Source organism: Helicoverpa zea, chromosome 23, assembly GCF_022581195.2.
Source record: "Helicoverpa zea isolate HzStark_Cry1AcR chromosome 23, ilHelZeax1.1, whole genome shotgun sequence".
Lineage (NCBI taxonomy): Eukaryota > Metazoa > Arthropoda > Insecta > Lepidoptera > Noctuidae > Helicoverpa > Helicoverpa zea.
This window is the reverse complement of record NC_061474.1, coordinates 9,555,380-9,627,468: the sequence shown is the minus strand read 5'-3', so window position 1 is coordinate 9,627,468 and position 72,089 is coordinate 9,555,380. Positions and strand designations below refer to the sequence as shown.

Sequence of the window (72,089 nt, the reverse complement as noted above, 5' to 3'; positions counted from 1 at the left end):
TTGATTTAATTGTAAACCTCCTCACACACATATATCTACACTTATAATTAATATTTTTATATCACTGTTAACCCAGGGTAAATAATAACTAGTTTTGTTGTTTCATAAAATATGAAGGTGTGAATTTCCAAAAGAATACTAACCTTCTTCAAACGTCCTAGCCGCTTCCCTCAGTTCTCCAGGCTCAAACTTAACATTCAGTTTTTCCTCTCCCGTCGCATCTCTGAAAACAAATACAATACAATACATTATCTAAATACAGGAAAAACTTCTTACGTAAATATAGAAAACTATTTTCCATTTCAAACATAAGTTATTTCGTAACTGAATCGAAACAGTACAATTTTACACGCATTTTCACTTCATTTGCATGACTATTCATTTCCATTTTTTCTGTCATTTACTTATCCAATACAAATGTGTGTTTTTTGGTGCATTTTTACAGAAAAACTTAATAAGGAATCTTATTAAAACTCGTCTTTATAAGTCGCCCTATGCTATGGTTTGTTTCCAGTTTAATCGGGAGCAGATGAAGACCAGTGCTTTGCATTGCTTATTCAATGACCCTTCAGTAAGACTGGCTGTCAGACTATCTAGATTACCCATGTTAATAATAACCCATAACCTTCCACAGTAAATATGTAATCAAGCAATATTTTTTAAATCCTTACCTACACTATTTCCTTAGTTTGGGCACTTCAAATAAACCAACTATTTTGCTTTACAATACCTATTAGTTTACAGTCTACATAAGCGTCAATTTCCATAATAAAGTATCAATTCCATTAAGCTTTTAATACTTAAACTTTTACTGTGATAAAGAGGCCCCGTCTGATACATAATACGCCTGATACAATCATCTCTAATCCAGATAAATGCGCAATCATTGAAAGTGAAAATGTTTCATACATTGAAACAATATAGTGAAAGTCATCATCGTCCGAGCCTTTTCCCAATCATGTTAGGGTCGGCTTCCAGTCTAACCGGATTCAGCTGAGTACCAGTGCTTTACAAGAAGCGACTGCCTATCTGACCTCCTCAACCCAGTAACCCGGGCAACCCGATACCCCTTGGTTAGACTGGTGTCAGACTTTCTGGCTTCTGACTACCCGTAACGACTGCCAAGGATGTTCACTGACAGCCGGGACCTACAGTTTAACGTGCCATCCGAAACACAGTCAATGGTGTCTAAGATATACTTAGAAAGTACATACAAACTTAGAAAAGTTGCATTGGTACTTGCCTGACCTGGGATCGAACCCGTGCCCTCATACTTGAGGTTGGTCCTTTACCCACTAAGCCACCACGACTTCTTAATATAGTGAAAGTGTTTGTATGTAAATGTCAAGCAAACTGTATTGTATGTATGAATAAAGGGCGGAGACATTATTGAAGAGTTAACTAAAGTAAAAGCAGTTTTTTTATTTTATTGAGTGATGCAATCCGAGCCATGAATTGGGGGATATGCTCACAAAAATACCAAAAAATAAAACATATTGTGAAATCCAATTCATTTATGTAGGGTAAGAATTTTGGCATATTTTAATTGCTAACTACATAGAATACATTAATATCTCTATTTACTTTTAAAAGTTCAAGTTTCCAAAACCACGGTGACAATTGATAACAACTAATGACAGCTGATAGCGACGAGTAAGCTCTCTATCTATTTGTAATTTCAGTGATAACAAATTAATGCGAAGTGACCGATAGTTCTGATGGATACAAGTAGGTCCTCCGTGTAAGCAAAGCCTGAGAAGGAAACCTACCTAACAGTATATTTGATAAATGTCATGTCATTTCAAAAACCATACTACTTTTCTTTCAGTCACCAGTATTACATTCCAGGATTTTGATAAGTCTTTACAATTCTGGATCCATGAAGCTACACATATGTATTTAAGATCTTCTTACAAAGGCCAAAAACTTGAACTTTCAACACCTCAAAAACAAACAAAGAAAATGTGTTTTTAAAACATTTGGAAATCAACTACGCATGACAAAGTGTGACACACGTAAACGTCACCTTAAGGTAAATTAGCTACAAACCTATTGTTTTATCATTTCTTTTTGGAAAGTGTGTTTTTGAAGGGACATTGCCCTTAATAAACTTCACGCCTTTGTAGTTAAAATTTTGGTGAATTAGGGTTCAAACTGGAGCCTAGGTATTCTGGTCCTGACAAGAGACTTGATAGGCAATATTTAAGTTGGCTAATATCAAAATAATTATGAAGCCAGGATAGTGCTGCTTCTAAATATCTATGGCACAAAAAATTATAGTCACAGTCATATAAATTAATAGTTACAGGAAGAAGCCTAATTTTATTCTACAACCTTTACAATAATATAAAACAAAATGTAGTCAAACTTTATCACATAAATCGATATTAACATTTACTGTCGCAACATTAAGTAATGTCCCACCATTTTCTGTTAAATATTTCCCACTTATTATCCCTCATCATCCCCCAAAACACCCTTTTCTATCAAAAATAATCCAAAAAACACTTACTTCTCAATAGCGACTCCAGAGAACAGCTCAATTCTCCCATCTTCTTCACTCCCAGCTCCTGGGGCGGCACTGCAGGCCACCACAGCCACAATCAGAAATACACAAAACACACGCATTTTCCAAAAAAAAAACTTCCAAAAAATTTAGGACTAAAGGCTGCTCTAAGGCTTTTTTAAGGCTAAAGTATGGTAGCAGCTCTAAGGTATTTTTAGTCCTTAGTGTAAGAAGGTTTGGGATAAAGTGAGATGCGACTGGGACCGCTCGCTTTTATATTCAATGTTATGGTAAGCAAGGACGGGTGTTACGGAATACTGTGTAGTGCGGAAGAAGGGGCTTGATACTTGTTGGAAATTGGGGGATAGGTTTTTTTGGTAGAGAGAATTTATGAGTTATTAATGATGGAACAGTGGTTGAAATATATCAACATAAAGTAATGTAGAGTGCTTTTTATTACGGTTAAATAGTATGTAACTGAGTATTTTTAATTGATAAGAATCTTAAATGATTTGAATCACAGGAACGTCATGTGTATGTTATAATAAAAATATTTAAAGATTATACTTATGATATATATGATTATTAATCTTAATAAATAATACATTGAGTTTGTTTTCTGAAATACCTACTATAAATACTAAATATAATAATTTTCACTGTTCATTTTTCTTCCTCCTGCCCTGTTTCCAATTTTATTTAGGATTATTTTCACTGTCCATGGAATTAAAAAATTGTACAAAAGTCTTCTGAATATTTTAAAGGTAGGATATTGACAATGTAAGGAGGTGCCATTTCTTGCTGTACTGATCTCCTGAATCCATAAAACTTCAAGTATCAAAACTTCTCACAAGCGAGTGCTAACACTCATTCATACATTACTCTGCGCACACGCCGTTCTTCTGACAAGCGTTAAACAAAACGATACTAGGAACTACTGTTAAGCAAATGTAGGACAAAAATATTATTGCACAACAAAATCTATGCAAAGTGGCAAGGATCTTAATAGTGCAGTCATTGAAGCGAAAAATACGGTCTAACCTCCGAATTTTTTTACTGTGAACCGATTTGCATGAAATTTTGGTATTAGGTTCATCTTACCCTTAACTTCAAAAGTGAATATGATTTGAACTCCGCCACCCCCCCTGGGGGGGGTTGACACCCCTTCTTTGGGGTGAATATTTTTTTTGCAAAATAATCTCGGATATCGATAGAAGACCTAATTTTAAGCTAAAGTTGTCTTTAAAGTTTAAAAAAAATCCAATACTTTTCAAGTTATTGGCAATTGAAAATTCCCAATTTTTCACGTTTTTCATCGGTTTTTTGCAAATATCTCCAAAAATATAGGTTTTATCGAAAATTTATAAAGAACAAAATTGTAGCAGGTAAAACAACGAACAATTTGTTTTTTTATAAAAGGTCCTAAGTGCAATATTAAGCTAGATATTAAAGATCAAAGCCGTTTTTTATTTTGTCTGAAATTTAATCGACGTAGTTTATGCCATCTATTATTTTAGTAAGTTGATCAATTTACCAGTTTTATTATTTTCCGGTGACATATATACACATTACAATAGTTGTGACTCTTTATTATACTGCCTACTTTCACATTGCTCCAAATATTGACACTCCGAAGTTTTCAGTTACTAAGTAGAAAAAAATATGACAAGTTTTTGGACCGTAACTCCTTCAATTTTCATGCTATCACAATTTATAAAAAAACCACTGTAAAAGTAATTAAGAGAGCTACAACATCCATCATTGCAATATATAGTAAAGAACTTTTTTCTAAAACGGTGAAGGGTTAAAGTGCTTAAGAGAGGCTGTGATTGCGCTGCCACGCGCTCTTTAAACAATCATATCTCCGTCAATTTTTGTTCGACAGAAAAAACAAACAAACCAAATTGTTTGTCAGAAAAATACCTAATTTTTTTATCAGTACACTTTTATACGTATCTGTCGTAATTTTTGAGATATTATGAAAAACAAGTGGGTTTTTCTTTAATTTGAAATTTTGTTCTTTTCGTTAATCGTGACTTTTTTGAAAAATATCTGTCCTGAAGCAGCCAAACTGATACTATCTATCAAACTCTTCATAATAAAGTTAATCCTAGGCGGAATACGATTAATTTTAATTTTGGTGGAAATGGCACTTATGAAACCCATTGATTTAAAAGAAAAAATATAAGATGCTCCCCTTATTTGCAATACAGCTCACTAATTTTACGTGCAAAAGACTTTTAATAGTACTCATCTTAAAGCTTATTTCAAGCACTACAAAACCCATTTGTATTCGAATGCATAAAATGCATCTACTCGCCGCTACATGGCATTGACCACAACGATTAAATTTCAGACAAAATAAAAAACGGCTTTGATCCTTAATATCTAGCTTAATATTGCACTTAGGACCTTTTATAAAAAAACAAATTGTTCGTTGTTTTACCTGCTACAATTTTGTTCTTTATAAATTTTCGATAAAACCTATATTTTTGGAGATATTTGCAAAAAACCGATGAAAAACGTGAAAAAATTGCGAATTTTCAATTGCCAATAACTTGAAAAGTATTGGATTTTTTTTAAAACTTTAAAGACAACTTTAGCTTAAAATTAGGTCTTCTATCGATATCCGAGTTTATTTTGCAAAAAAAATATTCACCCCAAAGAAGGGGTGTCAACCACCCCCAGGGGGGGTGGCGGAGTTCAAATCATATTCACTTTTGAAGTTAAGGGTAAGATGAACCTAATTCCAAAATTTCATGCAAATCGGTTCACAGTAAAAAAAATCGTAGCAATAATGCTTCAATGACTGCACTATAAAGGAATATTTCAATCAAGATTTCATATGGGTATATATTTTGAAAAAGCAGGTTAGAATTATTTATTAAGTGTTTGTAAAGGATATCCCAGTCCTGGATCATGTTTTCGATAGTGGAATAATATTGCGAACGAACTAACTTAAAAATCAACACTGGTATTTTAAAAAAAGCTCGGATAGTGTTTTCCATGTGCTAGCTAAGCGTTGTCGAATGCTTTATAATATTTATTAACATTTCTATGTGTATGAGCACCATGTAATGTTTATGTATGTATGAGCAAAAATAGCTTCAATTAGATAGAGATACATGACGAATTAGGTATTTCCAGGAAAAAGAAAATACCTAACACCCCAGGTAGGTATCTACTTTTGCCAACCACCATATAAACAACAATAAGACTTTTAAATCCTGAAGTATAGCCAAATAAATATATATTTATACAAATCCCAGTACACAAATCCTGCCTCGGTCAGTATTTCAAGAGAAATTATTGAACATCTTTTGGCAATACCCGCGTTATTGTTGCATTCTTTTTCGATTTGCTGTCAAAATGCACTTTCTAAAGGACACTTTACATCCGCATCCTATGGTGTGTGACGTCATACAGTTTTATGTTCTTTGCCACGGATGTCTTAGCATTAGTTTGCAGAAGGAGTTTTGAAAAAGATGACTCAGTTTAGATAATGCTAATGTGATGGCTAGAGCGAGAGAAAAATACTGAGCTGAATTTGAATTTTATGTATCCATTGTTCTAAGTGCTCGTATTATTTTATCTCTTTATATCGCGGTTTTGGGCGTGTCCTGTCTGTAATAAAGATTTTCAACCTCATCATCTGTCAAGCCTTTTCCCAAACTACGTTAGGATCGGTTTCCAATCTTAACCAGGTGCTGCTGCGTAGGTACTATGGTTTTATATGCAGAGAGCCTTTCTGACCTCCTTTAAAATTACAGCTGGGATCCACAAAATTACACCGTGCCTCCCAAAACTTCTAAAATAGGCCATGATCATTAGTAACGTACCTCAAAGATAAATATGAATGATTAGCATAATTCCATTTTACACTATAAATTGCAGAATTTTGAATAAATACAGCCTTAGAAATATGTTTAAAAAAAAATGATACAAAACATCTTACATTTTTTCCCAATATAAAAAATAATAACACTAACTTCCAAAGTGTACTTAACAGTCAAAATCTGTTCTTTCCGTCCAAATATCTGAGGATTAGAAATGCTATCTCCCAAACGTGATGATCTTCAAACGGGTCAAGGTTGCTAGTCGAGACTTTCTCCCAATATGTCTATTGAATTGTCCCTTAAGGTTAGGTGCACACGTAGCCTGTAAGGGGACGTAACATTTTCAGTTCATTTCATCGACGATTCAAAATAAAATAAATTAAATTGGATTGAAAGATGAATAATTAAATATGTAATGGATATTATTTTTTATGGGTAAAAGAACCCACAATGAACTAAATTAAACTTTTTATCTTGCCCCAGGCGGACACAAAAACATGTAACTGCTTAGTCTACTAATGAGTATTTTAGTAATATTAACAAATAATAAATAAGCGTTTAGATAAAAAAAATAAAGAATTTAAGCATATCATTTCGTATAAAATTTAACATCATTTTAAACTACAATAATATGAAGTTCGTATGTCAGAGTATTCTTTCTCTCAAAATAATTTGTTGCATAGGGATTCATTCGCTCTTATGCTTTAAACGAACTTTAGTATAATGTCTTATTTATTTATTTTTATATTTTCAAAAAATTGTTTTTATTATCTGGACACGTAATGTGGGATCGTATGTGTGCGCTGAGCTTATTTCGTCAGCAGCATGGCTGCGCTCAAGGTCGCGACAATGAACTTGTATCGTCGCTTACTTTCTATTTAAACTGCACCTAGTATATGGTGAAGTTACAGATAAAACATATATCTCAAATATGTACAAGTAAGTATATAAAAAGATGAGGTATAAATCTGTTAATACTACTCATAATAGACTGTTTGTACTGTGACTATATTACTTTTTAAAAAGAGTGTCTATGGAGTTTCTTGCCGGCTCTTCTCCATGAGACCAACTTTTTGGAACCGTGCAACTAATGTGACGTTTCATAGGTGCCTGCAAAGGCCTATGTGAAATAAAAAGATTTTGATTTTGATTTTGATTTTGATAGATGTGTTTGCATATCGCTTAAAGAATTTGTCTTGACTAATTTATGGCGTTAGGGTGCGTCCACATCTGGCGAATGCGCCGCGAATGCGCAGCACGCGAGCCGATCGCGAGCTGTCCGCGAGCTGCGCGCGTGCAGTCACTGCAACAGTTCGGTGCGCCTCTTTAGCGCAACTCACGCAAGGCTCGTATAGAGCGCGCGATCTGCGCGCAATCAGTTCTCGCCCTTACAGTTCCGTATATTGGCTCAGTACTATCGAAGATGGCAGACGTCGCTCGCGCGCCGCCTGCGCGCCGCTCGCGTGCGGCGCTTAGGTCGCGCGCGAGCCGCGCGCGGGCGGCGCAGAAGCGGCGCACGAACAAAAATGCACGCGCGCAGCTCGCGGACAGCTCGCGATCGGCTCGCGTGCTGCGCATTCGCGGCGCATTCGCCAGATGTGGACGCACCCTTATAAGAACATGTTCTAAATAACTTCAACAGCAAATTGCTTTTATTTAAAGATTAAAAAAAACCCTGAGTCTAAAAATATCATCAAGTTTATATATTTTAAGATAACTAAATGGAGTGGCAAACATAATTTGAACGATTATTGAATTCCGCGAATTTCGCGGAAATAACACAGAAGTTTTTGTATTGCAGGAAATATTTATACTGAATTCACTATAGAGCTCTTTAAAGACGTAGGTCGATATTTAGGTAGTCCATTTTATCATTTAATCTTGACTGTGCAGGTATAAGAGCACCCTAGCTTACAATAAAAACCACTTTATCTGCATATTTCGCATATACTGTCCACATTGAGAAGCACTGGGTGAGTTGCGCAACGCTGAGAGTGCGTTGACACACTTCACGTTGTATAACTAGTATTTATACCCGCCGGTCAGTGTTATAACTTTATGATATACTGGTTATTATGTATTATAGAGATTTTAAGGATTTGGGGTTTTTTGAAGTAGTTTTATTTGGAAAGATTTTTATGTGACTATCGAGAAGAGATGTATGCACCAAAATCAAATCAAAATCATAAGTCATTTATTCAAAGCAGGCCGGATATCAGCACTTTTTGAAGGTCAAGTTTACAAAAATACAAACCCCTAAACGGTCAACCCTCACTAATTCCTATGTGTTTTTGCTGGGAAGAAATGATGAAACATACTAATTAGGAACTAATCAAATTAATGAAGCCAAAAAGCTCTTGCTTTTGTATAAGTATTTGTGTTTAAATAATATGTTTCCAGAAAAATACATAGGTATATCACATATTATATTATCAGACCTTTTATGCTTCTGCTGGGCAGCAGGACTCCAGAGATATACAGAGAAGGATAAAAAAAATGAAAACGAAATTCTAAGCCTGTATTTTTTTATTATTTCCATCAATTATATTGATAAAAGAATAATTACAAAGAAGCAAATGTTCCAATCTGTTTGTAAGAAGGAAGAAATTTAAAATAATCAAAAGAATTTCCACTTAACTGAAGTTCCACACTTTACAATATATTTGACTAAAATCCATGATTACAATAAACTACTTGGTACAAAAGAACTGTTTATTCAGAATCAAAATTACGTCACATAACTACTGGATGGTGCAACGGTCTTCGTAGAACTGGGCACTGAAAGGGTTATCCAGAGCCAGGGTACTTTCTGCTATTTTATCTCGAACTTTGTCAGACACGATGTAAATACCACCAACAACTTTTCTTACACCTTTCGCTATGAACATCTTGGGGTTGTGTCTGTGGAAAAACGCCTTCATTTTCCTGTGTCTTAGGGCCATTTTTCGTCTGATAGGGTGTGGTCTACTGAACACTGATCTCTTCTTTTTCGGGAACATTCGTCTTTTTCGCTTCCCCATCTTTAGTTCTTTGTTTAATCACATTGTAGTCTGTTCTATTGGATTTTTTAATGGATTTGTTACGAAATATTGTTTGGTTTTTGTATTCACATTCTGCCGTTTTGAAGTTTTTTTGGATGTCAGGTAAGCTGCTGTCAGGTAAGGTGATTTTTGACTGCTTTTGTTTATATGCCAGTTTTTTACTTTTTTATGGAGCACTGGTGTAAATACTCTTCGTTACTGACTTCTTTGAGTGTGGATTAAAGCGTTTATAATACGAATAACTTAAGGGCATGTATCTAAGTTTACTATGTAAATGGAAATGAAAGAAGTGTCATTGATCTAATTTATATTTGTACAAATAATTCTTTGGTTAAAATATTTTAGTATAGGTTAACTTAACGTTAATTAATAAATGCATTTTATGACGAATTAGTATTAAAACAAGAATCACAAGAATAAAGTTACTTGGATATTAATTGTTGTACAAATTAATATAATTTTAAACTACAAAAAACTAGAAAAAGTACGTGCCAATTAGAGAAAGCAATTTAATTTTATGAGTAGTTAAGGCTATTAGTGACTTTAATGCTTCGTACGCGTGAGAGGTCAAATTCTTGACTTGAGAAGAGAAAAGTAATATTTTTCAAATATTTTCTCAGTGTACCATAACAGGCACAGGAATATAATCCCCTCTTTTATAATGTTCATCATAGTAAACATGGTCATCAGTCTTCGAAGGCACCTGGATGATCTCCACCTGAGTCTTGGTGTCATCTTTCCTGTTCTGGTAGCTGTGGTTGTGGTCGAACATACCCTTGAGGCTCAGGACTGATGCCATGACCGTTGAGAAGAAGCCCATCATTAATCCTGTAAGGAAACCTTGGGTTATTTTAGCTGTATTCTCTTTTAGTTATTTATGTAAAAGTTTTCTTGTAAATGATGGTGAGAAAGATTAGACTTATATGAAACAGGCTGAGCTAACTACACAGTTTATCATCATTTTAATCTTCTCTGTAACAACCTCTTTTTATCTAATACATCTTTATGATTGTATTTTTGTTTGATACATACTATAGTATGTTGTATATCTACCATTTGAAGTTACACTTCGTTTCTGAAGGAAAATGATCGGTACAGTTGCCTTGATTAAGTTACTGAATTTTAGTTTGTGCACTCGAATCTTGATGAGATATAAATATGATTAAAACTTCTAAAATCCAAAGTATAGAATCTACCTTAATTTATTGTTTATTACTCTTCTCACTTGACCTTGAATACTTTGATAAGAAATTAGTAAGTATGCTTACCTTTAGCAGACAAGAACGCCAAAGCCTTCAACGCAATTGGTATCAGCAAACTCTTGGCAGCCAGCAACCCAAGTATTAACGGCATCATATACTTCTTATGCATTTTGGGAAACTTATTACCTCCCCTATTCTTCTTATTAGACTTCTTTATGACTTTGAAGATGCACTTTTTGAGTTTCCCTTTGCCAGTTCTCTTCTTCTTATTGAAATGCTTCTTTTTACTCTTCTTAGCCGATTTTGCGGTTTTGGATTCCGCTTTTGGTGTTGATTTTTTGTCTCGTGGTTCGACTTCTGTGTTTCCTTAAAAAAATAGAAAACTTCTTTGGAAAATTTATCATATTATTAACTCTTCTATTTTGTACACCATTCACTGCATTTGCTATTACAATATTGAAAAGATAGACAGTATATTTTTTGACGGTATGACATAAACAATCAAGGTCAAATAATGTAGGATATTGAGACAATTAGTGAACTTAACCTCTATAAAACTACTCATCCTAAAACAATCAACAATTCCTTACCTGATAATGATCTAGGTGCAAAGTTGCTGCTAGCAATGATCCACTCCAAGGGTTCTGTACTATTAAAACCCCCATCCACATAATTATCATGACCATTCGGAGCAAATCCAAACAGCGTCTCAGTCTTCACAATCCCATAGTTATTAGAATTATCCAGAATCAACCCACGGGAGTAAGGCAGCATTTTCAACACTAGTCTCTAATCTTTGGACTTAAAGTTCAATTTTGCTTGATAGTAACATAATTTTTTGATACTTTTTATCTGTTTGACAACTGTTATAGAAGTGAGGTTAGTGTAGTTGGTCACAAACTTATATAGCGTTTAATGGGAACATAATGGTCTATCATGCGTGGAGTTTTAATGACTCTCTATGTGTATTTCTAAGTAATTATACGCTAATTCAAGTGTAAGGGAAAGCTTTGGGTCTAGTTTTCTTATTGCTACTGGTTTTGTTTTGTATCCTGGTTTAAGAAAATAAGAAAAACTTACAAATATGTTACTGTCTGCTTTCAGATCACTGTGCAGCAAAGGACGATCAAAGGGCTAAGGTATGTATTTCAAACAAATCTAACAGAAACCCAATAACATTGTATAACCTGGAAATTAAACTGAAGACCTCAAACTCAGAAGCTGTATAAAGTATATAGGTGTATATGTCGTAGTCATATCGTAGATTTGACCACTTCATGAAAACCTCGAGCATTTCATGAAATGGTCGCGTTTCATGAAATGTTCATGTTAATTTGACCAGATCGTTAAATCATCACCATTTCTCGATTTTGTCATCCACGTCTGGCCGTATGGTATGCGCTTCTTCTACTTCCCAGAGCAAATAGGAAGTGGTGAAGGGCGGGCCTTTTGGGGGCTGTCTTTTGTTTATGACATTCGAAAAGTGCTCATTTATCAGCCTAATTTGAATAAACGTTATTGAATTTGAGTTTTTAATCAGCGTTTTGACTTAATTACGCTCGGGATCTTGACTGCACCCCCAGGGAACGTTCCGCATCAGAATAAAAATATTTATCTCCAGGTACCAAACCTATCCCTATGTCAAGTTTTATCTCAATTGACAATACTTAATATACACATATATAGACATCTTCAATTGCAGTGTTTTTTTGAGTTTCTATATTTTTAGTAAGTTAAGTTCCGACTAACGTCAGACAACGTTCTTACGTGTTACCACAGATGGCGCTAATCGGGGATACAGTTTTGTTAAAGAATGTTTAGGCCTGAATAGTGAATATTTTATGTTCTTTTTAACCGACTTCAGGAAAGGAGGTTTGACCTGTAATTATGTATCAAGAAAACATCGTTTTTAGATCAAATGTTACATCCTCACAGTCGGTACTTAGAGTATAATTTTTTTTTTAAAGATCTGTCAATTACTCGGATTCACTATTATTTTTAAAACCACAAAACAGAAGAGTTTCGAAAATGATGCGAAGTTAAATGGAGCATAGCTTAAGCTGCGGTTCTCTAGTAATTTCTCCTGTCAATTATTTATTTATTGCTACCATTTTTTCTAATACTGAACATTTCTTTAAATGTGAGATCATCTTGGCAATATTTTATTACAGTCGCCCATCATTTTACACTTCTTTTGGAAAGCTGCTATTTTATGGAAATCAATTTATGCTACTTTTATCTGTAAGTATTGTCCTTTTTCGCACTTCATCCATTCTTATCATCATCCACATAACATTTTCCCAAATCTATTGGGATTATTACAAATATTACTTTTATTTACATAATATTTCCATCAGCCTTCAAGTTGTTAGCAAGTTTATTCAGCCCTATATTGTCTTCAGTGGCTTACATGACGTCGATCAAGTATGTTCTTGTATTATCTTAAAACCATTTCATCTTAATCCAATAAATAAAAATCAAAAAACATCAAAGCACTTGCGTATAATTATATTGTCATTGTTAGCGATACATTCGTCTACGTTATAATTGGTAACTACATTATCTATTCGTACTAACAATAAATAAATAAATAACTTAATACTACCACTTAACTATATTTACACTTGCGCGAGCCTTAACAGAAATTGTATTAAAAAATTAAATACAGAAATTCAATAGTCCAAGTTTTGTACGAAAAACAGGAAAATTATAGGGAACAGAAAAATCTGCCAATTAACTATCGGTGGATTTTCTTTGTTTTCGACAACAGACTAGCAGGGATGGATTCCAGATGAATGCTTACTTAGACTGAATGGCAACTGCGAGTCGTCGACTTTATTTTCATTACAACCGACTTCAAAAACTGATCCTCACTCCACTTCACTAATATCTTTCACACCATCGAGGTCGATAATTTGAGATTCAACTCCAAAAAAATTACAACCCTGTTAGTAGAATTTTGTTGTGAAATCTCAATCGGTTTCTGATTCGTTTTCGTTGTTTCCAGATTCGAAGCCGGTGTCATTGGTCTTTTGTCTAATATCCTCCCTTCTGTAATCCCATGACTGCTGCAAATAATGCAAAGAAGAATCCTGCTAGACCTGTGGCTCCTATCAGAAGGACTAGTCCTGCAATCATCACTGGTACTAAAGCAAAATATTTCATCTTGTACGCCAATAGTAGTGGTAGCATGTATTTTTTCAGCTTTTTAGGCTTGAGCTTCTTCTTTCTCTTGTTTTTATGTCTTTCTTCTTCTTGCCCTTTGATGCTGCCGACGTCTTCTTCTTCAAAATCTCCATCATCATCATCCTCGAATTCGTCCTCTTCATCTTCATCCTCACCCATTATGTCTGGAAAGAGAGAAAAGATTTGTTTTATTTTTTTATGAATTATGACTTTCGTGGAAAAGGATTTCCTGGATGTTGTAATGGACTTCCTTATCTCTTTAGTGGAAGCTTACGTCAGTATATTCTCTTATTTTTTTTATATTTGGTTAAATAATTAGCGCCAAACTCTCAGTGGTGCCTCTTTTTTTAGGAGCTGTAAATTCCATCAGTAAGGTTATTCTAATCATTAAAACTAGAGTTGACGATACTATCATCACTCCCAGTAGTCTGTTAGGCAAGCCAATAATTATCACCTGACAGAAACACAATCATTTTCCTCAGTTCAGGCTAACAACCTATTACAACTGCGTTAGCGTGAAACGTCAGATGAGTCAGATTACGTATAGCATGCGTGTCTTAATGATTAACAGCGTAATTGTGAGCAGTTTCAGCGTATTATACTTAAATTATTATCTTTATCACAGTAAACGCACATTCTTGTTAGGAAAGTTTGACGGTTTCGTGTAATCTGTCTTTGTCCTTGACAAGGAGTGTTTGATTGTTCATGTTGTTCAATGTTGTCTATGACTTTAATAGCTTCTTTTAGAGTATATTTCTTCGATTGTCTAGGTCGTATTGGATAATGTTTATCTAAATTACCATAAACAGCTTTGAAATTTTCTTCTTCTGAATTAAGTCCATTTATAGTTAAACTTGTACTGTTGGTCTTATTCATATATTCAGGTTTTTCTCTGATTGATTTGTCTCTGTGATGATTCTGTCTCATATCGTTGACAGATTTCAATTACACCATTTATATGCTAATAGGTTTCAATAACATCTAAATTCAAATTCAAATTTATTTATTTTGCGAATATGGGTACATGCATGTAGATCTACCATGAAATCAATCAAGTGACTCATGAAGCGAAACTTATTTATTGTGTGGCAGATAATATATGGATCTATAACGCTTGATGAAATAAAGATAATGTGATTCGATGCTGATCTTTATTTATTGATGGATTAGGTAATAAAGCGTGATAAACTGGTATTGAGGTGTAATAAAAATCTGATTATTAAAAATGAATGGAAGATATCGTGATATACACATAATGAAGAAATTAATACAGATTATTGGTCGGTATATGCTGACTTTTTTATTTAATTCCAATTTGATTATCAAATCCGTTTAAAATGTATTCCTCAAAATGAAATTAAAACTTTTCTATCAGAAATAAATTCATGTCATCAACTTCAAAATTGATCCCCTCATTGAATTGATCCCTTTCTATCAGTCCAGTGCACTTAATGCCCTGCTCAGTCAATAATAGAGAAACGGTCACAATAATACCACTATCATTACCAACCGTTACAAATTCACCGTCGACTGAATACAATATATGGATGTTTGAAACAGAAAATCCACTTTAAGCAAGCAAAGCAAACACTTATTGATAGGATGATATCAAAAGTGATGGACGGATAGATGACTCATCATCCTCTGAGCCTTTTTCCAGATGACTGAAATATTTTATATGTAAACAAGTGTTAAAGTAATAACTTCAACGTTGATCTCGATCATCATATCAGATTATTGCCCACAGTTAAACGCAAGTCTCCTTTAAACCGTAATGATACTAAAACTACCGAAATAATTTCAGAAAGAATTAGCAGCTGCAACAAATAGGATAAACAAAGCGCCTTGGTACAGACAACAACTACAAAGAGTTCCTTTGTATAGACTACGGCATGATGTCTCAAAAGCCTAAATTAAATTTAGTGGGTTAGGGGGTTTATTGATTTTAAAGAATGCAAATAAGAATGAAGACTTGACTTTATCAACATTGTATGCATCATCCACCATATACATTGGAACTTCTGTCTTTATCCACAATGTGCTACGACTAACTAGCAATAACTCTCGCCGAACTGAATTTCATCAATATTGTAACTGGCAATCATTTCCGCTTGTTGACTACGATACACGTAAAAGTATATCAGAACCGTATACCGTAAAGCACAAAACGTTACGTTACGGGGTCTCGTTACGGCCTACCAACGTATTTCTTGGCAAAGACCTCCCCAATTTTGAAAAAGAGAAAATGTGATAATCACTAATTCTGAGAATTTTGGGATCGTACGAAACTTCTAAGAAAGTGAAAATAAATGAAAATGTTTCGAAAATTATTTATGATCAATATAGATTGAAAAACAATTGGAAACAATGAATTGTTATTGATGTATTGTTTGTTGTAGTTTAAGAGGTTTTGGAAATATTTAATGAAATATGAGTGAAAGCTACGGTTTTGTAAAATGATGCTGAAAACAAAAGCTCTGAAGCTTTTGAACTGAAAATCGATTGAAGTTAAACGATAGATGCTAATGAACGATAGTAGAATATTTTAATTACAATAATTAAACTTTTAGATCCAGAAAATAAATAGAGCGTAAAGGCTATATTGATTAGAAATGGGTCAAGAAAATGGTACCTTACAACGAGTGCCCCTTAGAAATAATGACAAAAAAGTTGACTTCCGTTTCACATGAATTGATACCCCCAAAATTGCACTTTTGACAGATTTGTGTCAAAGGCTGATAGACAAATATTATTCAATACATAATTTCAGTATCCACGATAGGCGCTGAAAATAGTTGAACAGTCATCGAACCTAAACAATCAATTAACATTCGCAATTAAAAACTGTAAATAAAAGGAAGTCACGAAACATGACAAACTTCCTTATTAGTAGAGGAATTACAAGTGGTGCAAAAATCATACATTTCCTAATGAGCAATTAACTTTATGAATTTCATTAAACTTTTCCGGAATCAAAAGTAGGTGTTATAACGCAATATTTGCATAATGAAATCACGACCTATTTTGATGATAATTAAGTTAATCAATCCATGCATAATGATGTGGTTGTCGAAACTGCTGAAAATGGAAAAAAAATACCGCCGATGCTTTTAATAATACTCGCTTTTAATAATGTGAGTATGGGCAAATCTCCCCAAATTTGGGGAGGCAGAGGTTGAGCAATGCACGTTTGATGGCTGTGACGATAATTTTGAAGCTAATACTGGGACAAGGTTTGAAAACAAATCCTCAGGCCCCAAGAGAAATTACTGGAAAATCCTAATTTTCTAGAACATTGCAATGACATCTATAACTGCAACCGTTTGTCTTTTATTTAACATGCAACATCAGTTCATTGATACTAACTTACGTATTAATGAAGTATTGCGTGATGAAATTACTCGATTCTACACGATACCATTTGATAGTTTCGATAATAAATCTTCTATATTTGAAGTAATTGGAGTCGTATGCAAAAAATATCGATTCAAATTAGGCAGTGTTGATGTTAATCGTAATGTTGTTGATTTGTCTATTTACATACTTGAATGAGTTGTAAAGATTGATAAAGATGGAAACTCAATTAACACTGTAACGTATAATTAAGAAGTACACTTTGTAAGAGTTTGCTGATGAGTGATGATAGCAATATCAGACGTTTTAGGTAATTGATAAATTGAAATACTTATGGTTATACATAGAAAACATAAAATGATTTAGATAACGAAAGTGATAATGTTAATGATCTGATTGATTATCTAAGTGAAATTTATATTCTAGGCATCAAAAACTATCATAAATACAATGTAGGTTAGATTATCTTAATCATACTTACAAGATAGTGATCTCCTTGAGATGGTCGCCTCTGAGAATCCCTCAGGCTTCTCAATAATCGGTTCCTCGACATCCAACGACCGCCTCTCGAACTCATCTCTCCTGATCAAGGGTATTGCTCTAACTTGGAACTGGCCATCATCCGTCAAATTACTTTTCTCTTTGGCAATTGGGATATAATTACCAGGGAAAAGTATATTGCTTTTATTCTTGACATCGGCGTAATACACATTTCTTTCCACTTGGGGCGCTTCAGTCCTTAGAGGAATAGCGCGAGGCTTGAAGGCATACCGCTTGTATGTGTAAGGGATTCTTGCATCCCTCGTTTCGAAACTGGAAGGTTTAATAACTATTGAAGCACTGGTGACATCGATTTGGGAATCACTGTTTTTACTCCACAGTTTTTTCAAAGCGTCCTGGTATTCGTTGGCCGAGGCTAGGGCCACGCAGCACAGCACTAAAGTCTGGTAATACATATTGATTGTCAATTAGTTCACTGATTACACAACACAGAACACTTCACTTTCCTTAGAGCGTCACCCTATGTACCACCATTTTGCATCAAGCGGTCGCGCAAAACTGAATTACTGTCGCCCGTAGACGTTATATTTATACATGTGTTGGTATAAAGTTGCGTTTTTCCAGTCAGTTCACGGTCGGCCGGGCCTTCGAGCTTCCTTTGGTTTCAATTCCGATGTAAACGAAATGTGTATGAAATGAAAAACTTGTCCGTTTTCGCGTGGCTTCTTCCGTTAATAGTTTACGACAATTTCTCCTATTGATTGTGGGTAATTTGTAGTTGTTATCGCGATGGCAGGAGATCTGATAGGATGGTGAAATGTCATCATCTTGTCACAAATTGTTATGTTGGTTGAACATGTTTATTAGGCATTTTGGTTTGTGATCACTTAATCAGTGGATTCAGAAGTTGGTTCGTTATTTTAGGGGAGCAATTTATAAAAGTCTTAGTTCACGCACTTTTTTCTAGGTAGTAGGTATATACAGGTAACGCCAAAGCTAGATTTTGAATTCGATTTTAAGCTTTTTATCACTGAGCAAAGAAATTAATCTCGGAAATGCAAGGTGGTTACTACAGGCAGATGCCAACCATTCGACTGAGGAATACGAATGGATAGAGCTGTGGTCAACAGACTTACTAGACCATGTAAAGAGTTCAAAAGCAGTTTCAAAAATGTTTTTCTATTAATCGCCCCATTGACTTTTGGCAAATTGCGAGGTATTGAACCAAAATCAGACAGGTATTAAGGATGATGATTTTTATTTTTCCAAAAACTTCAAACTCGTGATTTAGTAAGGATTGTTTTTACATAATATAATTTAGGGTGTAAAAATATTTTTACCCAATTTAGCAAATGTATGTTGTTGAACGATGACAAAGATTTAAGACACTTTAAATTACTTACAAAGGCATTTGAAGAAAACAGCACCATTCTATACCATACCATTATACACGTCACAACAAGTATTTGAAAATCATTACCCTCCTTTTTTCTTCACAATCGAGTAAATCGTGTCGTCATAATGACGCATACACTATACAATCACTGCTTATCTCCTTTCATTATTTACACTGTGATAGTAATTAAAAAGCATTATCTTAAGAACATCTATCTATTAACTACTCGAGAGGAGACCATATCGTAGTGGTCTAGTGGGTAAAGCACCATCGTAGTAAGTATGAGTGCGTGGGTTCGATTACAGATCAGGCAAGTATCAATGCAACTTTTCTAAGTTTTTACGTATATGTACTTTCTAATTTCTTATACATATCTTGAGCATCACTGACTAATGCTAGGTGAAGGAAAACATCTCAAGGAATCTGGACTATAAAGTCTGAAATCACAAAATCAGTAGTATGAGTGTGTGTCAGCGTGAGCAAGCGTGGTGATTAGCGCCAAATCCTTCTTTGTATAAGAGGAAGCCTGTGCCCAGCAGTGGGACAATATAAAAGTTGATGTTAAAGAGATGTTCAGACAATCTGACAAAAGTTGTTGCAGGTAGGTACTGAATGCAGGCCGCATCCAACTGGTTTTTTTGGAAACTTTTAAGGTCTTTTCGAGTTACCTCGAGGTTAAAAATAACATGACTGGATACCGTTTTAATACTCATGTTATAAAAAATTACAGCAAGTATTCTAAATAACTAGTATTCATTAAAAATCTATGGGGAGGCCTTTGTTCAGCAGCATCCGTCTTAAGGCTGTAATGATGATGAGAATGCTCTTAAGACATGTTTGATCAATGATTGTTATTTGTCTAGCCATTTTCCAATTATGTTGGGACCAGCTTCCAGTCTAACCGTATACAGTTAAGTATCAGTATTTTACATAGAGCGACTATCTATCTGACCTAAAAAACCCAGTTTCCCCGTCACTTCCATACTCTTTGGTAATACTGGTTGTGTGATAATACTAAGTGCTTAACTAATCTTCAATGAAAGTGATGGGGATGATATCGAAAACTCATGAATCGATTTTGATGGGATTTTCTAAATAAGATTGATGGATACGTCGATCATTAGGTGTTCGTAGTTTGTGGAAAATTATTGGAAAACTTGTCGTGTCATTGGGTAATTGGTTTTTGTTTACAAGCAGTTTTGATAGATGACTTAGTTTTTGATAGATTTAAAAAAGTTTTTTTTATTATATTGAGTACTAAACTGTAAGATTGTTATATAAGTGAATTGTTAATGAAAATTCTATTTATGATAAAAATTACTGTGTAGTAACTCGATTACCCGTTTACGTGATTACATACTATCAATCATACATTTAATTTAAGTTTAATAAACTTAGGTTAGATACTCACGTGATCTATTAGCTTTACTAATGATAACATTTCAACATTTTACGTATCTTTACTGTTATAGACATACTTAAGTTTTATAAAATTTTACTTTAAACATTACCTCATCGTTTTATCTTTTCCTCGACCTCTCAATTTAAGTGTTCGATAGGCCATTTATCGAACAAGACTGTTTAGGATTATTTTTGCTTATGGGTACAAAAATACTATATTTCAAAATAATTATATGAGATTTTCTAGATCTAGAGTTATAATGATGCAGTTAAAACTAAACGTTGATGCAGTTAAACTTATCAGTAATGCTAGATAGTAAACATAAACGTAGGCTATAAAATAGTGCGATTTCATGTACTTTTACTATGCAGTTTCCCGCTTGTTTTACTGCATCTTGTGAGAACTTATTTGTTCCCACATAATTATATCATTTTAGATTTAATTTTTAACATTTTTATCTTGGTTTGTAAATAGCCTATTTCGATTCACAAAATATTCTGTCTGTCTGTCTTGTGCACCATCCAGATGTTTATCCAGTTTGCCAACTTCTACTACAATCCATTTTTTTTCATCTGGGGGCTGTGCTTAATGACCGCGATAGCTCTTTTGCGGCCGTTCCCTATATTCTATCCATTTATTGATATATCTATTTATAATGATATCTATCCTATTATTTAAAGATATAATTTTCACATTAGCCCCATACAAGTGATTTAAAATTACCGTAACCATGCAAACTTAGGTACATAAACTTCCTTTTTTTAGTTCTCATGTAAATTCATATAGGTAGGTGGCCTCATAAATGAACTGCAGTGTACGATAAGAAAGGGGCTGAATTGATTAAGTCCTAACTAGGGCACTGCGAACATAATATAGCGTAGCCAAATATGGCTTTGTTAGTGTACGTACTAGATGGGTCGATGACCTACACTTAGTAGCAAAATCGGGCAGTTACGAAGCGCCGTATTTACTGGTGGTGGCCGACTATCGTATAAGGAGTACCTAAGTACAAGAGCTTGAGATAAGCTTTCATTTAATTCCTACCAAATGTAATAGCTCCTAAAAATAAATTCTATTCATATTACAATTACTAAAATAGGTACCTGTCTGTCTGTGGTGCTTTTACGCTAAAACTATTGACTCGATTTAATTAATATTGGGCATACATATTGTCTAGATCCTGACGAAGGATGTAGGCTCAAACGACCAGATAAAAACATTTACTCGAAATATTTTTAAATCTGTCCAGTAATTTCTGTGATTGGAGCGTTCAAGCAGATAAATATATTATACTCTTTAGCTTTAAAATATTAGTATGTCTACACATAAAATTATGCAATATATTTTTCTTTTTATTGATTAAGTTATCTAATCAATACGAATCTTAAGAGCATTTCCAATATAGTTGTTAGTATAACCAAGAACGATTATATCAAACTACTAATGACATCGTAGTGCATTACAAGAGGCCTTTTAAAGAACCTGTAATTAATTGACGGAGGGAACAATACTATTAGGGCTCTGTTGCGTATATGAATATAAGATAAATGCCTTATAGTAGCGTTTTCTAACCAAGGGGAGAAACCAAAGGGATATCGGGTTGCCCGGGTAACTGGGTTGAGGAGGTCAGATAGGCAGTCGCTCCTTGTAAAGCACTGGTACTCAGTTAAATCCAGTTAGACTGGAAGCCGACCGCAACAGTGTTGGGAAAAAGGCTCGGGAGATGGAGTTGCGTTTTCTGAAAAGCTCATTTTCCGCTCGGGTTCTTTCAGCATTCAAAACTGAGCGAAAAATTCTGAAAACGCTCTAGCTGATATTTTTTAAAATAAATGGCAGGCGATTATACGCGAATGGGCGTATTTACAGAGTGTACATAGCCAAAACGCATCCATAGGAAACTGCTCGCTGATATTTTGTAATGCTGTTTTTTAATTTGTGATTTCAAAGTATACACGAATTTTGCGTACTGCTCGCGTATAATTCGTAGCTTAGACGTGCACATGCATCTTTCCAATTTATACACGGTCAAATTTAACTATACAAAATTAATATTAGGTAAAGCAATAAATAAAAATGGCTTTTGAATCTGAGTTTATTTATTAAAAATGCTAATTAAACAGGCTTCTTTTTAATATCATCATTCGTCCCCAAAAATGTATGTTGCCTTCTAAATTATTAAGTCAGCCACAATTTATTTATTTATTTATACAACAATTAACGAGCATCTAAATAATACTATCTTAGCCACTAGTTATCTTCTAAGTAAACCACTCTAAATACAACTCAGCATGATGGTTATTTTTTAGCATCTAAATTTGTAGCAGGCATTCTAACAGTAAACTTCTAAAATACTATTAAATGACATCATAAAATATATTTCATTAGCTTCTAATTTTTTAACTCAGTACGTTTAAAATGTAAGCAAGCAACATACAGCAAGCATCGCTTCTGTCACGGCTCCGGTGCTGCGGGGCTCCGGCGGTCCCATGCGAGCTTATCGTCGCAGATGGTTTTCACGCTCACCATCGCAGCTTCGGCTTGCTGGCCGGCTCTGCCGACCAGCCTCAGCCGCGTCGGCGGGCGTTAAAACTACCTGCGCCTCAGCTCGCAGGCCGCCTCGCCCCTCCGCGCCTACGCGGTTTTGAATTGCACTCTAGGGGTAGGGCAGACAAGACTACGTAGAGTCGGTTTTGCAGCGATTCGTTTTCGTCACTAACTTCAATTTTTAATACAATGTTTTTTAATTGAACGAGAATTATTAATATTTAAATTAAATGCTAGGTCGTGTTTTAATCAAAATGGCGAGCATGCAACTGCTCGCGAATAGATTGGAATCGTAAAGTTTTTCGCGCCTATTCCCATGTATACACGATTAGTTTGCATGCGGACTAGCACTGTATATTATGGAACAAAGCAAGTTACTTTGGCCACTACAAAATATATGCGAGTATTTGCGTACTGCTGCTATATACATCGGAAGACTTTGTATAAAAAGTGAATTCCAATCTATTCGCGACTAGTTTCACACGCTTGCGTACTAGCCATGTATATACTGTAAATACGCCGCGAATGGCTAGTTTATGGATGTTTTTATTTTAGCAGAAAGCAGTTGTTAAATACGCTGATGACGTTGATTAAAACAATCACAAACAGAAAAAAATGCTTAACGTTTTATCTTTATCTTTGTTATTTTGTCAAACATTTGCACATTACCGACAAATCAAAAGAAATTATCTACGGAACCCTGAGTGCGTGTCTAGCGTTAATACAAAAGATTAACAAAACAGTTAAAGCTGAGTTAAGATGACCAGCAGTCGTAAATCTGTGTAATTGCATTACAACTGAATATTGTCACGGTATTTAACTGCAGAGTATGTGCATTTATTTAAATGCTACTAAGTTTTGTGAATAAAATATTCTATTCAGTATCAATGAACTGACAGTATCTACGATTCTATGATTTTCCTGTGTTTTTATCCAATTGCTGAAAAAATACCCACGTACGTACCTAGTAAGTTCATAAAATTGACCAACTTATGGTCTATATATGGTCCACATGGCCTTTCAAGTCCAGGTCAGGCGAGTATCAATATTTGACTTACCCAAGTTATACGTAGGTACTAATAGCTGTGTCATCTGGTTTCCTGAAAAAAATCTTCCCGTACCTGGACAAAATATAGCCTATGTTACTAGGGGACAGCGTAGCTTTTCAACAGTGAAAGAAATTTTAAAATTGGTTCCGTAGTTTTGGCGTCCTTAGGGTACAACCAAAAAAAAAAGGTTTCCTCTTTATTATAATACTATAGAGTAGGATATCTTTGATACTTAGGACAGTATAAAGGTGAAGGAAAACATCTTGTGGAAGAATGGACGTTAGTGGATTGATTTGATGGTTTAATTTAGATTAGATTTACAATTGTAATAACACAGCTAATGAATAAAATACGGAAACATGCAAAGTTCCTTCAGTTTTTCAACTGAAGTGTTCAGTACGTTTGTAGTACAATCGTGCGTAAAACGTACATACTTATGTATTTGTTCGTGCAAAACGCTGCGGCGACGGAAGTTGTTACACTTCCATAGTTATTCGATAATTACCTGATATGCGTGGACTTAGGAAAGTGAATGTGGATTGAATTATACGGGTCGAAATTTTACTATTTACGCACGATTAATATAATATATAAATGCACTGAGTTAGTAGTGTTTTCATTATTTTGTATAGAATCGGTTCTTCAAACCATACAGACAGAATTGTCGAGCAAGCCAGACGAGAAGTCAATGCGAAAAACGTTTATAGAAATAATAAGGCTATTTTTTACTTCCATAATATTTTAGCTAAGACTAGAATGACTACGACGTTGTTAGCGTCACGTCATTTTACAAGACTAAAGAAAATTACAGCATCCTATCAAATGCAGCTGAGCATGAGGCGACTGTCTATCTGACTTCCTTTCAGTGAGCACGGTTCCTTCATTCTTAACTACTCAAAATGACTGCCAAATGAGGTGACAGGTTTAGCGTCAATTAAACACTAACGAGATCCGTTACACCATTTAATACACATTTGAGTGCGACTAACTTTTCCACATTTTTTCAAATATGGAAAAAATATGGTCATCTATTGATCTGATATCAAGTGACGACATTTCACGCAATACCTCCCCGTATATTTCCAAAGTATCGTGTTCTGCCAATCGTAGCATTTGTTTGGTATTGTCATTTAGTAACGAGCTAATGAGCAATAAATTCATATGATGGACGCATTGTCTTTGCTAATTACTTCTTAATTCTTTTCTTTTGTGTCTAAAGTTAATTCGATAGCCGTGTCATTGAGTTTAACTTGATGAATTGGCAGTAAGTTTAACGTAAGTATTTTAGTGCCAAAGTTTAGTTTAGGTAGGCACTTAGCGTTAATGTTGCATAGTGGAGGATTTCAACAACCTATTTATCTTATTTGACTGATGGATATCAAGCTTATATCATGGTTAAATAATATTTGATAATGAGTATTCGTTAGTTTTAGTCAAAGTATACGAGGTAACTGTTCTTAAATATCTTGTTGGATAAAACCTAATATACAAGGATCGCAATAATAAACTCTGCGCCCCTGGGTACACAATGGGGCTCTGTGTAGTATGCTATATAGTGGCCTGAAATTCTAAGCACGTAGTTCTTACTCGTGAAGATAGATGCCGCTGTTTTCAAGTTTAGGGTATGCACTTTATTCTGTTTTCGTTGTAATTCCTAGTATTTTTCTTGGAATAAGAGACTTGGTATTCGGAAAGTTATCCTATCGTAAATTTTGATATATTTTTTAGAGTAAATTATCTGATAGTGGCGATGCTATCTGCTCATTTAGTAACTAGTTAAAGTTTTAATAAATAAACCGACATAGATACCTATAACTGCAAACTATCTTATAATTATAATTACTTCAGGTTTTTTCCTAAATAAAAAAAAAACATTCAACCTATTTCCCTATTAACCATTTACAGCAAATTCTTTTATCGTTTCTGTACAAAATCGCCTGCATACATGAAAAAGCAATCAGTCAATGTCTGCAAGCCACATTACCCTTTCACGAAGGTATTACCTACAGTTGAAGGCTTCGAGCCGCTGCAGCATAGGTACATAACCTAGTTGCTACAATATGTACCTCGATGGTACTTTGTATGGAAATTTGGGTGATAAGACTTTTGGAGTGGAAAATGGTCTTGTTTGTGTAAGGTTTATTTTTGATGGTATTTTAGGTATTTGATGGGGCTTGTGGCTACATAAAAATTGCATGTATCGATTAGATTAAGCAACCCTTGGCGCGATTGGTCCGTGGATACATAACCATCTTTGTCAAAAGAAGTTCCTCTGTGTCGGAAGTCGGAAGACTCTTGAAATTGGTGGGTCCCGGCCGTCATTCGTCAGGGTGTCATCTTTGGCAGAATCCAGAAAGTCTTTTTTTTAACATCGTCAAGAATCATCAAATGACCCCACCCCCTGTGCACGGTTAGCAGCAGTAAGGGAGTGTCAGACTCTTACTGACTTAAAACCGTAGTGCTACGTCGTAGGCCTTTTATGGACCAGGGCCGCGGTAACTCTTTCGAACAATCCCGCAGCCCTGGCAGACCTTGGCCCTGCTGGGCCCCGCTGGGGTTACTGACGTCTCTTTGAGACGCCGACACGCGTCTGTTGTCTATACAGAATCCAGAAAGTCTGCCAACCAGTTTTAACAAGGATTATTGGGAGACAGTTGCTCCTTGAAAACACTGATACTCAGTCGCATCTAGTTAGGCTGAAAAGCGACCCTAACATTGTTGAAAAGGCTAGTCACGCGATCAATTTTTTTTCAGTAACCCAGTCTTTGCAAGTATTAAATTGATGAGAAATACCACTTACCTATAAGTGGAGTATTCATCAAGTATAAAAGATATTATTTTACATAGCCATTTAGTTTATTGTATCTTTTGGGGCACGCTATGAAAGCACTACTCATTTTTTTACTTGTTCAAATAAAAGGCTACGTTCATGAAATTGAAATAGGAATCTATTACATATAAAGTTAAAGAGTTAGCTTGAACGTCTATGGCTTGTGGACACACACACTTTGGAAAATTCTGTTAGATAGCTCACTATAATGCGATTAGGCTAAAGATTGTTTATCCAGGAGTTGTTTCTAAGGGTACTGATAGATCTTACAGCTGGTAGGTAATAATTACAACGTGGTATAGTTTTATTTTCTTTATTAACCTGTATAAAAGTAGATCAACATTTATTTCACAATACTATTGTCATGATTCACGTCACCATTTAATAAGTATGTTTTATAATTTAAACTAAAATAAATTATTTATATTTTATTGAGTATTCAGGCACAAACAAATTAGCAATAAATAAATTAAATAAAACAGTCGTTACTTAAAACTAAAAATAAATAAACCTTTTAATAAAAAGTACCAAAAATCGTTTTTTGAAAACGATTATTATTATACAAGAGCACCTTTTTATTTAAATTCTATTTAATAAATAAAATAATGATTTATTTAAAGTACAATAATAAAAGACAAGGCACTTGTTTTTTGAATGGTGGGCTTACAAAAATATAGCAATTATTTAATTTATTTATTATAAGCACAAATAAATTAATTTTAGAAAAAACAAGTGTCCCGTATGCAAAACATTATCTAGGTATAAGTACATTAAAATAAATTAAATTGTTGTCTAATATTTGGACGTAAAATTACTATATAGGTTTACTTGATATGGGTTATTGGATACAAATCTCAAAGGGCTCATTTCAGTGTTGATTATTTCAGCATTTTGCATGAAGACTGCATCTAAATGAGAGCTTTAATACTTCTTTGTAATAATCAGATAAAAGATGATTTAGGTATTATAGAGGGAGAGAAGATAATCGAAATAATTTTGGGCATAAAAAAACTTCTCTTGATGTCTAGAAAAAAATCTGACCGAAAAATATTAATGCAGGACACAATAGCAAAAAAATGGCAATGGACAAAAATGTTCCATACCTATATTAATTTTATTCAATGCTGAAAATGGTTTGTAATTTTTAAGAAATCCCCAAACATAACTGAAGACTGAAAGTCAATTATACGTCACTGGCCGTCAGATTATGTTTTAGAATCTGACAACCGGCCTCCATTACAAAAAAGAAATAACAAGGTTAAAGTAAGTATCCAATACCCACATCACGCCATCTAAAACCTACTCCCAAATTCCCTTCCTCAGAGGAGTCTTACTCCCTCTTATACGCGGAGTAAGGCAGCTCGTCATACGCGCGCCTATCCCACCCCCCGCTGCTACCACCAGAGGACCAGCCGTGACTGTCATGGCCGCCGCCACCGCCGCCGCCACTCTTCGCTGACATCAACTTTTTCAGGAGCATGATCCCTGATAGGAGGAGAGCGATCTGGAAATTGAGAAAGAGATATTTGAGAAGGTGGTCGATAACAGTTGAGTACAGGTCAGGTGGTCTAAAATATTTTCATGTTATGGATGTCGAGGACTGCAAGGGTCAAAGATAAGCAATGCTGGTCATGATGGATTCGTGTTTGAGTGACCATCTTAGACGTAACGAAAACCCCGTGAAATTGGCTGGCTATCATATTCAAATAACACCTATCTGAAAATTGTGATAAAAAAACAATGCATTCAGTTTAAATGGAACCTTCAATGTAACTAATTTTATTGTCGTGGTTGTTATGTACCCAGTCCTATTAAGCTTCATAGAATTCAACCTTATTTCCTATTAATATAATTAACTACCCCAACAAACAAACAACTTAACAAAACAAACAATTTACAGTACAAGGTGCAACAAAAATAAACCTAATAAATATTTCAGTACCTAATAAGCAGCTTTTACAAAGTTTACCCAGCCCAAGTTTACTATTTTAAAAATTCATCAAATACGGTCGATTTCCTGACCTGAAAACGCTGAAAATTTACTGCATCCGAGGAAATGGCTACCACTTAAAGTATCCACACACTGCAAACTTTTAGTCGGCCGATAGTTTGTTTGGGCTCATAAATCAGTATGAAGATGAATGAATGGTTGTACGCACGGTACAAAGATTAGGTATTTAGCCGGTATCAGACCGAATGAAAACTTTGACAGCCTTACTACAAAAACTTAAACACCCGTTGAACACTGGTCTAAAAAAATTTGGTTGCTAAACGGACGTTATTTCAACGTCATAATCTGACATTTTATTAGACAAGTGTTCAACAGATGTTTAAAAGTTTTTGTGGTACGACGGCGATTGTTTAAAAAAATATTGCCCAACCATTGTGTCAACTGTAGGCCAACTGTTTAGTCTGTAGTCTGTGGGTTCTAAGCATGACGTAGGTAATCAAATAAATAATTTGTTTTCTTGGAAATGCATTTACTTATGTATGGGTTCTTCCATACAATCTTGTTGCTATAGGATTATGGTTTGTTTGAGCTAATAGTTGCCAAGTGTAGCTATTAATTATGAGGTTCTTGATTTGATTTGTATTTCCTAGAATACTGAAGTTTTACAAAAGAAAAATATTAATAGAATACACGTGCCATGTTTCCAATTAATTATGGCACGATAAACTGTAAGTCTTGGCTGTCATTTGAACATCTTTGGCAGTCGTTTCGGGTAGTCAGGAGCCAGTAAGTCTGACAACCAGTGTTTCCAAGGGGTATTGGGTTGCCCGGGTAACTGGGTTGAGGAGGTCAGATAGGCAGTCGGTCCTTGTATAACACTGGTACTCAGCTGCGTCCAGTAAGAATGGAAGCCGACAACAACATAGATGGGAATAGGCTAGGCAGATGACGATGATTTAAAATGTTTTTTAATTAAACACAATGAGTGCATCATATAAGTTTTAAAAGTGAAATAAAAAATCAAAATTCGTTCATTCAAACTGAGCTGCAAAACAGCACTTTTCGAATGGCAGAAAACAAAAGACAGCCCCCAAAACGCCCACCTTTCACCACTTCCTATGTGTTTTTGCTGGGAAGAAGAAGTAGCGCAACAAACTCCCCAGCAACACCATGACCTCTTTGGAAACACTAGCCTTATGATGTAACAAGCTAAGCCTTTTCCAACCCTTTACACGATACGTGTATAATCTAATACCACGGCCGACTAGCCGCTCTTGTAAGGTTTTCTTCAGGCTAATACTGAATAATGTGTTACTAGCAAACTGTTCTGGCTTTGCAAGAGTATATAATATATAAACGTGTAAGCCACACTTATAAATCTACTAATTTAGTTACTAGTGAAAACCGCATGTAAATTCGTTCAGCAGTCATTGATTAACAGCCAGAATGTTAATAAAATAAATAGTTACAATCATTTATGTCAGTATGGAGATACTTGAAATTACGAACGACATTAAAAATTACTATTGAATAGTAACAAATCATCAGTTTGACCGTGACATGAAATATAATATTTATCCCAGATTATTCATTATTCTCAAATTACTATCAAACATTAATAAAACCCCGTGGTTAATAAAAAGAGAATATTAACATATTGCATGATTGCATGTCTGTGTTGCAAAGCTATGATTATAATCTAAGAGCATATTATCTACTGGAACTGCCATGACCACTCATGTTGTGATGGATGTCTTGGGCACAATTCTCTATGCGAAAGAGTCTCACAATTTACGAATAGGCAAGGCTATGTACTAAATAGTGGTAGGTAGATAGATAGATAGATAAAACATTTATTTAGACAAACGACAAGACACCATAAAGATACACAATAAGAAATAAAACAAAACAAGAAGTGGGTAGAAAGACAAACATAAAATACAAAAATTAACGGCGTGGTGCAGTGTCTTACGATTTCCATACATTTTCAATCACATCTTTACACATACACACAACAAAATTGTCATACACAAACTTTTACTTAAACACACACATGTACAGTACACACGTAGTATGATAAGTGGTCTTGTGCCATTGGAGGAAGGTATGCTACGGCAATGGCGTCTCCTGTTGGTCACAACTCTAAGATCAGGACTCTGTTTAATGAAACCTTTGGGACTATGTAGTAAAGATATCTTATCGTACATGCAAATATGTGAATATTTGACAGAAAGTGTGCCGAGCTGAGATAACGTTCATTTGTATTATCAAGGTCTTGTTGATGATAATCCTTTGTGAAATAATTGTTAAATGTTACAAATGTATGGAAAATTGTAAATAAGAAAACTTTTTTTAAGGATTAAAACAAAGTAAGTACCTAAGAAAAAATGGAAGAATCGTCTGAAACATGACATGAATGAGAAGAGAGTGAATCTTAGTATAATGATAACTGACTGACAGAAATGGAAGAGGAAAGCATATTGCGACGACCCCATATAAAATTGGGAACACGGCAGGAAGAAGAAGATATTTGTTAAAATATCAAAACCTTGTTCATGCTTCAAGTATTTCAGGACTTGGCATGTTAAACAGACATAAAGTATTAAATTATCAGCACCTGCCTACACAAACAAAAATCTGAAATCAATTTCGATCAATACGTACATGACCTAAAAATAACTGTCAATCTGAAATAGCCTGGTTGCTGTGTTGTTGTTATTGTCTACATACAAAATATACACATTATATAGATTACTAGCTGTTTTCCCGCGGTTTCACCCGAGTCCCGTGGGAGCTACTGCCCGCACCGGGATAAAATATAGCCTATGTTACTCGCAGATAATATAGCTTTCTAATGGTGCAAGAATATTTAAAATCGGTCCAGTAGTTTTTGAGTTTATCCATTACATAAAAACAAACAAACAAAGTTCTCCTTTTTATAATATTAGTATAGATATACCTACATGTGTATGTAGATTCTGAGTGCTTATCAATGTGTTCTAGTTTTGGAGGTTAAAAGGTGTGAAACGAAACAAAATGATTCGTTCTAAATACATTGTAGTGATTGTAGTAAAGTGTAGTGATGTTTACCATTAATTGTGAAGTCAAAAGTATAGAAATAAAAATGTTATGGGTTTTGTGATAGTGAGATGAGGTTTAGTTGTCTAAATTAATATTATAAAGAGAAATGCTTCATTTGTGCCTGATAGACTCCGAAAGTACTGAATCGATTTGTGACATTCTTTCACTGTAAGAAGGTTGTTACAGCTGACTATTCTATCCTTGGGTGAATAGGCTGTATTTTATCCGGGGGCGCGAAAAAGATGTAAGTGTTTGTGAAACCGCGAGATACAGCTAGTTTTTCGTATTTCGCCTAACAATCCTAAAGATAATTACCAACATATATCCAAACACCATTTAATGTGCAAGCATTCAAGTCGTAATCAAAGAAGGACATTGAACCGCGAACCTCAAGGTTTTACTGCCGTGTTTACAGCTACGAAACCATTGGAGCATGCACGTACTATACTGAGAATATAGGTACATTGTTTTTAACCTGAACTCAGACCATTCACTTTTGTATTACTTAAGGATATTGCAACATGTAGGAAGGTATGTGTCACAAAAATATCTGGCATGCTCATTTTTCCTTACTAATATTTTTTTTTACATTGTTCCTTAATATAAATAATAAAGACTAAACATTGTTTGTTTGTTTGTTTTTACCCTTAAAGCTCCGTAACTACTCAACCGATTTAAAAAAATCTTTCACTGTTGAAAAGCTACACTATTTTTAAGTAAGATAGGCTACTTGCTATCTCGATGAGAGCAGTAATTCCTACGGGACGCTGGGGGAACCACAGGCTAGTGGAAAAACGAACTAACCTTTAATTCTAAAAATACACATTTAAAAAACCAACAAATCAAGTAGTAAAAATGCTCATTAAAAACACGCAAAGCCATTAAAAACAAAACAAAACAAATAAATAAAAAAAACTAACATTACCACGTGTTTTCGACGAAAACAGACGAAAATCCACCATCAGCCTAAGTAAATCTCGAACGGCTTAATATTGACACAAGCCGCACGAGATTTACTTGAGTTGACAGTATTATTTGATCGACTTCGAAAACGACTTCGATTATTTGAGCGACTTTCGAAGCGAGTGCTGCGTTCGGCTGCAGTGAGATGACTGCGAGTCGGGCGGTCGTGTTGCTAGGTTGGAAATCGATTTAACCCTTTTGTTGCAACTTTTGTTTTTTGTTGGGAATAATTTGTTGTTTTTTGTTGTATTGTGTTAGGGTAGATTTATTTTTTATGTAGGTAATGAAAAATTGTGATGAAGTGGTGGTTTGTTTTGAGACTTGGGTAATTTTTCTGCGGTAATATAGATGTAGATGTAATGGCATTTATGTTTTGCTTATCCACATTTTAGGCTAACAATACATTCAGAGATATATTGTCATACAGAAAATCCTTGGAAAAATAAGAAAGGTTTTATATAGCTTTCATCATGTACCTAGTCTCACCGAGAGAGAGTTAGTTTCTCACCTGATGGAGCTGAGTACGAGCATTTTAAATGGAGCGACAGTCTATCTGCCCTTTTTTATTTATTTATTTTTCCCCAAAATCCAGCAATTCTCCCAAACCCTAGCAACACTACTATTTATTAAAATGCGAATAACCGAAGCAAATGGAACTAGTATGGAACACTGAAGGCCGCTTACGTACGCCTTCAGAACTTATTAAATTCCTATATGCATCACACACGGAATTATACACCTTATCATCTTTAGTATAAGGTTCAAAATACCATTTCAATTAAGTTCACTTCACGTGGCAATAAAGTGCAAGGGGATATGGTCCTTATATTGTAGACTTTAAGGTTGGATTTTGAATGAGCAATGTTTTAGATAGGGTTGACAATAAAAACACATGTGTCACAATTAAATGATTTGGTATTTTAATTGTTTAGTAATTGCTTCATTGTTTTTGATGGTATCTAGTGATTGTTTGTTCCTAAAAATAATTTAGATGTTGACATGAAAATAGTACATTTCATATATGAATTTTTGGCTATTTTCAGCCCAATTTATCAAAACAGTGAATTTTAATTCCTCATTAGCAATTGGTAGTAACTAATGGTAGCTGGTAGCAATTAGGTAGCAACTCTCTATATGTATTTCGAGAGGATCAGTGATTTGTGACGGCGGTCCTGACGCAGACTAAAACTGTAGTAGGAAACGAAAGATTTTGTAATGTGCAAGTTTACCTAATAATATAGAAAAGCAACCGTAATCACAACCCTTTAACTCCATTGAACAAAATGCTAAAAATACACTTGAACTCGGAATCGAACCGGCGACATCCCGCCACGACACTCCACGGCTAAGAACTAAGTTACTGGGGATGACGTAACCGCGTCATTTAACGTGCGGTTACGTTTAACTGTCGGCGACGTGTCGTTCACCTTTATGTCTCGTGTTTTTGTTGTAGTAAGATGGTCGAATTGGAAGTTTGAAAAGAAATCTGGAATTTGGTAAGTCTGTAGTGTTACTGAAAGATCCTAAAGTACCTATGTTGTGTTTCTTTTCATAAGTAAGGGTTATTACCTAGTTTTCTGACTACCTTATAACTCTATCTGAAATCCTGCAAATATTATAAATGAGAAAGTTTGTATGTATGAAAACTTAGAAGTATATCGGGTGTGTCGTTCATAATCATATTAAATGAAATGCGTTAATATACTGGTTAATATATGTCCATTAACACAAAGAAAAAAGAAAAATACGTAAAAATAAAAAAAATGAATTTTTCAAACAAAATAAATAGAATAAAAGTGTGAGAAAATTAGAACACCATATAAAAGTCAGTCATTACAAACAACTGTAATTCTCCCTTGAAAACTGACAGCTGTCAACTGATCAAAACATTCGATACTCCTAACTTTATCTCTGCTTTACACATGATGTTGTAAATTATAAAAACGAAGAATGACTCCTGTGGCTAAACCACTGATTGGATTAGGTTATTTTTTTTTACAATTCGCCATAGAATATCATAAAGTATATGTGATAGAATTTAATGTGATTGTGAACGACACACCCGATATACCTAGCTCACATACATCAGAATAACTTATAGGATATTTATTTTCCCGGCACGGGAAGTAGTTACCTCAGGAACCTCAGGAAGTAGGCGAAACTGCCGGAAGCTATTATTCCATAGTTAAATATTTAAGTTTCAGTCCAAAAATATGTGGGTTACCCTGGTAACTTTGTTGAGGGGGTCAGATAGGGCAGTCACTCCTTGTAAAGCACTGGTACTCAGCTACATCCGGTTAGACTGGAAGCCGACCCCAAAAATAGTTGCGAAAAAGGCTTGGAGGATGATGAGTCCAAAAATCCATTTTATTTTGACTATGACGAAAATTAGTGATGTTTTGGTTCACTTAAAATGATTATATTTTTAATGCGACAAACATACCTAACTACATTTATTTAACTAAAGTAAATAAACTATTTTATACACGCAAATGTTTAATAACAGTTTGACCCAGTTGTTTTAACTGCTGATAACAAAACTATTTATTTTATTACGTGAACGGCTTTTGTTTTTAATTTGTGTTAAAATAATTGGTTGGTTTAGTGGTTGTGAGGAATGACTTTTGAGCGTGGGGACGCAGGTTCCATTCCGAAAAGACATTTGGTTGGGTATATTTTGCTTTTTGGAAATTTATCAGTTGAGAAGAATGTCTATGGATTTTATTATTGTTTCTTCCTGTCCACTTCTGGAAACCTAACCTTACTTTTCCTAACATTTGAGGTTTCGTAAATACCTGTGATAATAATAACGCTTCAACCGATTATCGGCCGCTGCGGCTGTCCGCATATAAGGTAATCAGCCAGCTACGCAGGACATATTATAGTGCACAAGCATTTGCGCAGACAAGAGCACTCGCCATTCCATCACTCTCATGGGACGGCAATCCAACACGACCGGAGAGAGATCACAAGAAGGACTGACAGTAACATTCTTCTCTCTAACTTAAAGAATCCTGACTGCTTTGTAAAATCTAGCAAAAGTTGCCCAATCTGGGAATCGAAGCGAGTATCTGAGCGCAGCAGTAGCGCTATGAGGTTACTAGACCAACAACTAACTACTGCTATATAATAATCCATCTAATAGTCCCCTCAGGATATCATCGTAGAAAACATCCGCCATACCCCCTTGTTCCCACACACTAATGGCTCAGTTATCATAGTACATCAGCTTTCTCTGACCCGAACGTTCGTGAGTTCAGTGCCAGACATGGCAAATACGACTTTCTATGCTATAATGATTATTTTGTTTATTATGGGTAATTGTGGATGAATAGTTAATTATTTTGTGTACGTTTTGCCGTGGTTTTATGGAAATCTCTTATTTAATGGGTTTCGTAAACGTGATTAAGAAAATCAGGAGGACAACACTATAAAAGATGGAAAAACTGAATTTTTAATTTATTTGACACACAATACGAATATGTTAGGGTATCTACTATATGTTTTTAATACTTAATTCCCTATTACCTTTCTATATTTTGTACATATGGAATATTTTATAACACTGAAACTCATAGAAACAATATAGGCCCAATAGGGCACCGCTTTAAGAAGCGGAAATACAATACTGGATTATTTATTTGTATTTTTGTTTAGATAAGTATTAAATATTTGTTCAGTAAAAGAACAAATTACACCCAAAGGAAAACCAACGACTTACTCATTGAGAAAAAAACTTCCCATTCGTTAATCCCCACAAACACATACAATAATTTCTCTAATAGACAGACCATTATCTTAAACAGGCAGCGGCAATTACAGGCCTCATTAATTACTTTCAATGAGCACTAGAATCCAAGTTATTGCCCTTAGAATGCCCTAATCGCGTAGAAAGTTAACAACGTGATTGCTAAAGCATGCTGTGACAAGGATGTAGGAGGAAATGGAGTGTCCATGTGTTTGTGTCAATGAGTGAAATTGGAGTGTTTGTGGAGAATGTTTATTTAGGTAATGGGGTTGAGTGTTAGATGATTTTGATTAGGATTATGAGCTGTACGGTTCATAATTAATATAAACAATGAAGATGACAGTTTTGAGCTAGTCAGCATCCTCGTAATTTTAGTGAAAGCCTATTGGATCGCTGAAAATTTTCTAATAATGATTTATACCAATTAAGTAAACACTTTATTGTATCCTTTCATTCTTTCGAAGTGACGTCTAATAATATAATTTGTCAATGACATACATCAATTCCAACCTCTTACTAATTATAAAAGTGAAATTCGAAATGAGCAATATGAGCATTCCACTCGTTATTTACTCCGTGATAGTGACCTAGACTAAACTGTTCAAGTTAGAATAACTATGGCTAAAAATATGTTAAGCTTGATGTCGTTTTAATGCCTATGCCTTGTAGGTATGTCTGTAATGTTTTATGCCTGTGAAGATAAATGTATAAAATGTAGTACAGTGTGAAGTTATTAGTAAATATTATTAATTATTCAGGTAATTGGTATTTACATTTACTTTATCGAATATGATCTGCAGAGAATTTCAATCGAATTCCCAAGCCCATTTCATCACAGGTGTCAGAATGACTCAAAAAGATGTCAGAATGACTTTTGATGGATAAGGTCGAAGACTAATAAGAGAGTTAATATAGTCTATACTAATATTATAAAGAGGAAAACTTTGTTTGTTTGTTTGTTTAGTTTTAATGAATAGGCTCAAAAACTACTGGACCGTTTTTAAAAATTCTTTCACCATTCGAAAGCTACATTATCCACGAGTAACATAGGCTATATTTTATCCCGGTACGGGCAGTAGTTACCACGGGATGCGGGTGAAACCGCGGGAAAACGATTAGTCTGAATATAAAAGTAAAGTAGACAATCATAATAATGAAACCACTGCAAACAATACAAAGTTTAAGCAAATATAAAGCTTCCATAAACGAGGAAAGTTATGTTCCAAAGCTTTTCTTTACGATCATTTTCTATAGTGAAGGGAATGAATGATACTTGAAGACATAATTGAAACAATTTTGTGCAAAATTTAGCTTTTTCATGCAATGATTCCCATCATACAGTCGTTTGACATTGTTCAATAAGCCATAAAAGAGAAAATTTAGAATGAAGAAGACATCGATAAAGATTATAGGAACCTTCGCAGACTATAGACTAAACTGTTGTCTGATAAGATGTATGTTGTTGGTGTTGTAATTGTGAATCCTATCAAACGTTTCAGTCGGTCTGATTTCGGCAGGATACCTGATCATTGTAATGTACTACGTTGGGTTACATTTCATCCCCATACTGGAAACTAAAGGCTCCAAAACTGTATTGACAAGATAAAAAAAACAGTGTTAGGAAGCTATATTATCCAAAATTGTTATACAGGCTACATTTTATCTAGATACGAGAAGAGATATAACGGGACGCGGTTGAAAAGGCGGGAAATATCTAGTATGAAAATAGAACTCAGTCAGTGGGTCAGTATCGTAGGCAATAAAGAGTTATGAGCCGAGTTATTAAAATGTCATGCATTTTCTACTTGTTTATTTAAATTGCCCTTGCCTTTCAAGTACTTTTCACCAATAAAGATAACATCATGAGCTAAGGTAGAATTAAGGATTAATTAAGAACAAATTCACCATGTCGCAACAGTAAATGAAGCACTCAAAAGGGAAAGAATTATTGAAATGTAAGCAACAATTTATTATGTAAAGCAAAAAGAAAGAAAGGCTTATTTACGATGTGATAGAAAAACGAGGCAATATTGAAAATGGTAGGTTACAAATAAAACAGTAGTCAAGAAAGATCTAAAAGATTCACAAACGGTACAGAAAAGAAAGGACACAAAATTGGAGTAGGTACTTCACAATTATCTCCAAAATCATGACCAACTCAAGATCTTATCATAAATACTAGAAACAACGACCAAAGTTCAACAACGCATGAAAGTGCCAACTGGATGAGTCCATGATGATGATGATGATAATGACGCGGATGGCATTAGACCTGACATTTGTACTGTAATTACTTTCTTAGAACACTGAACTTTGGTACATAATTGGGACGATTAAGGGAAACTGTGGTGAAGGTAAGGTCAACAATTTTAGCTCTGAGAATGAGAACGATGAAGTGAGAGTGTTGTAGCCTTAGGGAGAATATCACCATCATTTGACTATCCCTTTGGCAAACTACGTTGCTGGCAGCTTCCAGTCTAACGTGATGTAGCTGACCCTCTTGTACTAATTCTGTTTTACATGGAATCACTGTCTATTTGACTTGCTCAACCTAGTTACCCAGGGAAACTCTGTATCTCTTGGTTAAAGACTGTTAACTTCCTATTTTCTGGCTACTAGTATCGACTGCCAAAGATGTTCAAATTACAGCCAGGGCTCACCAATTTAACTCACCCTCCGAAACACGGAGAAACTCATCAGGACCAGATCACCTTTAAACAAACCTAACACACCAAGAGTTGATAAATCAACCCATGCGGCTGTTACTTAGCCGAGAGCTTAAAACTCACGCCTACGAGTACAACTACATCAAAAATAATTCCTAGATGTCATCCCAAAACTGACATCCAACCCTGCAACAGCATCAGAAACAAACCCGCACCACTAGTTCCGCATCACCATACCCATATCTTCAATGATGAGCACGAACGACGCCCTCAATGACACTGACATTGATTCACGACACAGTTTACATGATACAAGAAACTACAATCATGTGAACTTAATCGATGTTCAGTTTTTATCGAGTGCTTACGTTAGTGGAGCACTTAGATATATTGGATTGGATTTCAATTGTTAGTATAACGATCATTGAGATTGTAGAAATCTTAGTGTTGATGTGTTTGAGGAAGTGTGAACAGGATCTTGGTGAAGATGCTGCTGGGAGTGTGTGAGGCGTAAGAATTGGTGGAATTAATAAGATGAGAAAACATTAGATTTAGTCTTAGTAAAGAAGAAAAAAAAATTGTTTGTGTCCTAGAGAAATTACAGCTACCGAACTTATCTAAAAAATAATTTACTGTTGGAAAGCTACTTAATTTTGACAAAAGATTTATTTCATCCATGTACTTGAAGTATAACACGGAAAGCTAGTGATTTATAATATTAAAATAATAAATCAGAAAATAGATCCTATCAATCAATTACTGATTAACATAATTTTTCATTCAAATCTTACTTTACTATTTTAATGTTTTAAATAGTACCAATTTTACCACAACAAAGTTTCGTATTTAAAACCATAATATTATATGAAGAACATAAACACTACATCGTGACTTCAATGTACCAGAAATATTCCAAAGCAGTTCCTTTCTAGCCATAGTGGAATTTTCAGTAGCGTTAGAAGCAAAAATTATGTAAACGAACAATTTGAAACTAATTTATTTGTGTTGCAAGCAATGAAGTGTGTAAAGACTGACTTATTAATGATTTTCACGCCTTGTTTAGTAGTACGCCTGCCTACATACTGGAGACTAAACAGTTGGCCGACAGTTATCCCGATGGTTGGAGAAAATATATTTTAAATAGATATTAGTCCATCCCTTAAACATCAATTGGTTTGTTACAATAATGCTAACTTTAATAGATTTTTGCAAAGTTTTAAATAATTTCATATTGTTTTTTTTAATAATTATAATTTAATGCATGCTGTGATTTCCTATAGAGGTAATTAAAGAAACACAAGAAAAGTTATTATTTGTTTTTAAAACTTGTCTGTAATGTGTATTTCTTGTTGGAAATCCAAATAAATAAATCTGATACTGGTCAAATACCTGATCGCTTTGTGCGAACTCCCAGATATCTCCTTACTTATCAAGCGCCTGATTTAAGCGATCAAATTGTCGGCCACTAAAAAGTCCGTAGTACACGAGTACTCTAATATGATAAACTACGCATTGTATGTCGTAAATATCAATTTGATGATACTTCCTTCACTATAGCTAAAACTAATTTTTATTAAACAGCACCGACTATAGACTTTTGCATGCTAAAGTACTGTAACAAAGTATTCTTGATTGTCTATCGTAAAAAGCAATTTCAGCTGAACTTTGACATTTCAAAAGTGTGAAAATGAAAGTACCTATTACTTTCATAGACATACGAAAAATAATGAATGTGACATGAGTCATGTACAATTAAATTTTATTACCGGTCATTCATTTTTATTTCTTGTGGTTGTTTCTGCGAGTAAATAAACTTGATAGCAAAAGACAATAAAATGAAGATGAAATAGCAAGAAATAAATTCTGCTAGAGCTATCCAGCAGTTTTTTTTTTTACTTTTTTAACAGGTAGGTAGACTTAGGCAAAAGAAAGCTTTTTGGGAAAAGGTTCGGTTTATGATGATGATACTTAGGCATCTTAATGGAAGCTTAAAAGATTTCAATTAAACCTATATTGAACCAATCAAATGGCTCTAAAATTACAGTTAAGACAAGATCTATGTTTGAATGATCTTCTCTACCAAAAATCTTAGACCTCTTTTATTGTTCTTTTTCAAAATAGGCTTTTTTTGCGAACTTTACGGGACCGCTAGCTTACGAACCACAAATAACTAGTAAGATAGAAGTGTAAGTAAGCGCTGGATACAATGAAGTATCATTTTCTATTCGTGTCACAAGGTCTCTGCCGCGGGATAACACTTTAGTTTCATATAATAGTCTTGTATATTGTAATGTAACCAATTTTAAATGGAATGCTACATTTAATGCTGAATAAATTTTCTCTTCGGAATGAGTTCTTGAAAATGCTGCAAAAGTGAACTTTGAATCTATTTATATTAAAGCTGAATTTGGAATTGACCCTGCAACCTTATTGCAAGCTTGTGGTAACATAACTTTAATCCACGAAGATAAGACCAGATGAGAAGACATTGATAATGTTAACATAGCAATAAACAATGAAAGCCTAGTTATTAAGCCGACCACATTAATCTTTCGAATTACTAAAGTAAACAATCATTATGTGAATGAAAATTATAATGATTGTGAAGATGTGAAGTTCAAAGTCAACGGTCAAAGTCAGGCATTTAATGAACAAAAGAAATCAAAAGTAGAACGAGGGAAAATACTCCAAACAAGTGAATGTTTATTTGTACAAAAGAATTTATCAATAGGAGTTTAAACATGAAATTAAAATACTTTCTTGACAATACTATCTCTTGAGAAATGATCAAAAGATTTCTCAAGGTTTTAGAAAATATGATTGTAACTATCTAGTTGGAATTCATGATCATTACTCTTAATCTAGTAGATGTAATTCAGTTCTTCTGCTTTCATGTATTTACTCTCAATATGGCTTTGGATATGGTCTTCATAACCTAGTAATCTCTATCTAACATTCTGCCATCTATGCATCATACATGACTATCAAAACCTACCTAAGTTACCTAAGTTACCTAAGTTTTACCTTCACTTCAAGCATCTTTAGCTACCTCATTATTTTAAATGACTTTTCTAAAATCATCGTCACTAACAATGTCGTCATTGTCATTTCCTGTCACAAACAGACTACTATCATCACCATTTTGAAAATACTCTTCGACAGTACATCAGGGACTGGCTCTGGCTCTTCAACTAGGTCTATAATTGCTACTAGATCTAAGCCTCTTTAGCATCTTTACCATCTATTATAGCATTATGGAATGCAAATAAATATAAGAATGTGAACAGTATTCAACAAAGGTAGGGCTTAATCCTTCTGTCTCCAAAAATGTAGGTCAAAGCACAATTACTAAGAGCCTATTCTCACATGACGATGATACGTCATTCCTTTCCCACGACACTGAGCGACAATACACTGGGAAAAGACGATTACTTATAATTAGCGTTTTCTCTAACCGTATTATTGATGCTGCAAAAACACCAGGTGATACGCAAAATAGGAAGTGAATAAATGGAGTGTGTTAAGAGTATGGGACGGTTGAAAGTTTGTAAAAGATGAAAGATGAAAATGCTTTATCGTTCGGTTTTATGGTTCGTGGTAAGTGCCTATTTATCACTTAAGCTGGGAATTTGAATGAATTCAGATTTATAATCAGTGTAAGTTTTATGAATATGGGAAAATTTATGATCTATTTCGACTTTACATCATTGAAATGGTTATAGTTTTTCACATGATTTTCGATTTCCATTTAAGGAAGTGATTAATTACTATCTCTATCACTTAAAGAATAATCACTTATACCACGTTGGTTTTCACTTAGAATCATTCAAAAATCATGAATAGTCAGATGTTATTGTGTAAATTAAAATTTTAAATTGCTCTTAACTTTGGTCAAATCATCAATGGATTTGCTTTAATTAAAATATAAACTTACAAGAAAGCGTGACGTGACCGTGACCATGTAATTAAAAAAAATACTACCATAGATGTCGTTTAGTCCATTTCTCATGGTAATGAAACACATGAATATTTCAAAGTACGTGCTGAATGCAAAATAATGGTTTATACTGATTTAATTGTCCATGTACGTTTAGTTATTAACGACTTTCTCTTACATGTGATTATAAGGTATTAAGAAGACAATGTCTTTTTAAATAGTGCTTGTATATCTAGAATGGACACTCAAGAGATAGGTTTAAGTATAGGTTTAGTTCTTGAATATGCTTTAACGTTACTTGATAATATGCTAATTCAAGTTAGATGTCATAATAATGCAGTAGTGGACACTATCGCAGATCTTAATGTGATTAAGATGTCTGATTAGGGTTCAAACTTTGCTCCTTCTACGAGTGCAATGTACGTTTTGAGTTCATTCATAGCATAGTCATATACTCGTCAAAAAATTAGATTTCCTGATCTAGAAGAAAATATTTTGGAATATCGTTGTCAACTTTGAGAGAGAGAGATTCTTTATGGAATTTAATAGTTTCTTCCTAAAGACACAAATCATAGTACAACCATTAGCACTAGATTTTCAACTATGAAATCTTTGGTACCTTTGACACGATCAACGCCTTCCCCGCCAACACGAACAGGCCAGCTATCGCCAGCGGGATCATGGCTGCCATCTTCATAGCACCTCCCATCATCATCATCCCCATCATCTTCTTCATCTTTCCTCGACCTGGAATTAGTTTGGTTGGCTATGAGTATTTTTGTTTCAATAATTATTGTATTTGTTTTCGCTTTCTTTTCATAGGCTGCTATGTTACTGAAAGATTGAATCACTTTATATTCTTTTTCGTTTTTTTTTTTTTTTTAATGACAGTTCTCTAAATCTGCCGAACATTTTAAGGTATTTTTTTTGAAAATGTGAAGCATGCTAAGTTTGCAACAGTGCTTGATGTAAACGACGATATAAAAAGTACTGATGACATAAAACAGCCAGTAAAATTTACCGACCAAACCATCTACATCATCACCTTTCCACCATATTTCATTCAGAAATCAAAGCGATTGGCGATCCGTGACACATGATTCGGACTTCGGAAGCCTCGCTTCCTACTACCTACCCTCAAAAGGATGGCATGTGCATAACTATAGGTAATAATTTAACTAATCACGCGACCATTGCAACAAGGAAAGCTGAATTTTCTAACTTTTCTACAGTTAATTAGTGATTGGATTTCCCTATAATTATATTACAGCTCGCAATGTTTCGTTACTTTAAAATAACACTTCGTTCAATTAGTAATTTTATTGATTGTTTTTATTGCAGTAATAAAAATACATGAAAGTATTATGCAGCATTCTGCATTTGTCAAGTAGTCACTCATTTCTATTCTTGACTGTTTTGAACATCACGCTCAAGAGCCAGAGCAAGCCTGTTAGATATAGAAAACAATGAATTTAATTCAAGACAGTCACATCTATGTCAATAATAAAGCGATATTCAAAATGAATAATAAACCGTTTTACAAGAAACAAACGTAATGAAAGATCATGCGGAAAAAGAAAGTAAACTAGCAAACAAAACATAAAGAAAATCGTGGTCTATAAAATCTTAAATGCTATTTTAGAGCTTTGGAATTAAGACAGTTATTATAGAGAACAACAAAAATTAGACGATAGTTTTTGATTTGCTGAAACGTATAATTTAGGTATTTGTACTGCACAATATCTTTAGGACATACAATATTTTGAGAGCATCTTGAACACTGGTACAGCATCAACTGAATTTTATAGCGTTTTTCATGAATTTTTCACTTGTTTTATTTTCAAAGAAATAGGCTTCTCTCACTTACGCTTCTTCCGAAATTGATTTAAACATTATTTAGAGCTGATTTCAATTCATCCCCAGCCACGTCCTTCATTTCATATAAATAATACTTTAGTGTGTATTCCTCAATTTTCAAATGACAAGCCGGAACTATAAATCAACAATTACCTATTTTCCTTGTAACATTATAAAACATAAACCCATAAACACAATACATAAAGCTCATGACAGTTATTAGAAATCAGTGCACATGCGGACATAAGCATGTAGTTACAATATACCACAGAATCACCACAAGTCTGTAATAGCTATCACTGACAATATTATGGCGATTTAAAATAATGCGATGGTCGCGTTTAGTATTTCATTGTTATATCGGTGAAAGGAGCATTTTTGCTCTTCAGCTTAAGAAAGCTTTGAGCTTGTTATTTTAAGATTACTCTTAGTAGGAAGGTTATTTTGTAAAGATGTCTTGATAGATTTGAATATCAGAGTTTAGTTAGACAAAAATATCTGGAAGAACGTTTGGTGTATATTTAGTGGCCAACCCTAAATAACTTGGGAACAAGGAAGAAGAACGTGATCATAAATAGACAAATAGGTAGTAAATTAAGAAATATTTTGCATTATTTTGTACCTGTCAATAGCTACATATCTTCATTTGAAGGCAAAGTTCGAAAAAGCTCAAAAGCCCTCAATATTCATTCCAAATATTTGTGTTATTCAAATATTACTCACATAAAATCCACAAGAATATAACACACATTAAAATAAAGTTCTACCATTACAAATTGCTTTCGTTCAAGACATTAACTCAATACTTAAAGCATACGTTTGAGAACACGATAACAATTTTCTCACTACATCACCGATCGTACTCAACTATCTCTATTATAAACTATGTATATTGTCTAGATAAGTGTATGTATGAAGATTTTCTCAAGCTCGTTAAGCTCAAGAAACATGTCTGAAGGTCAAAGGAAAAGTGAAATAAGGCTTTATAGAAAGGTTATTTATGATCTCTCGTTGTACTCTTAGAATATGCTTAGCCTTATCTAGCCTCATGCTTATCTAACCTTTTGAATTGTCATTCATAGCATCATTGTCTGCTTAGTTTTTCCTAACTATGTTGGGGCTTGTCTACTTATCTGATGTAGCTGTGTACCAGTATACACTTGTGTTGTCAAAAATCTGAGCGTCTTCAAAAAAGTTAGAACGTAAAGTTATTTACAAAAATGAATAGTTTTTTGAAAAAAAAAAATTGTCATTATATCTTGATTGATTAAAAACATATTTGTACTGTCAAAACTTTTTGTTTCTAATTTGCCTTTAACATGCATGACTGTAGTATTGATCAAAACAGCTCGATCAAAATGTACTTTAGACATTTAAAAATTGTGAAAGGAATCACAGTTTTCCTTATATTACAGTACAGTCAAATTCTCACAGCATAATATTTGATGCCTCCGGTCAGAGTTGAAAAGATGAGTTGTCAGTTTTTTCTAGGGTAATCTATGTCTGACCTTTTAGTATGGATTTGCGAAAGTTACCAAATTATGTGTAATTCGTTTTTCAGTAGTTGGGAAAGTAAATTTTGGAGCTTGCTTGTAGATTGAGATTTATAGCTTCTGATATTGACAATTATTTTGGAAGTAGTTTCGTTTTTGTTTAGCCCTGTGTATTTATTAAATCTCCTTATGATTATAGAATTTTTAAGTATTAAATGATTTTCCGTCAAATTGAGGAAATGGCTCGATCATATTGTAATAAAAATATAACATATTTTATAACTTAATTATCCTTTGAGTGTAAACTATAAATAGAGTCATAAAATATCTAAATTAGTTCGGGTAATGAACTGTAAAAGTAAACAAAGATACTTTCGCATTTTTAATAATCATGCAATATTACTAGAATATTAATTTTCAGTTTTGATTTGATCGTAAAGTAAAAGCACGCAATTGTAAGTAAATTACAGATGTATTAATTAATGATAATTATGACAGAAATCTGAACCATCTGACTGTCGTTTCTAATGTAAATACATATGGAGATGTTGATGAATATCTACATATTAATTGTAATCAGACATACTTGTGGATTCACGCAATTGATAGTGACAATTTACTTTTTAATGTTGATAATAAAAGTAATGATAGTCACGTTAGGTTTGTTCGGAAGTTTATCTAACGCAGGAAAAAGATGAGCTAAGCTTTTCAAATACTGAAAGCTTTGATATTGACAGAGATAAAGATAATGAATATGAAGCTTTTGTAGTAGATATAGCTTTGTGATAAGCTTAATACATGACAGTATTATTGATATTACTATGAAAGCTAGCTATTGATATTATGAAGTCATAAAAATAAGACGAATGGCAGTCGATTAGACCATAATATTTAGAACAAAATGTATTTAACAAAAATCTGTAAAGAATGAACGTTTCTCGAGATATAAGGAAATGGGTCAGTCGCTATGTAAAGGTCAAAAAGTTCACGATCTGTCAATCATTTTGTGGCTAAGCATCTCATAATTATCAGAACTCAGCTTTTCACTTTCACGAGATTAGATTTTTTTGTTAACAATGTACATATCTACTTTTTACTTAATGCGGATAATTTGATCTACGGTTGATTGATGATCCGTACATTCGAACCATTGAACTTTTGACCTTGAACGAAGTTTAAACAGATTTAAGTAACAAAAAATGTAATTACCTTCTTCAACGCCTTTATTCAGATCCTGTCCAGATATCTTCGGTAAAGACAGCTGCACTGTCCTCGAATTCGCGAACGCTGCAATCCGATCCCAAAGCATCTCCGTCAAAGCTTCGTCTTTCCCCAAATTCCTCGGTAACACTGCCTCTATATCATTTTCGTTTATAGTAGGCATTTCCATATTCGTCGTCTTTACTACATCCAGACCAGCAACTAGAGGTATCACATCCATCCTTGCTGCTCGATCAAAAAACAATATAGCCTTCTTCTTCAAACACGGTACAAATCCATTGGAATTCTGGCAGTCTTCGTAAACTTTGCTGATATACCGAAATCCAAGATCATCTTTGATGGCTGAACTTAGAGTTAGGAATAGTGATAGAAGTAACACTTTTTGGTACATTTTGTTTGATGTTGGCGTTGCGGTGAGGGAGTAGTTACTGTGGCCGCATGGGCTTCGGCGCGCAATTTATATGCTATGTTACGGGGGCAATTGAGAGGTTGGATAGTACTGCATAGTTTTTGCTCTGTGGGTTAGAAGTTTAGGGATAAATGGGGTGGAATAATGTTTTAGGAATGATTTTGGAACGTATTTAGTCATTTGCTCTGTTTTGTTGGAGGTAAAGCTGGTAAAAGGATCTGTCAAAAGGTTAAAAGTTTGTAAAAATGTTAGGATGTAGTTGTGATATTTTTTTTTCAGTGAATGTCACAAATACCTAATTTAAAAGGTAAATTAAATTGAAACAAAAATTAAATTGTAGTGTGTTTGGGAAATTGGGCCATTTTGTGAGTCTTCCATATTTTGTGAGTCTTCCATATTCTAAGTGATGATCTTACGGGTAGATAAAACAATGCCGATTGTCTTAGTCAAATCTTTACGAATCTTACTGGTTACTGAGCCAATTAGTTGTTTTGTTTCTTTTATATCTTAATAGATATTGTTAGTTGGGCAGCTACTGAGAAAATTGGTCCAAAGTTAATGATAATAAGTTTATGGTAACGTTCATTGGGGTTATTGAAAGCTTACCCATGTCCTTTCTACGTAAATAGTTCGCTTGTAAGTTATAAAACTCAGACAGAGAGAGATAGATCTCTGAAGCAATTATCGTTTTCAATGTTTAATATTGTACTAAATGATTTTGACTTTTGGAATATTCTGAAAGATGCTGTAATCAATAGATTTACTGAAAATTGAATTTTATTTCATTTTCAAGTTATGTAAAAAAACAATTATAATATTGCAAATCAAGTGGGTATGACGTAAATACGTGTTATTTGTTAGCGAGGCAGACTAATAGCTTAATATTCAACATAAATATTAAATAATAAAAGTACTACAATTCTTACACGAACAAAAGTAAATAAAAAATATTCTCAACTATGAAATTAAATAATATTTTAATTTAACGTCGATAAAATAAAATATGTTACACACAGGTATTATGATAATTTTACTAACATTAGCTCCATTGTTACACTTGCTTCAAGCTATTAAAAATTTGCATATTTTATGTTATTTATTAACATATTTCTGGGCTCTAGTTCGTAGCATTAAATTGTATGTTAGACATCACGAGTTTACGCTACGTCAAAAAGTGTAGTAAATCATTTTTTCTCTCTCTCTCGGAAAGAGTAGTTTTACCCTTTGATATCTGAGCGCGAAAGCCGTTTTTATCCTCTAGAGCGGCAAAGTGATTTGAATTTAGAACATCGTGTGCAATGCTCCATTTGTGACAATCTTGATAAGACTTTTCAAACAAATACATATTAATCAAATAAAATACTGCTTAAAATAATTATTCAATTAATTAATTTTTATTATTGTTTTTACATAGATTTTTAACCTCGTTTCATTTTTAAACTGAGATTTCAAATAAATGAACTTTAATAGGTACTTCTTTTTAATTTGATACTCATATGTGCGCGCCATTTTTTTTGCATCTAGTAATTTCCTCGATGAATTGGGATGAAATTATTATTTTTTATTGTTTTGAGGTCTATTTTAAACCTCATTACATTTTTAAACAGAGTTTTTGCAAAAATAAATTGTAATAGGTACATCTTTTATTTTTTTGAGTTTAGAAATTTCCTCAATGAGGTGGGATGAAAAGTTACGTGTTGCACTCGAGTGCAAAGATTTTTCACCTTGTGCTCTTTTGATTCCCTCGCTATCGCTCTAATAAAATACTGCTTAAAATAATTATTAAATTAATTAAGTAATTTTTATTATTGTTTTTACATAGATTTTTAACCTCGTTTCATTTTTAAACTGAATTTTTGCATAAATAAATTTTAATAGGTACATCTTTTTAATTTGCCATGTGTGACGTGCGTGCCATTTTCTTTTTTTGAGTTTAGAAAGGACAATGGGCACTTTGTATGGGATTTGGTACCCGCTCCAACAGTAACGTATGATATATCATTAGAAAGGTATTTACGTGAACAATAATAAAAACTATGGGGCTTGCCTCAATTAGCTGTCCGATCCGAGTAACGATAAAAATTAAATCGACATAGAAACAAGTATGTCATCCATATATGCAAATTCATTAAGAGGCATATGTCGTCAGTATAATAATTTTAAACTCAGTTAATAGACATCTTAAATTGTTTGAGATACACCCACACTACACTATTATAATCTAAAGGTTGTAATAGTCTATGGAGTCATACTACGGAAACACAATCGTCATGTGATTTGACAAAAGTTCAAAACATTTCTGAAAACACAACTAATCATTTTAGTTACATACTATCTCTAAACATACTGGCTTCCATGTACCTACACATTATATGAAATAAAAAAAAACCTGTTATTAAAACACGATAATCATTAAACATTAATTGATTGTAAATACTGAAAGACTTTCATCAAATACATAAGCTATATTCTACGTGAACTGCAAAGGTTTGCACACAGACTTTTTTTAAAGCAGTGGGCAGGCAAACATTCTAAGAAGGCAAAATTCTTGTTTTTTTTGTTACTTTACCAGTTTTTATTCAATACAGTTGGATTTAAGAACTACATCTACGTTGATGATTTATGAACATTATACATTCTATTAGTCGATGTCACGCGAAATGGACAAGGAATTGGGACTAGTCGTCATAGTAAAAATTTTTTGGCTTGCCAAGACCTACGCAATGGTACTAGAATCAACACTGTTGGACAGGGTACCAAAACGCCCATCGTCCTTTCCTCGATGAGGTGGGATAAAAAGTTACGTGTTGCACTCGAGTGCAAAAATTTTTCCCTTGTGCTCTTTTGATTCCCTCGCTATCGCTCAGGATTCTAATTATTGAAAAACTCGCTATGCTCGTGTTTCAATTTTAGAATCCTTCGCTTGCTCGGTCATCAAAATTGAGCCCGCGGTTAAAAAGCAACTTTGCACTCTTGTATAACAAATAACTATTGGTTGGGTTCCAATTGTATTCCAATAGATATTCGTTTTCTAGTTTTTGCAGGAAATGCTGCGAAGGTAGGTGCTGTATGATATAAAATTTTAATGTTCTTAAATTGCTGCTTCTCTGTCTATTTCGAATAAATGATTTTGATTTTCCTGCTTGTTCATACATGTATGTAAATAAGTAAAGTTGTATATTTCCTACTCAACTATTGTCCTATTCAACCTTAATTTAAAGTGATAAATTCACTGTATAAACTAATTTTCGTATTATAACTTTTAGGCAGGTAAAGATGGGAAAATGAAATCTCGAGGAATCAAACCTTATGACGTTTTTACTGAAGCGTAAGCTAAGTGCGTAATGAGTTTTTAAAAAATTTAAATTCTAATGTAATGTAACGTTAGTAAAAGTTAGAGATTACAGTTTGAGTAAGCCGTAAATACTTTCTCTTGCATTTTGTACTGTGAGGTTATAACTTTTACGATCATTTCAGGAAATTAGATATATAACAAATACGATTATATCGATAAACTCCGCAGTTCGATTAATATCTGAACTAATTTTTAATGATCTAATGGAAACTTGTATTTCAGTTATTTATACACTTTTCAGGAAACTGAAAAGATTATAGTACTCAATATCTGAGATCCAGTCTAAATCGAAAACTACATATATTATAAACCTGAAAATACCTCGTCGGCCGATAGTTTGTTTGGACTCACAAATCAGTATGAAGATGAATGGTAGTTCACACATTACATAGATTAGGTATTTAGCCGGAATCAGACCTACTGAAAACTTTAACTGGAATCAAGATTTTCTTTGAATTTTTTTGCACGCCATCGAGTCGGTCAACTATCGGCCGACTGTTTAGTATGCACCTATGTTTCTTGTCTTCTCATGTGGAGTCCTCTGTTCAACTCTTTCGAACAATACAGCAGCCTACCATCACCTAAGAATTGAACCCTAACCACATAACCACTAAAATAAATCAAACGCATCGTAAACTCAAACATCCCAATCGCGTGTTGCCAGGAACCGATTACCTATTAATTTAGTGTTGCCAGTACATGATGATCAGGCTTTCACAATGCGTGACTTAAGTTGCCATGTTGATGGCGTGGTCATCAAAGTGGACTACAGTCAAAGGTGAAAGTGATGCGTTTGACATTTGGCTTTTTGGGTTCCGTTGATAGCTGTAATCCCTATCTAAAAAACCTTTACTGTAGGTTCTTCTGCAGAAGTCATGGCGCGTATTTCATGAACAAGGTATATAATATGGCAGATATTCACAAACCATGATGAAAAAAATGAAGCTAATATAAGCGTGTTAACAATCTTAAATTGTGTCTTGATAATGGTGTCTATCATGAAAAAAAAATAGGTACACAAAATAGTTAAGTAGTGATAATTTTTTTGTACTAGAGTCTAAAAAATTACTTAAGTATGTGTTAACATCTAGGTATGTGGGACGGAACTCTGTTTTACATTATGTCGACTCGTTCTTGACCGTTGTTTATAATTTCTTTGACAGCGTTTGATAAGGTCATTCAATTAATGATCTATACGTGGTAAACAAACATTAATAACTACCAACAGTTCAGTAGGTATGTTACATACATGAGATTTCCTTTCCATGCCTTTCGTGAAGCCCTTTCCTTACTTAGTGACGCAGGCCGTATTGTCTTAGGTCGTAGGTGAAAGAAATCGTGGAAAATTACATACGAATACGATTAAACTTTTCGAAGAAAAAATTACATACGAATACTACCCCCGGGTAGTCTTTATTTTATCCGGATAGGGGCAGTAGTTCCCACGGAACCGAGTGAAACTACAAGAAGGAGCAAGGACAGAATAAAAAAATACCTACTACCAGATAAAATTTCCATAGGTCTACGCGAAATATTAATTGTAACGAATCGAATCTGCCTCACGCATCTGCGACCAATCGTTTAGCTACGTCATCTCACGAACGACCTTTACAAAACAATTTTATAGTCAAATACAGTGTTAATACGTTAATACTTTCCGCGAATCTACTGAATTCTTAGAACAGTTAACCAACTGGATTCGCATGAGCACTATTTTGGGGTCTTTTCCCAACTATGTTGGGGTCGGCTACCAGTCTGGATGCAGCTGAGTACCAGTGTTTTATAAAGGAGCAACTGAATATCTGACTTCTTCAATCCAGTTACATATAAACCCAATACTCCTAATTAGACTGATTGCCTTTACTGGCTTCTCAAATATGTTCAAATGACAGCTGGAATGTACAGTTTATTGTGCCTTTCGAAACATGGAAGTACTCGTTATTACAAGATGGTCCCATCCACCAATAATGAATTGAGCTGTTGCAGAGAAAAAGGCAATGACTTCTCTGGTTGGTGAGTGCATCTAAGACTGAGGCAAATATTATTTTACTAACAAAAAAAAAACATATAAAAAAGAGAGAGTTTAACTATTAAGATTCGTTATGCAGTTTTCTGGTAATGACTGTAATAATACAGCGAGTTTTTTGACGAATGACGTCAGAGCGAGTTCAAAGTGAGGCCGCGTCTAGCGTGAGCGATGTCATGCGAATGCGGTGGCGAAGCGATTTCATGGACAGCAGTTCACGCGAATAATTATATCAAACAAAATAGGTAATCACGTTTATTTGCTCCACACCGCTTCGCCACCATTTATCGCGTGCATCAGCGTATATTTGCTTCACGTAGGACACTTCTGCAGGTATCATCAGTTTGTGTTGTTGTTTCCGCGTCGCATTGCGCCAGATTGGCGCACATAGGACTCAGAGTTAGATTTTTCCTGTAAAATCGGATATACATTTGAACGGTTATTTCTCCTATTGTAGATTTAGTATTTTGTGTTTTTTTAAAGTATGATCCAAGCATACTATTATAAGCATTGTAAAATTAAAAAAAAAAAAAAAACATCTTTTGTTTGTTTGAACGCTTAGGAGCTACTGGATCCTGAATATGAAAATGAAATGAAAAATTTTCTTTATGACATACACCTTTATCTTTTTATCCAAATGCGCCGAGTAGCTAGTTCCCACTGGAACGACCGCATCTGCTCGTAGAACAATCTTTAAGCTACCGTTATTTCAAAAACAAAAACCTGCTTAACTCTTCAAAGCCCTATAAACCATGGTGTATTCAAACAAATATACCTATAAATGAAGCCATCATCAACATCTCATAATGAGGAGACGCCATGACAGCTTATCAAGTGTTTTGACTTTCACATCACCGTTATTGTCAAAATCTTTTCAATAGTTTCAAGTACGCGTCGATAGAATGTAAAAGTTTATATTTAAATGTCTCGTTAAGCATTAGCTATGTGTTATTGTATAAAATCTAATACCTGTGTGTTTGTGTGAAGGTAAATATAAGACTATTGGTGTATTTTCCACCATGTGGATTGTCGAACTGGGTTCGATACCCGGTACGGTCAAAATTTCTGTGATGAATATGTTTGTTGGCTGTCGTCTAGGTGTTATTTATAAATGTGCACTATATTTTTTTGTTTATTAAGTAGAGCAAAATAAAATATGTGTTTTGAAAAGGACTCAACAATTCATCGTCCACTTAGCCTTTTCAAGACTAGGTTGACTTGGTAAGACTGAATGCTGAAGACGTTCAAATGGACCCACCATTATAATGTAACTTTCGAAACCTTCGAAAGTCGTAATGACTAGGTAATTAAAACAGTAAATAATTGTAAGTATGTATATTAAAATAGCTATTTTGTAAAGAAGTATTAAAATTTAATAGAAACAAAAACAATATGAGTTTGTTTTAAAGCGCACGCAATACATTTTCTTTGCTACATGAAGAACACCGATGTGCCAAGCTAGAAACAACAGAGAGCTTAGTAACTCAACAGTTCACGCTGTGGTCAATAGATGGCGCTAATTTCAATTCTCAGTTGCATGAAAATGAAAAGGTAATTTTTTTAAATGAAACAGAAAAAAACATACGCAATTACGAATAAGTAATGTTTAGGAAAAAGAATAGATTGTCAAAAAGTAAATAGGTGCAAGAGCGAACTATTATTCTGGGTGTCCTGAGATCGGATCTCGATGTTTTTACAGCCTTTTCCCATTGGCATAGGCGTCTAGTAAAGAAACTCCTATGCATGGATTTGTAATACCGTGTTTCAGATTCTGAACTTGTATGTTATGCAATTCTGATAACGTTTTTACACTGGCAGAGTTTCTCTCGGATTTGGGGCTACCCGCCCAGTTCAGACCTTTTGCAGTCTAGATAATCGACCTGATTTGTACGATGTGTGCGTTGCACACATCCTACGCAATAGCTAAGCAATAGCTTTCAGCGTGTTCTATGTTTCCTACTATAAAAAATCGGTCACTGATTATCGGACGTGGAAGGGCCTGATTCTTACGATAAGGCGATGTCGCTCAGATAATTCGCTAATATGAAAGGGCTGTTAAACAATGACCGAAATACAAGATAAGAGAAAGACAAGATAGTATCAATGGCATATCTATTATTTACCAAGGCACAAAGGCATCTTAATACCCCAAAATACAAAATCGAATGAAAATATCGATTCAAAAGACATTCGTGTTCGCGTGCATACGATTATATCGATGCTTCCGGCAACAAATGTCGTAAACGCCATTTTGGCGAAAATGAGTTAAGAATGCAGCCCTACTTAATTTTTGGCGCTGCGTCGTTCTAAAAATGTGAAAAAAATATTCGTCTAAAAAAATACTTTTACATCCAAAATTTTTACTAGTATAATCAAAATTTTTTAGAAAAGAGGGTATGTATAACTCATATTGCTTAGAACCGAATAAACGTGCAGGTCGTATAATACAACGTACAAGCAGCTGTCGGTCGTAAAAACATGAAGACATAATTAATGGTAAATACACCCTACAATCATTTTTAAAACGTAAGCTTTGCTGAGAAACAGTTGTCGTAATGTCACTTGGTCTTGGAGAATCTACAATCCACAGATTCACAGTTTATTCACAAAATATTTACATTAATGGAAAAAAAAAACTTATATATATATATACAACTTAAAACTAATACAGTGCATCAAAAAATTGCTCCTCATCGCTGTCACTGGGTAATGTACCCAAAAGACTGGCGATGCCACATGATTGCCACGTTTTATGGCAATGCTCAACCTCTGTGCGAAGCCTTTGGGTCCCGGGAAGTGTCAACCAGGCGCTGGGAAATATCCCTGGCAAGAAGGTGGGCGCTCGGACCCCACGGCCCTAGAGTTTCAACCCCAAATGGCTCAAACATGTAATCTATATATATAAAAATGAAACCCGATTTCCGTTGTCACGACATAACATGAAAACGGCTTGACCGATTTGGTTGAAAATTAGAGGGGAGGTAACTTAGACCAGGGAGAAGGTTTAAGGATACTTTTTGTCACCATCCGGCTACGGGACGCGAGTGAAACCGCGGGAGAAAGCCTATAAGGTTACTATATTTGCGCCGCTTGAGGTTCCCTGCTTGTGCAGCGGCGGAGCCAGCACAACATGCAGTTCCGGGAAGGTGAGATGACGCAAGAGTGTCGACGCATGTCGCGTCCCACACTAAAGTCCTACCCACCTTCCACGGAAATAGCGACATGCGGTCTGGTCTCTTGCCATCGTCGCGTGCCAAGCCATTTGGTTCGAGTACGGCTGGCATGCCGACGGCAACAAGAGCGCGACGGATCACGTCGTTGATGTTGGCATGTCGTGGTATGCGGCCGGCACTCCGGCTGCACGACAGGCCGTGGTGACCGAGGCTGTTGACAGCTTCCCCGCAGTGGCAGCGATGAGGAGAGCAGCATGGAGCACCTAGTCGGAGGCAAACGGCGAGTCTGAAGGTGGTGTCATCAAACATGGTGCCTGTGTTTGAGGAGACAATTATGTCAATTTGTGTTTTATTTTTTTGCTACAAGTAATGAAAACTCAACTTACAGTCTTAAATTCTTTATTTGGTTCAGATATTTCCATGTTTGTTACATACCATCGCATCAGGTCGTGGTGTTTACACTCATTTTTATTTCAGTATATGGTTTTTAAAACCAAACCCAGAACTATTGTATTTAAAAACTGGTGCATACTTCTAACTTCCGTTAGACAAATCGTTCTCCATTGATTTGTTAGTGGTCGTAAATACCAACTTCTTGAATCTTCTGGGGTGTATGTCCAAGCTAACTTTTAAAATAAGGCTTTGACATAAATAGCAATAAAATATTATGAAACACCAACGTATTTTACGTATTTCTTGTATAGAACACAATTTTACAACTTTTAAAATTAAAAAGATATAAGCCAAAAACGAAATTATTTTTTGTTTTTCGTTGATTACCAAAAGTGCTATTTTGGTGTTTACGACCTTTGTTGTCGGAAGCATCGATATAATTTATTCGATAAATTATGTCGATGTCGAGCGATAGGTTATTGCTACCAATTACTAGATAAATCAATACACGACATGTTGCTTTTCTAATGATTTAGCGGATTAACATGGATATTAGGTATCGACAGTTTCATTATGTATTGTTTTTTATCGGTTCTTCAACAATGATCTATTGATAAGTCATCATTCAAGTGCCTAGCCTTTTCCTAAAGATAGTTTTATTAGGATAATGTGGTTTGCTGAAAATCGAGCATAGTGGCGAATTTAGGGGAGGCCTTTGACAAGCAGTGGACGCGTCTCGACGACGATGCAGTTGAGTACCAGTGTTTTATATTATAGAACGACTGACTACTTAACCTCCTCCTGATTAGACTGATTGTCATTTTTCTGGTTTTTACTGCCAAAAAGGTTCAATTGGCATAAAGTGACGGTAGCCGCCTAAAAGTTTGTGAATCAAGGTATCTTTAAGGTGCTGGGTATCAAAACCAGTAAGGTGGTGCATTTTAAAAATATTGGCCAAGACTTTTCGTTAGTGCAGGCTTTATCAAAAGTGTCACAAGATCTCATAATTCTAACTGCAATTGATTTTATAGGCTTTTGTGGTTCCGAGGTACAAGGCTTATTGGTTGTGACCTATAAACTTATGTTCTTGTCATCATTAATGATGAGTGTGAAGTTAATGTTAATATCATATTACGACAGATGACAATATAGAGATAAGGTGTTCTACAATTGTCAAAGGAAATAAAACAAAAATTCTACAAATTGTAGAAACATAGTGAAGACTTGTACCGATGTAGGTCACTTTGAACCGAGCCGATTGCTCCGTAATTGAGATCGAATTAAATTGCGTCCCGTTCGTGTTGTAGACCATGTATAAGTTACAGTAGAAATTATAAAATTCTATACAAGTCAAAAACACTCAGTAAAATTTTCATCTTAATAGTTTCATCTGATCTGATGCAATTTTGGGTGCACATGAAAAAGATACATTATTCTTGTCCTACCGAAGTCCTTTAATGGATTTAATCAAAAATTACCTGGTTATAGTAGTGTACATAAACAATACTAAGGATTTTTTTAAATATCTCGATCTTAAAAACTTTACTGAAGTGTATCGCATTGTTTAATGAACGAGCTCTATATGTCTATTCATACACTGACCAACAACTTAATTTCTATTTACCTATAACAAAGGGCTTAGTCTTACCACACTTGTTGTAACGTTGTTATAGAAAGAAAACTATTTTAAAAAATGGGATCCTGGTATATTCAGGGATTTTCCCATAAGTCCTAAATCCAACACAGCGACCTTGACTTTGTCAATCCGCTTCGTCAGCATAAGAGCGATGACTGGTCACGCACACACATAAAATTAAACCAATACAAGCGCACTCCCGACGTGCACATACACGCCTCAGTGCACGGCCATACGATGCAACGATTGCACGCTCTAAAAGATTTATAGATAAATGTAGTTCCCGGTGAAAATAGATAAATGCCAGTGCACATTTACACAGTGCACATTTCAATAGACGCAACCGCTTAAGCCGGACATCGTCCACATAGAGGGACACCCGCGGTTTTCCAACAAGATGCAGTGCCGCGGTATTGTCCTTTTGTGTTTTTGTGTGCTCTCCGCTTCGGCTGACACCTTCGGAGCCAGCCTGAGGCTTTTGGGCAAGGTGTATAACAACTGTGAGAAGTCCCAGGAGATAGTTAAGTGCTTGAAGATTCAGGCGACTAAATTGGCGGATAGGGCAGCGCGGATGGACACGCTTCCTATCCTCGATGGAATCAAATTAGTGAAACGACCTGAAGCCGGCAGGGCGTCTCCCAACGCTTTACCTGAAGATGAAGACCTGGACTCATTACCTTCGGAGAAAATTGATAAGTACTTGCAGCTCGCGACTTCGAAGCTGATGCAGACACATCGCGTCTTCATATCTCCCATGGAGGTCGGTGAAGATGTTGGACGATCCTTAAACGAAGCTAGGAGCAAGCTGAAGAAAATGATGGGTCCCATTATCGCTGGTGTGGCAATCAAAGGTGGTTTCTTAATGATGGCATTCCACGCAATAGCTCTGATCGCTGGAAAGGCTCTTCTTATCGGTAAGATTGCTCTGCTGCTGTCGGCGATCATCGGCTTGAAGAAATTGGTTTCTGGTGGGGAGTCCCATGAGAAGACTACGTATGAGATCGTGAAGCATCCTCAGGTGTCCCAGAGTCATACGTACTCGTCTTCTCACTATGGCAGCGACTTCGACAGCACAGGTCCTGGTGGTCACTACAGGAGGAGCGTGGAAGACGAAGCCGCTGCTCAGGATAGGGCCTACAAAGCCTATGCCAAGAAGCAGTAGGTTTTAGAAAATACAACAGGCTTACGACTCCATATTTTACAAAATTCACAACGACGCGGCATTTTTTATTTGCACTTAATTAGACCAAATCACTTTTGGTCCTCTGCAAAGGAATAATGTTTAACCAAAAATGATATTTAATAATGCTTATTCAAACGACACTAGGTAGTTAATTTAATAATTTATTTTATTTATTCGCTAGTTTAGTCCCATGTTAATCGTTATTTAATCAATGCATAATAATGATAATAAAAGTTATAATTTATTATGTAAATAAGATTGCGCACGCATTTTGCATGTGTGCATATTATGCTCAGTACATAAGTTAAATAGGGTTGTATAATCGGACGCACCAAATAATAAATATTAATGCTAATAATTATATAATTATACAAATAATAATTATTGTTGTATTCATGAGTTAATCGTAATTGTATTAAGACTTTTTAGGCTAGTCGACGGGTACTGTGCATTTCTGTGTCTACGTTTGTCCAATTTTGTATAAATAGCGGATAAAGTATTATAGTAAGTTTTTTATATTATTTTATTTATATGGTGCTGTTTAGATTAAGTAGGTAATTTATTTATTTATGCTATTCTTTTATGTTAACATCTTGAAGCCGTTCAATGGCGAGGTGGTTACGCGAGTACCTTTTATTTATTTATTTAAATCAGAAATAATAATTGCGTACTGTAATAACCCTTATTAATAGGTTAAGGAATAATTAGTTGTAAGTTATGATGATGATGAAAAATATTCTTATAAGAAACCAACGAATGACGACTTGAAGAAAGAAAATAATAGAAACTGAATGTTTGTTTTATTTTTGGAATAAATTGGGGATGACAGGCTCAATAAATTTAATTTAAAATTTGGTCCGGCATTTTTATTTCATCCTGAAATCATCAATGAAAACTATCTCATAACTAGAACGTTGTACCGATTGTCTCATTACGGATGACTCTTCATCCATATAAGGAAATTCTCACCAGCCAGCAACAAGCACAAAAACACACAACGGTACAATTGAGATGAATAAACAAACGATAAAATCTAAAAAGCAAATTATTTCCTCTGCTCTTGCAAATGGCATGCACAAACCTATGCATGACAAGCAACAATTAACAGAAGCTGTAGAAAATTCTCGACATGCTGATGATTATCCAGACGAACCACATTCTTCAGACAATACTGAACAAGCTACAAAATTAAATAAACTTGAATAAGAATTAGTTAACAATATTGACGACGTTACTCAAGGATTTGGTAATTCAGGTATTACACAACACGATATAGGAAGAATTGATTATAATCTAAATCATAATAAAAAAGTAGAAGCTATACCAAATAAACCTCGAGTGTCGTGACATGTAATTACTGGTGGAACTATCAATATAGCAATTTACTATTTTCTACTGTCACAGTCGACTGGCCGCTATCATTTGCATGAACAGTGCATTTAAGTACAGATCATTATGTTTCATAAATACTGACTTCGGTAACTTTGTGTTTTCCATTTCCAATTTCATGTGAATTTCCAATGATTTCATATTTACCTACATTACTATTGATCTGAATATAGATCTAAGATATCTTATTAAATATGACGATGGAGATAAAAATGAATCAAGTTATGATTAAGGATGAAACGATCTATGAATCAAAGATAACATCGAATTTTCTGTCTAGACGTTCGTCAATTATAATATACTTGTGATCTAGTTGGAGAAATAGCCATGCTGAGTTATAATAAACATGAAATCCTGAATAAAATTGTTATGTCAGCTTTTCCTTAAGAGATGAAATTAGGCTATATTGAAAATACTAAGGGGAGTAAACGCAAATGATTTCATACTGATTTTTATATGTTGGCTGAGTAAGTAATAAACCTGTAATAGATCTAAGATAAAACTACTCTCACTTGACAATTAAACTTTTTAGTGGATTGCAAATGATTAATACTTCTTCTTGAATATTAATATTAAATATATGCACTAGAAAACAACCATGACAACAGTCATAAAAATTCAATTAGTATTCAGGTATTTGTAAAAAGAAAACATAATTACATATTTATATTTTATTGGTTTCAGTCATGCCATAGTCAATTACACTGGTCAACAAATTAAAATATTTTTTTTGGTGCAAAGGTGAAATATACAATTTCTTGTAGAATATTTGACACGTAATCAAAGTCCAGAACATAAAGTTGCACTAGCACGTAGGGATTTAGAGATATACCCCTCCTAAAGTACCAAAAACGCGTTTTTTATGAAATTTGATGTAATTTTTTGGGGAAAGAAGAATTATATAAGAATTTCTAACTAAAGCATCATATAGTACTACTTTCCCCGCATTAACCCCATTTTAATTTATATTTTTGCGAGTTTTATTTCCTAATATATACCATTTTACAACTAAAATGGAGTTTTTTCATACTAACAGGCCAAATAAAATGTAGGGAAGATCGAACTATCGTAGCTGTATACATATTTCATGAAAATTTAAACTCTTAGCGTTCGAAATAAAAATGAATTTCAATCGGGAAGAGTAGTATTATATAATGCTATAGATAGAAACTAAAAAACAATTTTGCCGTCCTTCAAAAAAATCGTCAAATATCGTTAAAAAACGCGTTTTTGGTACTTTAGGAGGGGTATATCTCTAAATCCCTACGTGCTAGTGCAACTTTATGTTCTGGACTTCGATTACGTATCAAATAATCTATAAGAACTAATATATTTCACCTTTGCACCAAAAATGCTGTTGACCAGTGTTATTATTATATATCAAACCATTTTAATGGCGATTAATGAGGTAAATAAAAATTAATTTATATCATTATCTGTCTTGCCTTTTCCCTAACTACGTTGGGGTCGGCTTCCTGGACTGGACTAGATGCAGCTGAGTACCAGTGTTTCACAAGGAGCATTTGCCTATCTGATTTCCTCAACCCAGATACCCGGGCAACCCAATACCACCAAGGTAAGACTGGTTGTCAGACTTACTGCTTTTTGAATACCCAAACTGACTGCCAAAGATGTTCAAATGACAGCCGGGTTAATTTATATGCCTGTGATTACTAATGTAGATGATAAAAGTAAGAGTGATTATGCTATGCATACAATATAATGTCTTACAAGATAAAAAGTTGTTAGATAAAACGATGATATGTCATTAAAATGATGATTCCTGTTATTAAAGTTACGAGCGAACGATTTGCTAGAGTGATAACTTCAATTTGTAAAACAAAGAATTCTTGTAACTTGATGATCATCATTTTGTTAGGATAAGTGACTGATTATTAAAAAGACTAAGTAGATGATGATGCTGTGGCAGATTATTTAGACAAATCTAAAGAAATTGACCGACTTTTAATGCAGGTTGTATAAGTAAGTTCAATGTGAAAATACCTAAAGACAAACAACAAATCAATCAGCGAATTTAATTAAAATAATATCTCAAAGAAACGACACAAAAATCCGAACACATTACGAGTTAGATGTAATATAAAGAAATAAAGATACATCACCTAATACTACCTACCACATTACATCTAATACGCACTTGTTTTTGATAAAAAGTTTATGTCTAGAATATAAGTTAGCAATAAGTAATTTAGCAATAAGCCCTCACATTTTTGCAACGCCTGCAAAAGGCCGTTAAGCTGAACCTAAACCTATATTTAAGATCTGTACAACCTTAACATGCAAATAAATATTTTGAGTTTTGAGTTTGAGTTTTAGATGCTATAGAATTGTGCTAGTCAACACTTCAATCTCTATCGAAAATAACTTAAATCTGGGAAGCCAACTAAGCAACAGAACAAGCCAGCACACTCCACAATTAACCAGATCAGAAGAAAAACAGTGTGTTAATATAACGGAAGCCGCTGATAATCAATTATATTCAATCCTAGAGACAGTTGGAGCAAGACTGGACCGCTACATAACCGTCTGCTCATATATAGATGTGGAGATAACATGTCTGTATGTTATTGTAACCTAATTATGGATTTTGTTATTTGCTTGCAATATAAAACCACATATTGGTTCCAGAGGATGTTGAATTGAGAAGGATCTCCATAGATCTTGTTTGTTGAGACCTCCAAAAAGTAACAGTACAGTAAAAACAATTTGACTGAAAATACACATCTTTTAGATTGACTCTCATCCTGGTCAAATGTAGAACCAATTTCCGATGCAGATGAGGAAGTACATGAAACAGGTTTTGATTTAAAAGTACTTGCAAAACTGGTTGAAGGACTCCTAATAGATGATCCAAAATATAGTGACTCATAAATATGAAATACCAACCACAAAAACGCATATTTTCACCACGGCTCAAGACTAAGCAAGTACAGCTGCAAAACTTAGTGCAGCACCAGATATAACTGAAGAATAAAATTCTATCAAAGAAAACCGAGAAAGCTTCAAATGTACACGCAAAATGCATTGCACGCGATTCAAACGCATGGCTCGTCGGTATTTAGATAAAAAACTATGAAAGCAGCACAGGTAGAGGTGGCTTATAAATTAGTACACTCATCAGGTCTTTATTATTGCTCGCCTTGGTTTGGTGGTAACGTATTCTAGGCCTAAAGTTGAATTTCATTACCGTATCCAGGATTTGGTGAAATTACTTTGTAACTGCGTGTTCTTTTACCGCGGTACCACTCACATTAACTACCTCCTGCATCCGAATACAAAGCATCCTGTTTCACCTCTTTCAGAAAGTAGAGTATTTGGGTACCTTTCATTTACATCGGTGTATTAGTATTGGCGTGAAGACATAAGATAAGTAAGGATTGGTATCGAAATTGATTCTGGTCTTCACTTTTTGGTCTACAACTTTGTTACTAATTTACGTTCTTGTTTGTGATCATTTATTTCATTAACATTCAGTCGTATAGTCACTCGTGCATTAGGAGGAAATGCGGATGGTAAACTATGCATTTTATGATTCCTTCCTAAAATAGAACTCAGTTTAACACTCCACTTCCAACAAATTGTACCAACTAACATTGTATCCATCTCTATCATTATCACTAACTTCCTTACAAGAAAATATCATGCTACTGCCTAATTAATAATAACTTTAACTCCAACAATTATAGTAACGGATACAGCTAGAATGTATTGTTCACATTTATTTTCAATTGGGTCCAAATCGGACACTCTTCCTACTAAGTCGGCCATTTTCTTAGTATTTAGAGCGTGTAATCGCATAGAGGATGTAAGTAGATAGGTGTGGACCGAAGACAAAAGAAAACTCATTTTCTTTAACCTAATTAGTTTTAACTGTAGGCTGATGTTAATGGGGTACTTATTCCTATTTAAGTGTATATGATTAACGACTTTGTAATTTAAAGTTAATTAACCTATTCTTAATTAGTTATGATGATATTTATAATGAAAACACCGATAAACTTTACGTTCATAGAGAACATTATATTGACAAAAATAATAAAAATTATAAATTAGCTAAGAAAAATTCTTAATTCATAAAAAAGTAAGTAAAGACAATTTCAGGCAAGATACAAATCAAGTTAAAGATGAAGTCACAGAGAGTGATGACTAGAAGTGATTAAATAACCATAAGTTTTCAATTACAAGTAAACATTAAAGAAGGGATCGTGATTATGTAAAATAAGAATAAAATTAAATCTACGGAATATCTAGAAGCATTGCAGTCTAAGAAAAATGATACAAAACTTCTAACTACAATAAGTACTAGAGAAACTTAAATGACCATCTATCCAGTACCAATAGGTGTCCAAGCAAAGTTCCTGTTTCTACCGCTAACTTCTTCTCTCTCATCTCTATCATTGATGGGATCTTTCTTAGTGATGAACAGTCTTTCTAGTTTATTTCTCAGTTCTTCAGGAGTTATTGGTGATGCTGTGGAAGGTTCGACTAATTTCTCTCTGTAGTAGTAATCGGGGTGGGGTTGACGACGGTAGTAACCTGGAAGATAAACCATTGGTTGACTTTGGTATTTTTGGAACTATGTAAATAAAGAGGTGAGTTTGATGTAATAGATCTCAGCCTAATAAATACAGGAAAATGGTAAGAGTATTAACATTTTGAAATAGATCATTGTAAGAGCGGGTGAAAAAATCAAGGCAACGCAGCTATATACACAATTCACCATACTTTAGTTATATTTCCACACCTAGACAACTAAGATGGTATATCATTAGCATAAGTAATTAAGACAATAGGCATTACTCAAAAATCTCTCTGTACTTAGAACTAAATATGACATAATCAAAATACAAATTTCAGTACACAGCCAAGCACGTAAAGGTCCCTTAGCTCAAGCATTAACTGAAAATACTCACACAATTCAATCGGAGGCATTTTCAACTTAAATCCTAAGACTCTAAGGTCCAGAATAGTTAAATCCAAATATATCATGAGAAGGCTTTCGAACGGTACATCGGCAAGAGGTGACCGTACCTATTGGAAACGGAAACGTTGTAAATGTCTCCGAGAGTTTCTACGAGATGGTGCTTTTTAGAAAGATTTTTTTTTAAGAATTGGTTAAAAATAAATTGTTTTGTGTCTACATAGTTTAATTAGGTCATTATTCTATTGAATAAAATGTGATAATATAATTATTATTATCTTATACAGATCCGGCATTTCAAGTAGCCAACAAGTAAAATTTTAATATAGTCGGTAGGTATATTTTTAGACTTAAAAGTGTAAGCTGCCATGTAGTGCGCATGTGCCATGAATTTGTAGCAAGTGTACCTATTGTGTATTATTGTTAGTTAAATTAGGTATGATGTGACTTTAAATAAAATTATTCATACAAACTTGAAGAAGTATGATGATCGTGATCATGGTAATGTCCAGGATTCTCATAAGCATAAGAAGAGAGGGTAGGTCCACCGAAACCTCCGTATGAACCTCCTTGACTTCCAAATCCACTGCTAAACACAGTGACAGCAAGTAATGCTAACTTGGCCAAGAGGAAGGCCTTCTTACTGGCAATTAATAAAAGGCCTAATAGTAAAGGCAGCAAAGTTGAAAGTTGGAATTTGAAACCAAGCAGGAATGGTACCAAAAGGTTTCTTGCTAAGAGACGACCTGCAACAGAAGATTTATTATAGGTATGTAAGATCCGAAGGGATTTGTAGTGTGGGTACTCATTATACTAAGGAAATTGAAGAAAATTTGAATATTGTTTTTTTTTTTTATTATTGTACATTAAAAATCAATGCATCTTGAAGTTTTTCATTCATCCAATAGATTGCGCTATCTGTATCAAGTTCAATGCCAAGTAAACCTTGAACAGCGTTCACTTAACTCGTTTCAAGGTGAACTGATAGATGGCACTATTCACAATGCAACAAATATATATTTTTTTAACGAGTAATGTTACTATGATTTATTTAATGTATTATGAATAATAAAGTTAATTTTGGTAGAAACTAAGCAACGTCTGTCTATATAAAATATAACACAAAATACCTGTAGAAACTTCGGAAGACTGCTGATAGGAAGACCTATCTTTAATTCTAGGATCCATTACAAATTCCAGTACTCCATTAGCCAAAGTTGGTCCAATCCTCATGACCAGACCAGGGTAGACTGCACTGAGATCCCAATGGAGAGATCTTTTGGAAATCAAGTTGCCCGCATCTTCAAGTATTGAACTGCAACAAAATGGAACATTGATTTTGGATGATATTGAAAAGCTTATGCGTGGTACTTCAAACGCTGTCATTAAATCTTTTTCATCTTATGGAATCATAGTTAATTTCTTGGTGTTATAAAAATAAGTGAATCAAAAAGTATACCGAAAATCCATAGGATCCTTATCAAGAAAAGCACCAATATCCCTCGGAGTTTTCTCATCTCTCACAAAAGATACTCCTGTAGCCAAACTAAACGCATCAGCTTCTTCATACTTATTCAATTTGTTCAACAACTCTTTACCAAAACACACTCCAACTTCTGTATTTCTTCTAACACTTATACATTCATTCAACTGACTATCATCAACACGATTGCCTTTAATCTCTTCACCTTCTTGCAGCTCAATTTCTATAGGAATCACTTCAACCACAAGTATTAGCAAAATCACACTTATCAAATTTTTCAGTACACCCATTTTGAATTTGAATACTTTATTTGGACATGCTATAGTTTTTACTGGCACAACTATCCTTGTTGCTTCAATTGTAAGTTTAAAAACAATATCAGGTCCCAGTTGGTTATATAGACTTTCCATGTTCTGTTCCGGTGAACTTTGCCATTGTTTTGGTTGTTACGCCAACTTCTCACACAGACAATAGGTGAAAATTCGCCGGTAGGATAATTTGCGAACTATCTTTGAGAACAATCTCTAATTCTGTTACGGCAATTGCATAATATGCGTAATTTTTGGTTGTGTTCGGTGAAATTACGTATGTTATTGTAATGTGGATCGAACAATTGGATTTGGTGGAGATCACAGAAAATATTTAGTCGCAGTAGATATTGCAATAGCATCTTATTCGAGATATAGGTAGTATGCAAATCAAGACTTGATCATAGAAATATTTTATAACAAAGTTAAAACAACCCACATTGAGTGAGAAATATGTACTTACCTGAGGCTTCAACTCGGTTGTGATTAACTTCGCGTTTCAAACATTATCTAGTGTATTCTATTGGTGGGTAGGATAACTGCCAAGCAATGGCTAACTGCTTTAACAATAAACTCTTAAACCTATCAAAATTTTTTGCCTGGATTTAACAGTGATGTTAAATGTTAGTTATAAATAAATGTCCTGCTTTCAGTCACATATACAATGTCTCCAGTCAATAATATAATGTAAACACAAACTTTTACTTTTCAAATGACAATACACATAAACTTCGGTCAATATGCGGCAATACATACGAAGCCTTTGACCCTTCATTGTCTCACAGAATGACTCATTTAATACATCTTAGATAACCTCAATGACCACAGGATTTACTTTCCTCTTACGAACATTTTATCGACTAAATTTCTGCGCAAAAAGTAAGGTGGTTACGTCGTTTTGAAAATTTGAGTGATCAAAGAGTGAAAGTATTATTTTTTCTTGTATGTTCGTCTCTCTTAGTAAAAGTTTCTGATGTAATATTTTCGAGTTTTGAGTACAGGCTGATTTCACGTCTTATTTCTTCGTTTAATATAAGCGGTTATTTACAAGTTGTCTGTTCTTGTGTATTCTTTATTATTTTTTAAGAAATGCTGATCTATAAGACGTTGTTACTTAGATTACTATTTTGCTTAAAATCCTGAACCTATCCAATAATTTTTAAAACTGACTTTGTTACTCTACTTAATAAGCGTAGCATTAGTTATATTCATTAGTTTTATTACGTATATGATTTCATGTTATTCATAATTGACTGCTATAAAATCGGTACCATCAAACATTTGAGCATAATTTAAATCCTTAAGTACAATAACAAAATGGTCAAATATTTTGGGGTTACACATATTTTGGTATCTGTGACCTCATTCATGACCCATGAGAGTCCGTACATTAGTCATCGACAAGCTGCTTTCGCTGTTGTCGCCTGAGGCCCATCGGCTTTCTGTATCTCTTGTATTTTATGTAACCTCCCCCTCTTTATACTCCCACATTTATTTACCTTCTTTTCTTTGCACATATTGTCCAACCAAAACTAAATCAAAAACTTTAACCCTATCATCAGAAGGTTCAAATTTGCTTGTCATGATCCTTCAATATTCAAACCAAATTGGTCAGAGTAAACCACGTCTAGAGTTCACACACCTTTGCGAGTATGCTCTTGTTGATTAAATAATTCAATCTTATGTCAATGCATTAGAGTTTATAATTGTCTGACGAGTAATACGGAAAACAGGTATTTGCCTTGTCCATTGAACAAGTTTATATTTACAGCTGGTAGAATCGTATTTCGATTTCAACCATCTGTAACATTATGAGCATAAGGTTCAGTATTACTTGCTTTATTGTTATTGGTTTGTGTTTTTATATTTGTAGTTTGTTCTAGAGGAAAAGCGTTGGATGTAAACCGGACACAGGAACGCATGTGAAGTGAAATTTCTTTTTTTTCTCTCTTTTTGAAAAAGGATGTCGAAGGTGCGTCTGACACGAATATCTTTTGATGACGTATTAAATTAAACGATAATTAAGGAATGTTGTTCTAATGTCATTCGCGTAGGTTGGTCATAAACTCGCTTTTTATGTATTTGATAAAGGATCAGTGGGTCAGGAATTTTGATGTGATTTTCGGCGAAACTCTCGATTTCTAGCCAAAGTTGTTTTAGAGTCAGCTGGTTCTATATTTAGTTCTAGCATAGCAGCGGTAATTGTATGTAAATCTCCTAATGGCTTACTTATAGTTTGCTTTGCTTTCATTGATTTCGTCATTGCTTTTGTATAGTGTTTCATCTGAATCTTTCTATGATTTAAGCATTCCTAACTTTGAAAGTCGTTCAGTGCACATTTTGATATCTCCAAGTATTTTTAGAAATCTACCACCAACCAATGATGTTGTAGGCAAGTTATTTATTTTTTTTATAGGTAAAAGATAATACATAGCTCAGTTTTTACTTGATTGATATCCCATATAATAAGCTCTACCTAGGACCTAGGATATTGTTACATTAAGGATTTCTCAGAAGACTTGGTACAACAATAACTGAAAAAAGATGTTAATATATATGCATATTGTCACATCTCAAACTTTCGCTATCCATTGCGCACACAAAATTGTTATACAACATGTTCTAATTAAATAAAGAAGGAGCTAGAAGTTGGCAATGTACTGCAAATTGGTACTAAGTGTAGCAACCGTCATTCATTCATACTTAGTTGCTTTAACGTAGTAGAACTACGATTATAAGGTAACTGATAGAATTATGGCGCGTGAGTTTGATAAATGATTTATTAAAGTAGAACTGAATTTCTATTAACAATAGATTATGAAATGACATTTATACTCTTAACTTTTTAGTTAAAAATCATTATTATGATGGAGTAGCTAAAAACTGATACACGGTTCGACAGATTGAAAGTTAATCAATGCTTAGGAAAATTATAGACAGATTTTTAAAGTTTCAGTGACAACTGACGTCCCGTTTTACCCTCCAGATTCTGAATCCATCGAGGACAGCGAATCAGGAGTATTAATTGATATAAATCAACATATTTATTTTTCTCTAGTGGTCTAGCACCACGGTGTATGCAAAACGTGAAAGTGTCAAGTGTTCAGGATGTGGCATTGCGTGAACTTCATTGTTTGTTCGCCTGATTGCCTCATCAGTGACGAGTCACGATGTTTTATTTATAGAAGCTATTGTACGTGTGTGGTCAATTCCTTGATGCTTGAAATATTTAGAATTTATTTCTATTGGAATTGAACTTGTGACTACACACTTGATTATTTTTCCCTAAATACTGAATAAGATACTGAATAAGATGAAGATGAATGTTTCTTGAAAACATGTAGATAGATACTTGTGGCAAAACAAACGAATAAAAAGTGTACCTTTCAAGATCCAGGACAATTTGTGATAAGTTTTAATAAATAATGCCACAAGGAACGTACCTTTTTGTGATGGAGAATCAGATCAGACGATCTATCTTTGGGTTCAGCTGGAGGAAGTGTCAGGCTTTTACTGACTAAAACCCACCACTAATCTTTCTAGAACCCTTCATGTACTAGGGCCACAGTAACTCTTTTGAACAATCCCGTAGCCCCGCACTGATAAATGACCTTCAAATCGTAAGTAAAACACGAGAAAGTGTCATTCAGGATGTGTCATTACGTGAGCATCGGCTTGTTAACTCGATTGCCTCATACGTGTACAATTCGGAACTAGGTATTACAGCATTGTGTAAGGTTTTTAGGAAATAGGTTTTTTTTATTGATGGTTTTGTCAAATTTTTAGGACTTTTTTATCAATGGTAGAAAGTTTGACAGTCCCTGGAAGTACCGGATCGGATTGTCAACGTGTTGAAGAGGTCACGGAGGCAGTAGCTCCATCTAAAACCAGGGCATAATTTGGAAAAGTGCTGTGCAGGTGATGAAGAAGGGTTTAATATAATAAATATATTTTATTGTTTTAAATCATCAGACTATTTTTTTAATGTATCTTAATGTAAAACCTCAACATAAAAACAAGGGTAAGCG

The 72,089-nt window shown here is 34.4% G+C and overlaps 5 protein-coding genes across 5 annotated transcripts in view; 1 reads left to right on the top strand and 4 right to left on the bottom strand.

The window, feature by feature from the left end:
- The window catches only part of LOC124641679, a 5,099-nt gene extending 2,471 nt beyond the window's left edge, over positions 1-2,628 (bottom strand). The window contains exons 1-2 of the mRNA XM_047179842.1: positions 2,513-2,628; positions 144-223 (exon numbers count right to left, since the gene is read on the bottom strand). Of these exons, the coding sequence (XP_047035798.1) occupies positions 144-223; positions 2,513-2,628 (196 nt within the window). The remainder of the gene's footprint in view (positions 1-143; positions 224-2,512) is intronic.
- A 10,993-nt stretch (positions 2,629-13,621) lies between these two features.
- On the bottom strand, positions 13,622-18,081 carry LOC124642123. Its single transcript, XM_047180438.1, has 2 exons — positions 17,607-18,081; positions 13,622-13,935 (listed from the first exon to the last, which is right to left on the bottom strand). Exons 1-2 carry the CDS (start codon positions 18,079-18,081, stop codon positions 13,622-13,624), a joined length of 789 nt encoding a protein of 262 aa, XP_047036394.1.
- A 9,407-nt stretch (positions 18,082-27,488) lies between these two features.
- LOC124641890 lies at positions 27,489-48,155 on the bottom strand. The gene is made up of 3 exons (XM_047180143.1): positions 47,753-48,155; positions 43,813-43,940; positions 27,489-28,351 (listed from the first exon to the last, which is right to left on the bottom strand). The coding sequence occupies exons 1-3, from the start codon at positions 48,153-48,155 to the stop codon at positions 28,178-28,180; spliced, it is 705 nt and encodes a 234-aa protein (XP_047036099.1). The 3' UTR covers positions 27,489-28,177.
- Positions 48,156-59,032: 10,877 nt separating this feature from the next.
- Positions 59,033-60,734, top strand: LOC124641969. Its single transcript, XM_047180248.1, has one exon. It carries the CDS (start codon positions 59,154-59,156, stop codon positions 59,916-59,918), a length of 765 nt encoding a protein of 254 aa, XP_047036204.1. The 5' UTR covers positions 59,033-59,153; the 3' UTR covers positions 59,919-60,734.
- Positions 60,735-65,673: 4,939 nt separating this feature from the next.
- LOC124641730 lies at positions 65,674-68,043 on the bottom strand. Its single transcript, XM_047179897.1, has 4 exons — positions 67,730-68,043; positions 67,401-67,585; positions 66,744-67,016; positions 65,674-65,885 (listed from the first exon to the last, which is right to left on the bottom strand). The coding sequence occupies exons 1-4, from the start codon at positions 68,041-68,043 to the stop codon at positions 65,674-65,676; spliced, it is 984 nt and encodes a 327-aa protein (XP_047035853.1).
- Positions 68,044-72,089: the final 4,046 nt, after the last annotated feature.

What these genes read in the sequence shown, in the direction of transcription:
- LOC124642123 (XM_047180438.1), bottom strand. Translation starts at nt 18,081, where the DNA reads ATGTATTACCAGACTTTAGTGCTGTGCTGCGTGGCCCTAGCCTCGGCC. An exon ending in CTCAAGGAGATCACTATCTT is followed by an intron (nt 13,936 to 17,606) that starts GTAAGTATGATT and finishes CTCTCTTTCCAG; the next exon opens with ACATAATGGGTGAGGATGAA.
- LOC124641890 (XM_047180143.1), bottom strand. Translation starts at nt 48,155, where the DNA reads ATGTACCAAAAAGTGTTACTTCTATCACTATTCCTAACTCTAAGTTCA. An exon ending in GAATAAAGGCGTTGAAGAAG is followed by an intron (nt 43,941 to 47,752) that starts GTAATTACATTT and finishes AACTAATTCCAG; the next exon opens with GTCGAGGAAAGATGAAGAAG. An exon ending in AGGCGTTGATCGTGTCAAAG is followed by an intron (nt 28,352 to 43,812) that starts GTACCAAAGATT and finishes CTCAATTTCCAG; the next exon opens with ATCGCTCTCCTCCTATCAGG.
- LOC124641969 (XM_047180248.1), top strand. Translation starts at nt 59,154, where the DNA reads ATGCAGTGCCGCGGTATTGTCCTTTTGTGTTTTTGTGTGCTCTCCGCT.
- LOC124641730 (XM_047179897.1), bottom strand. Translation starts at nt 68,043, where the DNA reads ATGGGTGTACTGAAAAATTTGATAAGTGTGATTTTGCTAATACTTGTG. An exon ending in GTCTTCCGAAGTTTCTACAG is followed by an intron (nt 67,017 to 67,400) that starts GTATTTTGTGTT and finishes CTTCTGTTGCAG; the next exon opens with GTCGTCTCTTAGCAAGAAAC. An exon ending in CGATCATCATACTTCTTCAA is followed by an intron (nt 65,886 to 66,743) that starts GTTTGTATGAAT and finishes TTTATCTTCCAG; the next exon opens with GTTACTACCGTCGTCAACCC.